Consider the following 65,075-nt stretch of genomic DNA (forward strand, 5'->3'; position numbering starts at 1 on the left):
TTCCCACAAGTGAACCCCTTGATGTTAGGGAGACCTTCTATTTAAAACATATTTTGTAAATTATATGACGTGATCCTTGATGACTTGATAATTACTTAAGTATTGATTAACGTGTTTATTTCCTATTGGTGACACATCACATGGTTTACAAATTTGGTCTAAAAAATTAGTCTACCTAATAGTTTCCTTATTAGAGCACTGAAGGAAGTTGAGGTTTTCAAAAATCAATTGTCATATGTGGGGAGTTGCCTTTAAGAGCAACTCCACCGTATTCAATAGCCCGGTGTACCGGCTCAATTTCTTACCCAATTGCCCTAGCTCTTTGCTCCAGCTGATGCAGACGATTGGGCTGAGGGGGGCTCGAGTGAAAGGGTGGGCTCAAATCACAGGCTTGAGTGCCTGAGGCTGGATGATGCAAGGTTGACGTCAGCCACGTTCTAAAAAAAATTTGTGTCAAGCGCGTGTCTCACACGTGCGCGTGGGGGCGAGTCACAGACAACTTTTCAGTTGGTGGGGTCCGCGGTCCAGAGCTCTGAAATTACTGTTTATAGGGGCATGTGGTACATTCTCGTTCGTTGGATTTCAACGGATAAATTTTTTGGACTGTTGGATTTCCAATGGTAAAAAAAAATTCAAACCTCCCCCCAACGACTAGATGACGTGACACAATATCATTCGTTGGATTTCAAATCAATGGTCAACGTTATTCGCCTTTAAAAATAAGAAAAAAAAAATAAGACAAAAAGGAAAAAGAATTAGATATATGACTATTGTGCCACGTGGCACAATCTGGAGGGTTGGATTTCAAATTTTTTTTAATCCAACGGCAGAAATTAATTAAGTTAATAAAAAATGTAAAAATTTAATAAAAAATTAGAAAAAAAAATTAAAAAAATGATTTTACTTTTCTATAAATACCTTATCATTATCTTTTACCTTACACCACAATTTCATATTTTCTCAAATACTTTCACCCACATTCCAATATTTCTCTCAAAATTTCAATCCAATTGGTTTCCAACAAAATGACTAATGATGCAGGTACAAATTGGATGCTTCTTGAAGATGTTACGTTGTGTTCTAGCTGGGTTGAAGTTACTCATGATCCAATTACGGGTAATGAGATGCAGTTGCGAGAAATGTGGAGTCTTATTCATACCCTTTTTCTTGAGAAAATTGGTGGGAAAATAACCAAAGAATCGATGTCCAGTCGTTGCAGAATACTCAGCCAATCGTTTAGTTATTGGAGAGACACCTTGGCATAAGCTAGTAGTAATATTCGAAGTGGGGAAAGTTTTGTGGATCAGGTAACAATATATTATTTATTTTTTTGTACTATACCCAAATTTACATTAGGTACTTTGATTATAATTATTTCTTCTCCCGCATTGTGTAAACACTTCAAGCGCAAGCTTGGTATAATGCCAAAACCAAAACCAAAAACAAAAACAAAGCATTCACCCGGTGGTAATGTTGGAATATTGTCAAATATTGTCCTAAATTCAGAGTTGTGCCTGTCGGTCTGCAAGTTGTTATGAACAACACCCCTTTACACTCTATGCCCGATCATGACTCGCATGTTCATGAAAATGACATAGAACAAGTGCCAGAAGCGACCCCTGAACAAGGGTCGGGGTCGATCAATTATCCAATTAGGCTTCAAGGTATGAAGGTTTCAAAGAGAAAAGGGAGTGCTTCCAAGAATGATTATGCAAAATATATGGAAGAACTTGCTCGCCAAGGTGAATTGACCTTGGCACGGGAAATGGCTAAATTTGAGGCTGATAAGGCTAGAGAGGAGGCAAAAGCTGCAACTGTTGAGAGATTATTTCAAGCTAATGAGAGAGAAAGAGAGCTACTTAGGCAAGAAAGGGAAGATCTTAATGAAGAAAGAAGGGCTTAACAAGATCGTGACATTATGAAGGAGCCTGTAGAGGCGATGTCTTCGAATTCTAAATATTTTTGGAATTCGGAGAAAGCGAACATTATGCGAATGAGGTGTGCAAGAGAAACAAGAGCAAGAGGAGATGGTCATAGCACCACAAATTGTTAGGTGATGATTTTCCATTCATGAGGGACTAGGGAATTTGTTTTAATCAGAGCCCATAGTTTTCCAATTACCCCATAATTTTCCAATTACTTTGGGTTGTAATTTCTTATTTATTGAATAGAGTACTTTATGTTGTTTCCAATTTATTGAATTTAGTACTTTATTTAAACTAAGAGTATATTTATTTAATTTGGTCATTATTTAAACTAAGAGAATCTTTATTCAAAGGACATAAACACACCAAATAAAATTACATAAACATACCAAATAAAATTACAAACACACCAAATAAAAAAAAATTCACTAAATGAACTTAAAAAACACACCAAATAAAATTAAATGAAAACACCAAATAAAAACAAGCGCACTAAATGAATTTCAATTGCCACTGATGCTTTATCAAGTCAATTTACCCGGCATTGTGAATATATGCGTCCGGAAGTGAAGTATATCGTTGAATGAGCCTTTCATTGTAACGTCCATCCCTTTGTAATGGCTCGTGTTGCACAGGTTCTTCGGTGGCATCATGAGCACAATATATTTGCATTCTGGAATTTTTCATCGTGTCTGGCTCATATTCATCAATGGCATCATAATCATACTCATCTTCCACAATTATGTTGTGAAGAATGATGCACGTCATCATGATGGATTAAAACAACTCTAAATCAAACATTCTAGTAGCACCCCTTACAATCGCCTAACAAGCTTGGAGGATACCAAAACAACACTCCACTTCCTTCTTACACCCCTATGGACAGCTTGCAAAGTGTTTTTCCTTTGCACTTTGTGGATGTGGCACTGTTTTGACAAATGATGACCACTTTGGGTAAACGTCGTTTGCTAGGTAGTATGGCCCGTGGTACTTATGTCCGTTGATCCAATATGTGACTTTTGATGCTTTTCCTTGTAGGATATCGTTGAACACTGGGGATTGGGCAAAGACATTGAGGTCATTTTGAGCTCCTGAAACACCGAAAAAAGCGTGCTAAATCCATGTATCAAATGATGACACCGCCTTTAAAATGATACTTTTTGCTATTTTTCTGTCCCCATAAGCTCCTTGCCATGCACTTGGACAGTTTTTCCAGGTCCAGTGCATACATTGGATGCTTCCAATCATCCTAGGAAAACCTCGCATCTCGCCCTTCTTTAGAAGCCTTTGCAAGTCCATCTTAGTAGGTCTCCGGAGGTACTCTATGGTGTAGGTAGATTCAATTGCGGAGCAAAACCTTATCGGGGACTCAAGAATGGTTGATTTCCCCATCCTCGCTATCTCATCCACTTAGTTTGCAGATGCTCCATATGCAAGCATCCGCAAGGCAACAATAATTTTTTACTTAGGAAGGAGACCTATAACACCAAAAGCATCGTTCTTTTGCACAAAGTAAGAATCATGGTTGCAACCAGCAATCATAATTTTGTTGAACAAATGTCGTTCCATTCTAAAACAACATCTAAAGTACGTATCAGGGAATGCATTGTTACGGACAAAATAATCGTCCAAGAGATCCGTACCTTGTCGTTGCCTACTTCTATCAATTTTTGTAGAACGGCTAGGCCTGGAGATCTGAGCCACAACTTGGATGACTTGACGGGAATGTGAGGCTCTTTGGCTTCTTGCTTCATCATCTCTCTTTCTACGCTTTTCATCCTCATCTTCTTCCATCTCATTTTCGCCCACTTGGAGATTGAACATTTCTTCCCCTTGCTTAAACAATTCTTTCACTTGCTCATCGATTTCCCACAACATCCTTGAAGAAGACATTGTAAGAAAGAAGCAGAAACTATGAATAATGATACAAATTTTGATTTTGGTGTATGATTTCTTAGGATGGATGGTGGGTTATAAGGAGGAAAAAGAAAGGATTAGGTTGTAGATAATGCCACGTGGCATGCCGTTATTCATTAAAAATTTGATCGAAATCTATCCTCAAAGATTGTAAACAGATTGTGACATGTGGCACAACGTAATTGGTTAAAAATCTTATTGAAAATGTATCCTCAACGATTCTAAAAAGGTAACTACACGTGTCACAATGGCATTGGATAAAAATCTTATCGAAATCTATCACCAAAAATTGTCTTTTTGGATAATGACATGTGGCGCAACGAGAACGATTAAAAATCTTATCCGAAATTACAAATAAAACTATTTTGTATTATTTTATAAATTAAAAATATAATATTTTATTGCCTATTGCCATGACTATTCAATTAGGGGTGGAGATGCAAAAGACAATTACTGTTCATTAAAGGTAGTTACTGTTTACTGGAGGAGATTGAATAGGAAGTTGCCCTAGGGGGCCTTTGATACGGTGGAGTTGCTCTAATATGAAGCACATCCAGTACCATAAAAAAGTTAAGGTTCAATCTCAAAACCAATTGGAAATGGGTTATAAACAAGATTCGTTAACTTCTCAATTTGTGGTAAGTTCAGATTCTTACACAAGTCACATAAATATATATGAGTGAATAAATGGTAACAAAGAACAAGAAGATTTTGGTTCATCGATTTCAAAATTTTATTTACATCCCTACACTTTAATTACAACTCTCAAATCATATGTAATGTAAGTAAGAAAAGAAAGGATAATGCCTACTGAATTTGTAGACTAAATTTTGAAAACTAAAGGATATGGAAGTTCACGATTGGTTTATTACTTAAGCGTTCATAAACGTGTTCATACTTAATGGTGGCACATCATTTAGTTTGCAAATTCAGTCTCTCTTTCTCTCTCTAAGTGATAACAAGGTAACTCTTATTAGGGTTCTAACTTTTCACCATTTTCGGGCCATAGTGTGGTCTGAAATTCTTCCTGAAATGGCAGCAGCAAGAGCAGATGTGAAATCGGGATCTTTGGTCAGGGAAGAAGCCATTTGTTGTACCAAAAACTGTTGGAACGCCGGAGCTTGAGTTTCTTGGGGGTACATGGCACTATTGGGACTTATTCGATTATCGTCACATAAAAATGTTGGAGCTGCAGATCTCTTTGCCACGGATGGTAAAACGGAAATTGGACTAGTAATAAGCTGCTGGTTCTGTTTTGGAGATACCGGGGCTATTAGTGTAACTTCAGCTCGCTTACCAGGATGCATGTGGTTGTGTTCTCCTTCATATGTAGCCACCAGTAGGCATGGATTTTCAGCACTTTTTTGCACCTGAGAATTTTAGTAAGAATATCAGTACATAATCTCACACCCCCAACACTATGTAGTAGTATTTCTTTTTATTTTGTAAGTGAAAAATCTGAAGTCCAACTTCCATGAGTTTGATACCTAATCATAGATCGGGTCACCAAACCCCACACCCCCAATACAATATAGTTGTATTAAAAAAACTCTCACTTCTCTTTTCTATTTTTCTGGAATTTCATGTTGGTAAGAAGGAGATTGGGTTCACGTAATTAATACCTTCTTTTTAACAGGGCAACTTGGGGCAAAGGAGCACTTGTAGTAAGCTCTAGGAGATGGGTTATCTCTTGTGACCTTCTGACCATATTTCCTCCACTGGTATCCATCATTCACAATCTGCATTAAATTAGAATCAAAGAAATTACTAATGGAAGTTCATAGTTTATGAAGAAAAAAATCCCTAGAAATCTCAACAGATGCAGTGGGCTAGGGTTAATTTGATGAATAGGACTTACGAGGCCTGTATCGGATGCATCGGTGTGAACATAAACCCTGGAAATCTTTAAGTTGGTGTTCTCCTTTAGCCTCTTGCATGAATACTCTTTATCATCACTGATGGAACTGGTGTCAGTATTAGTCCCGGGATTAATTAATCCAATCACGTTGTTGTAATCTTCACTGTCTGCCTTTCGCTTCCTATAAATATCAGATGTGTTGTTTTGCTGCTGCTGGGTGGTCATCAATTCCCTCACATGGGATTGCAAAGTGTTGTAATTCTCGCAGAGGGCAGTTAGCACCTCAGTCAGCTTCTTGTTCTCCACACTTACCCTATTCAACTCTTCGGCCAACACATCATGGTGACTAGCTGCCTGCTATACGTTAAAATCAAATTAAGAAGACCAATTTAATAAGTTTCATTAAAAAATTATAGGTGACAAACAGTTTCAGAAAAATAATTTATGCACAGTTTTTCACCTCTTGCACTCTCTTTTTCAATCATTGGATTAAACAAATTAAAGCAAAATTAATGGCCAAAATTAAGAAGGATGTACAGAAGGTGACAAATCAAAGCGAAATTAATGGCCAAAACTAAGAAGGATGTGCAGAAGGTGAAAAAACAACGTGCAAAAATATGTACCCATACTTTCATTACCATGTTGAACAAAATTAACTCACCTCTTCTTTCACCAATGCATTGCCTTGGAGTTGAGCACAACCCCCTTCAAACTCTTGTTGCATCTGATTTCAAAGTAGATTATTTAGGAGATTAAGTAGATGTTCCAATGTGTATAACTTAATTACCAAGAAAATAAGGTCAAACCCAGAAGAAACAAGGCATCAAAGAATGATATTAACAACAACAACAACAACAAAAAGCTTGAATTATAAAACTACTCACAGTGGCAGGAGCTCGATGATCATTGGCACGGCAAAACGGAACAAGATTAAGGCCGAGAGAAGTGTTCACCCGCGTTGAGTCCATTGTTGATCAAGAACAAAAGGCTTGCAATTTGCACAAGTTCATAAACTTTGTGAAGTTTCAGTATTGAAAGCAAAACTTCTCAGGACTCGGGAGCTGTCCAATGCATATATAGCTATAAGGAGAGCGAAGACAAATAATAAGGAATATGCTGGGAAGGAAAGTGCGAGGAAATAGCAGGGAGGGAGTGAGAAGACATTCAATGTATTTTCTTAAGATTGTCACGTCTCATGATTTATCTCCATCTATCTAGAAATTGTTATTTTATACATATAGCGAGAGATGTATGGGAATGGAGGAGTAAAAAGTCAAAAGCCATGTCGGTCTTGAAATTCCTGATGGTCAAGGTCAAGGCTCCGACTTTGCTGGATAAGATATTAATTATATATAAGTCGGCATGTTTGGCACTCCTTGTAGGTAGTTGCAGATGAGGAGAAATTTTATATCTATTTACAACACAAATTATGTAATGTATTATTTTATATGTTATATTAAAAAAAATAAGTAATATAATTAAATACAAACGAAAATTATATAACACAATTTCAGTTAAAAATAATGTCATTATATAACACAATTTCAGTTAAAAATAATGTCATGTAACCGAATTATGAGTAAAATGAGTTACTCTTAGAGTAGTTAGGTTTTTATAAAGGTGATTAATTAGCTTTGGTTTGGTCTTGTTTGTCAACATTGACCGAAGATCAAGATTCGAGAAAGGCACGGCTTACACACGCAGGACGGCGCAACACGGTTTTGAAATTACGTTGTCAACTTGTGTGCTTGCTTAGCTCCTTCCAACTTTCAACCAGCCTTGGACTTTCTATCTGTTCATATCTTCACGGACCACAGCTTTTGAATTAATTTCTACGTGCCCCCTTTAAGAAGATTAACCATTTGTATTGATGTTGGCATACAAAGTTTATTGCAGTTATGGAACAATGGTTTATTGCTAGATGATTATTTTGCATTACGGATGACAATCATGGCAAAGCTAAATAGCTAATTCACCGAGGGCACAACTAAGTAGTGGCAGATACAGGATTACCTCGTTCCATTAAATAATAGCGCATGTAGTGCCAAAAAAAATTTCAATGTTTTCGATGAAGTATTTTATCGAGCACTTGGTCAATCCATACCATTGTATACTTAGGGTGTGTCTGTTAGGCCTCATTGTTTGTTTCATATTGGAACTAAATTTAATGAAATTAAATGGCACTCGCTAGAAATTCTTAGCGAGAGCCCTAAAAAATGAGGGGATTGCTGAGAATGACTTCTTTCTTTGCCCACTTCCACGAGAAATTTTTTAACCGGAACACGGGGGTACACCACGTGTTTTTATATAAGTGGTGACAAAGTTTATTTTTTAAGTTATTAACTTTTTTAACACACATATCCCACCATTTGTATAGTGACACGTGGTGTACCACCTCGTGTGCCGGTCACACTAAAAAAATTTCTCCACTTCCACCTAGGGGTGGGCAAACAGGTATAGGAACTGCAGGTCGGGGCAAATAATCAAGGTTCGGGGCGGGTATGGGTTGATTCCAATTTTTAATAAGAGAAACGGGGCTAGGCGGGGCGGGGCAGGGGCAGGGCAATGAAATTTTAGAGACGGGCCGGTTCCAAATGTATAAAAAAACGAGGCCCCAGACCGGCCCATTTGTAATTGCAATGGACAAACGAGATTGAAGAGGACAATATCATCCAATCTTAACCATCAGTTTTTACTCTAGGTCTCAATCAAACTCGAGTCTCTTTGGTTTTAGACTCCACTCTTCTTTGCGTCCCCTCGCATCCACCCACAGTCTCCGTCAGTCACTTTCTACACCATCCAGAACATCATAGCCGTAGTGAGTCTGGTGACCACCACGATGACCCATATTCTTGATTGTCCTCCTCATAATCTCCCTTCCTCCTGAGTCCCACAATATTGACACTCATCTCATCTTTCCCATTTCTCTCTATCTCCCTCGACGATATCACCGAAAACCCAAAAGATTGATCCATCTTCAACCCATTGCCACCGCAGCGATGACCACCACCTCATTACCCTCATTGAGATCTCTGGTTTAGGCGTTATCGGAGTCGAGAGACAGAGAACTTGATTTGGGATTGGGATAGATGAGCAAGAAAGACATGGACCATTACATTTCCCACTTAACTCATCTTTTCCCACTTCTATCTCTCTTCGCCCACATCATTGAACGTAGACCACAACTGATTCACCATCATCGTCACCCATCACTGTCGTCGCAACCATCATCACCCTATCACCGTCACCGTCGTTGACTTATCTTTTCTCTACTCTCCCGGACGATGTCACCGAACTCAGACTATCATCAATTCACCTTCGTTACCCCAGACTTTCATCGAACTCCACATGCTTCTTTCAATTTCTGGTCGAGACTAGTGTGGCGTTCGTGGCTGGGAGATTGGGTATCACTTCATTTCATTTGTACGACGGTGCTTAGTGGGAGTTGTGGAGTCGATTTTGGAAATCCGTTTTGGTTGATCGGGAAGAATTGTTGCTGCTATGGGAGCAATATGGAACATACTGGAACTCTGTATCAAAACTGAAAAGGAAAAAAAAAAGAAAAAAAGTAATTGGACCTATTGACCCGTCCCAAATCGACCTGTTTGAAACAAGTTGGGTTAGGTCTGGTTTCCAAACTCAAAATCCCTTTACCTGGCCCAGTCTGCCCCGTTACATTTTAAAACATGTAGGGTTTGATTCCTCTAAATTTGGGATCGGCCCGTGCCCAGCCTTACTTCCACCTTGTTTAAGTCCTAGACCCCCTTCAGCCTCTTCCGTTTTACTTTGTTGCCCTATTCCGCCTCATCTAAGTCTCAGACCCCCTTTTGCCTCTTCCGTCTTCCTTCTCTACCCTCTTCCGCCTCTTCCACTTCCGACAAGACCCATATACCTCTACTGCATCCGACCATCGTGGGCACATATCGACCATTTTCTTGGAACTACTCCAGTTAAAGGCATTGTATGACGAACTTCATTTGGCTCCGTACAATGAAGCGTTTGAACCACTGCTTACCAACGAGAAATAGGGGACAAGACGATCGAGTGGCCGATCAAGGAGTATTCCCTTGGAAACGACTTGTCATTTGAGTTCCGATCGGGCGCCAAAGATGAGTGGATGAAATTGGTTCCCGAGAAAAGCAAAGCTAGACGGTGGTAGCATTTCGAGTTCACCGTCCGAGCGCACATCAACGACTCGGACGATTCAACTTATAAGTGTTAAGCCATAAGCGCTAGGTAACTGTACTATTTTCTGCAATAATCATGACGCTAACATTCCCATCAGATTCTCGGTTGGTGACTCGATTTTCTACATTTTGTCCTTGTAATCTCCGTTTACTCTTTTTTTATTATTTCTGTTTAGGTGCAAAATGCTGCTAGAATTGTGAAAATTGATTGGGTTCCACCAAAATACGATGATTCAGTGGCTTGTGTTTGCACAGATGAGACTTTGTCATTGTGGGAGGAAATTGTTGAAGGTGTTTTCATTGAATTTATAATCTTATCTAAGTGAAGTCGTTTAATTAGTTGAGAAATTGTGACAAAATTGTTAAAGGCATTTTCACTGAAATCATTTTTATTATCTTAGAACTATGATCTAGTGATATTCATTTTCACTTGTAAGTGAGAGGCATTAATTATTGCCAAAGGCGAAATTGAACCACATTAGCGCTAGCCCATTGTGAGCCTTATCCCAATCCCCTACCCCCTTAGTGTGGATAATATCGATTGTTATAAAAAAAAATCATTTTTATTATCCTATTTTTTAGTACAATACTTTACCAAACGCTTCACTAAGTCAGTCTAACTTAATCTATTCTAAGCCAGTCCAACTTAATCCTTAAAGTTATTCTAGTATGAGATAGTTCAGTGCAATAAATGTACCATTAATGTACATCATTCTTTTTAGTACTCTTCTAATTTTGTCTTTAGGTTAAGGGTGATGCTAGAAAGACCAAATTTTCAGACTATATTTTGTAAACTACATGATATGGTGATCGACGGTTGTACTTGTGACATCCCATCCCCTATTCATTACATATCTCGTCATTTAAATTCGTATTTCATGTTTACATTATCTTTATTAGTTAATTTTAATTCCGTTAATTTTAGGAATTAAATCGAATAGTTATCGGGTTTCAATTTTGGTAATTAATCTTTAAAATTTGTCGACCTTTCGAGGTCACAATTAATGTTTTCGAATAGATTGCGAAATCACGAATGGATAAGCGAAAGCCGTTTGTGAATTCGGGTTTTAACGGTACGGTTACAGACGTTCAAAATCGTTTTCTTTCTTTTATTTAATTTTATATTAGAAATGAATTAAAACTCCCATCTTATGGGAAAGAGGCCCAATCATGTACAAGTTTAAGGGACCAATAAAAAATTAGGGGGAGTGAGCCAGCCAATCAGGAAAAAGGAATTCCCTCATCTTCGTTCATGTCGACCCGTGTAACACCGTTTCTACCCGGCTTAACTCCGGCGATTCTGCCATTTTTTCCTTTGAAGCACCACCATCCAACACCTGAAAAACACTCAATGACTTCCCATCTACCATCTCCACCCAAATTTGAGGGATTTTAGGTCCAAAATCACGAGGAACTTCACTGGAGCACCGAATGTACTCGACGACGATTCCGTCGTTTCGACGAGTTCACCACCCACCACCACCCTTAATCAACTCCCCTTGGACCCAGGAACAAGACCCAACCAGTTGTAAGGGCGTCAAAACACCGAGGAAGGAGAATCGAAGCTCACCTATTCTAGGGTTTCCGACGGGTGCAAGCCAAATTGGGGCATTTCCCATCCAAATTGGACTTGGCCACAAGTATAAAACTTGCTCTACTCATTGAAATATTCATTTTGGTAAAATTTGGTAATTTTTTGAAAAAGTCAAATTTTTCGTTAAGGTCCGCCACTTGAATATTCTGACTAACGACGATCCGACCGTTGGATCGCCACCAAACTTTGAAGTATTACTGTACGTAATATTTAAGGACCTTAGAAACTTACGAATAAAAAATCTAGTGGTTGGATCTTACGGAGCAAGTGACGTAGGTTTATAGACCCTACCTTTGAGCGACGGTTTAACTTCTCTTAAAATGTTATTGTGAGGAACCTATTGAAGTTGTGGTTATATGAATTATCAAAAGAATTCTAAATGTAGACTTGTACCTTATTTTAGGCGATGTTAGTACGTGACACCTTGATTATCGTGCTAGGGAGCGTTAGTGCGGATTTCAGTAAACTTTGTGGATACCGCATGGATTTCTAAATTATGTTTTCTGCTAAATAATTTTTTTATAAAGTTTGCCATCGATCTACTTTATGAAATGTTATGTGATTTGTTGTTTGAATTGGTTATGAATTGTGTTAAATATATTTGAATTGTTCATTAAACGTAAGGGCTAGTAGGGGACCATGGTTCTGCTTGGTTAATCCAAGATAGGGGCCATATTTTTTTACGGATCGTGCTTGGTTAATCCACGATATGCGATCCTTAAATCTTAGGTATAACCATATGTACTTAGGGGTGATCATGCTTGGTTAATCCGCGATGAATGATCACTGCCTAACAGATTCGTAGAAGTGACTTTGCTTAGCTAATTTGCGATGGAGGGTCACTACCTACATGGTTTCCTAGGGATGGCTTTGCTTGGTTAATCCCCTATAGGGGGCCATTTCCTGTTTAGTTACTTATGTAGGCTTCGGCCAAACGACATCACTCTAGCCCTAGTTTTTAGCGTATTTATGAATGATAGTTTGAGAACTTTGTGTTTTGATTTAGAAAAGCCGTTGGATGTCTGGGTGACTCATTTGAGTTTTCAGTGACTTGATTAGGATTTCATAAAGTATGATTCTATACTTGATGTTTATAAATTGTGATCGATGGTTTGTTTTTATTGATTATCACATAAGTTGTATTATGGTCACTCACACGAGTTTCACAGCTTATTTGGGTTCTTATTTGCCCGTTGCACTATTCCGATGGTGTAGGCAATGATCATACAAGTGATAGAGCTGAGTAGATTCTGAGAAATCCATGGGTGGGGTAGCAGTGTAGTTATCAGAGACTTAGAATGTTTAGGTGTCATTGAGGATTTGACATAATTGATGCAGACTCATGTTCGTATGATTTCTAGTAGAGAGAAGTCTTTGTATGGGGAGTTTCGTACTCATAAGCCGTCTTGATTCAATGGTAGTACTGATTTATGGGCAGTTGAGTCCTAGATCAATCAAATCGCCAGAGTTTTCACTGTCTTACGATGCTCATCTGAGGAGCAGGTAGATCTTGCGGCGTATATGTTGACAGGCAAGGCCTACGAGTGGTGGTATATCACTCGTCCATTATTAGTAGTTGGGAGACCTCTGACTTGGGAGCGGAGTCCGCCCACTTTCTTGTTGTTGAGAAGACTTATTCTCTTGAGCGACTTGCGAGACTCTTTCTAGATGTGATTGTTAAGTTACATGGAGTTCCAGTGTTTATCATTTCCGATCGTGATCCTCGTTTCACTTCTCGTTTTTGGAATAGCCTTTGTAATGCTATAGGGACTAAGTTGAGTTACAATACAGCTTTTCATCCTCAAACCGATGGTCAATTAGAGCACACTATTCAGATTTTGTAAGATATGCTTCGAGTGTACGTACTTGATTTGAAAGGTAGCTAGGATAGACATCTATCATTGATTGAGTTTGCGTATAATAACAGTTATCAAGTGAGTATACAGATGGCACCATATGAGGCATTTTATGGGAAGAGGTGCATATGTCCTTTATACTAGGACGAGGTAAGAGAGCGTTGATTATTGGGACCAGAGTTAATACAAATTGCTGCATAAAAGATTTCCATGATCCGTGCACATCCATTAGTAGCTCAGAGTCAACAGCGGAGTTATGCTGATCCCTACAGACATGAGGTGACATTCGACGTTGGAGAATATGCCTTCCTATGAGTTTTCCCTACGAAAGGCGTTCTTAGGTTCAGACATAAAGGAAAACTTAGTCCAAGGTACATTGGGCCGTTTGAGGTATTGGAAAGAGTGGGCGAGGTTGCCTATCGCCTTGCACTACTATCAGAGTTGTTACACATTCACCAGTGTTCCACATATCTGCACTCCGGAGGTATCGTAGTGACCCGTCTCACGTCATTTCTTATAAGCCTATTCAGGTCAAGGAGAATCTCACTTATGAAAAGTACCTTGTTGAAATTATCGATTAGAGAGAGAAAGCTCTCCACACCAAGACTATTTCATTGGTGCGTGTGTTATAAAACAATCATGATGTGGAAAAATTGACTTGGGAGACAAGGGACAAGATGAGCCAACACTATCCACAGTTGTTTGACTCAGGTGCGTTGTGTTTAGAGGACTAAACTCTTTTTAAGGGGGGAAGGATGTGAAATCCCATCCATGGAATTTCATTATTCATTACGTATCTCGTTATTTAAATTCATATTTCATTTTTATGTTATCTTTATTAGTTAATTTTAATTCCGTTAATTTTAGGAATTAAATTGAATAGTTATCGGGTTTGAATTTTCGTAATTAATCTTTAAAATTCGTTGATTTTTCAAGCTCACAATTAATGTTTCCAATAGATCATGAAACCACGAACGGATAAGCGAAAGCCGTTTGCGAATCCGGGTTTTAACGGTATAATTATGGCGTTCAAAATCGTTTTCTTTCTTTTATTAAATTTTAGATTAGAAATTAATTAAAACTTTCATCTTGTGGGAAAGAGGCCCAATCAGGTACAAGTTTAAGGGGACCAATCAGAAATTAGAGGGAGTGAGCCAACCAATCAGGAAAAGGGAATTCCCCCCTCCATTCCCATTGACGCATGTAACCCGGTTTCCACCCAGCTTGATTATGGCAATTCTGCCTTTTTTTTTTTTTTTTTTGAATCACCACCATCCAATACCTGCAAAACACTCAGTGACTTCCCATCTACCATCTCCACCCAAATTTGAGGGTTTTAAGGTCCAAAATCTAGAGGAACTTCACCGGAGCACCGGAGGTATTCGACGGCGATTCTACTGTTCCGGCGAGTCTCACCACCCACCACTGTGTGTGGCGGCACGTGGGTTGAGACTCCACCTAACCACCCTAAACTAAATTTGATGCCCCGATTCCATATTTGACATCCGATTAACGAAATTCCGTTCGCCACTTGAATATTCTAACTAATGACGATCTGGCCGTTGGATTGCCACCAAACTTTGAAGTATTATTGTACATAATATTTAAGGACCTTAGGAACTTACTAATCAAAAATCTAGTTGGATCTTACGGAGCAAGTGACGTAGGATCATAGACCCTACCTTTGAGCAACAGTTCAACTTCTCTTAAAATGTTATTGTGAGGAACCTATTGAAGTTGTGGTTATATGAATTATTGAAAGAATTCTAAATGTAGACTTGTACCTTGTTTTAGGCGACGATAGTACGTGACATCTTGATTATCGTGCTAGGGAGCGTTAGCACAGACTCTAGGTGAGTGACTTTAATATATGTGATATTGTTATTACCTGGAAATCCTCCCATGCTAGTATACTTTGTGGATATCGCATGGATTTCTAAATTATATTTTATGCTAAATAATTGTTTTTATAAAGTTTGGCATCAATCTACTTTATGAAATGTTATGTGATTTGCCTATTTGAATTGGTTATGAATTGTGTTAAATATATTTGAATTGTTTATTAAACATGAGGGCTAGTAGAGGACCGTGGTCCTGCTTGGTTAATCCACAATAAGGGACCATATTTTTTTTATGGATCGTGCTTAGTTAATCCACAATAGGTGATCCTTATATCTTAGGTATGGCCATACGTACTTAGGGGTGATCATGCTTGGTTAATTTGCGATGAGTGATCATTGCCTAATAGATTCGTAGGAGTGACTCTGCTTGGTTAATCCGCGATAGGGGGTCACTACCTAGATGGTTTCTCAGGGGCGGCTCTGCTTAGTTAATCCCCTATAGGGGGCCACTTCCTGTTTGGTTACTTATGTAGGCTTCAGCCGAACGGCGTCACTCCAGCCCTAGTTTTTAGCGTATTTATGAATGATAGTTTGAGAACTTTATGTTTTGATTTAGAAAAGCCATTAGATGTTTGGGTGACTCATTCGAGTTTTTAGTGACTTGATTAGGATTTCATAAAGCAAGATTCTATACTTGATGTTTATAAATTGTGATCGATGGTCTGTTTTTATTGATTATCACATACATTGTATTATGGTCACTTACACGAGCTTCATAGCTTATCCGGGTTCTTGTTTACGCAGTGCACCATTCCAATGGTGTAGGCACTGATCATACAAGTGATAGGGCTAAGTAGATTTCGAGAAATCCATGGGTGGGGTAGCAGTGCATTTATCAGAGACTTGGAGTGTTTAGGTTACCCCCTTATCCTTTCTTGTACTTTATCTTTTGGGACTTTCTTTTAAGCATCTCAGACTTGTTCATAGTTTAGTGAGGATTGTGCTTTTTTTTTTTAGTGTACCTATTTGTAAATATCTTGTGGAGAACCTAGCCATCCTCATAATTATTTTGGTTTATCAATTAAAGTATTTCATTTCGTAACTTATGCCATATTCCACGAACATTACTTCCCCTTGTCACGTGTCGATTCTCGACGTATGTTGGGATCAAGGTGTGACAGTACTTCTTCTTTAAATCATTAAAAATGAGTCCAACCATCAACTAACACATCATGTAATTGATAAAAGAGGGTCTCCCTAGCATTCCTTAGGTCAATATTGTTATAGGTCAAACAAAGGGTAAAATTATATATACATATATATACACACACACACACAGGGTCGGAAGCTCAAATTTATAAAATGATTGGAATGAGAGGGTTAGCCTTTTTTTTTTTTTTTTTTTAGTATATCAATATAATTTTACACTAAGGGGAGTGAGAGTTTAGCTAACCCACACAATAGACAACCTAATTCGAGCCTAAGACCTATTGTTTTAAGAGAAAATGATGAACTTTAAAGTTTAAACTTTACCAAAAAAACTTGAGAGCTAGGTCACATGCCCCCTTACCCTTCATCATATTCACCTCTTATGGCAATGTGTTGAAGCAACAATGAGTATGCCATTACAATATATGCCCTCGTTAAGTATTTCCCCTTCATGTGACTTAGTATTACAGTCTAGTGATATTCCTCTTCACTAGTAAGTGAGAGGTCTTATGTTCGATTCTCGTCAAAGACGAATTTGAACCACATTATTGCTAGCTCATTATGAGACTAAACTCACCATCTTGCCTTAGTGTAGATAATATCGATTGTTCAAACCCGTAATTTTTAAATGAGGGGATCTCCATCCCCGTCCCCAGTGGAGAACCCCACCCAATTACGAAAAAAAAAAGTTAAAATTAAAATATTTTATTCAACTAAAATTTACATTTCAATATAATTATAATAATAAGTTCAAAAATATAACTATATCAATCTAAGATGCGGTCGCCATTTCACCATAACATGGTCCTAAATTTTTTAAGAAGAGATCAATATTATGGTGATAAATACCATCCTCCCCCCACCATAATCATATCATTCACCTGAGTTATGCTAATTTTACAGATCGTTTTGATTAAAAAGCCAATAAAATATAAGGAAGCAAGTGAGATTTTATGCAAGTATATGAGCATAGCTAAAAATAAATCATATATATATTTTATCGTGTTTTTATATTTGCAAATTAATTTTTGGACAAGGTTTGTGACTAATTGAAATTAACAACCCCCCCCCCCCCCCAAAAAAAACAAAAAAAAACCCCACAAAAACAACAAGAAGAAGTGTGAAATGCAGGAAAATCCATTTGACACTTGCAAGCGTGAAAATGTCTTCAACTTGGAAAGGTCAATTTTTATGTAGTTAATTACATATGGCTTTTGATAAATCCGTACAGTCAATAATTAATAAAGTTTGCCTTGATAATTTAGGATATATGTACATTGCCGAAAAAGATATATCAATATCTTGGAAAGGTCAATTTTTATGCAGTTAATTACATATGGCTTTTGATATATCCGTAAGGTCAATAATTAATAAAGTTTGCCTTGATATTTTGGATATATGTACATTTCTGAAAAAGATATATCAATATTTGACCCAACTCGACCATGACTTGAAATCGAGGTAAATATACATTACAGCATTTCAAGTGTGAACTGGTTGACAAAATTAGGTTGCCGGAAACTGAAAATGTTGGCAGCTCCTGTACTCGTGTGAGTTGGTAGTTGGACTCTTTTTAATGATTTAGTTCTTGAAGTTAGTTCATGCTAAGTTAATTCAGCTTAGTTCTTAAAATTAATCCAATCTGAGAAAGTCATGTGCAACAAACGCATCCAAAGTGTATAGAAGAGCTCTATACATGGTATGGAGATAAGGAAGAGTAAGTATGACAAAATAGGTATGAGATAAACAAGTGATGAAACTAGAGTTCCACCATAAAACTAATTAACAATATGAGGAGTACCCCAATATCATATAAGTGTTAAAATTCATCTCCCCCACATCGTCAGAAGGCTTGAGAACAAGCCCTTTAAATAGAATTATCTCACTCTAACTACCACCGAGGCCTTTTGTTATAAAACCCCACACCTGACGGATTGAGCAGGTGGCCAAGTGGAGATAGTATCGATGTTGTTGGAATGGGCCCATGACTCGTCTACTTGAAATTTAACAATAAACACATAGCAAAACTTGTCCCTTACCGATGTGAGACAACTCTCAACACACCTCCGCACGTGTGACATATTTTCAAACCTACACGTGGACAACAATTGGATGACGTGGAGCGCGTGTGGCCGTTTGGCTTTACACGAGGACAACCCGCTCTTATACAATGATGAAATTGGGGTTCCACCATAAACTAATTGGTAATATGGAGAGTAACTCAAGATCATATAAGCACATAACAAAATTTGTTTTTAACCGATGTGGGACAATTCTGAATAACAAGCCATACTTCAATTTTTTAGACACGTCATACCCAAAATCTTATAGGACTCCTACAATGTTTCTTGCTTTTAGTTGTTAAAAACAAATAAATAAGAATGATGCCCATGTCTTGTCACTCCATTCTCGGTAATCGAACATGCTTACAATGATCTCCACTGGACTTTTAGTTACTCCCCATCTTGTATTGAATATGACCAAGATGAGGGGTGTGATGTATCCACACCGAGGAAAAAAATTTCAATATGTTGAAAACAAGATCATGTATACCAAGTGTCATAATATAATTGATTGAAATTTTCTTTTTCAAATTTCTAATCAATTGTATTATATTGTACTTATTGTACCGGACCGTATTATAGATGTGAAAAATCACTTCGTTCCAAGGCCCAAATTCATGTTCTAACAAGTTGATGAGTCCACTTAGCCAAGATTTTTTTGGGTCAAAATCTAAGTCAATGTAGGTAATATACAAGTGGCTCACCTGCTATTGGTGACCTAACTCAAGAGTATTTATCCAGCAAAAGTTACATATAACCACATGATTTTTCTCAAAGTATACGAATATATAAAAGAAAAATTAACAAAAATGGTTTGAAAATTTTGAATTTTAACGATAAGGATAAAATAAAGAGTAAAGTAAATAGTACAATAATTAACTTTTTAATATAAAAATATGATTTTACGTTAAAATAAACAGTACTGAAAATTTTCTACAAACTACTTACCGGTGCTCTTTGATCAATGGACACGCCCATATAAGAAACCGACCACTTAAAAGCAAAGACGTGTACATTATCCCAAGTTGTGTGGTAGTGTGTTTGTCGGCCACCTAATGTTATTGCTTCTCGATTTTTTTTTTTCTTTCTGCTTCTGTGTGTTAGTCTTTGTAGTTATATATTTCAAGTTGATAATATAATATTATAGGTTATTAGATGAATTAATATCCTTGTGGCGATCCTCATCGTGATCTTATAGCTTTTGGTAGAGGGAGGAAGGGATGAAAAGTCGAATAGTGCTGATGCAATTATCCTATATATTACTCTCTTTGTATGACATCACAACGTGGAAGAAAACCATGGAAAAAAAATACAAGTCTTTCTTTTGCTTTAATTATCTTGAAGTCTTTAGACCATGATTATCGTATAAAAAATGACCATTCTAAACTAATAAGGCTTCTCGCTTAGCGAGAGTTTGAGATGAGGGAACGTCTACCATACACAACTTATCTTTATTTTGCAAAGAGAATGTTTTCACGACTCAAATTTGTGACTTTTCGATCACCAAAAAGTAACATTTCTGCTGCGTCATGGCTCGCTCTTACCATAAATATTGTATGATCCAATGATTAATTAGAACTCATAAGCACATTGAAAGCACTCTAGTCTTTGTATACAAAGATTGCAACCATTTGTATAGATTGGCTATGTAGGTTATATACGACAACTTTGAATCATACATATGACAAAGTTTTGAAATTTGAGGTACCATCCTATTTAAATAAGTTATCGAAGGTTGGTAGACATCATTTTTTTAAGGAAAACTAATGAAAATGGTTTGAAAACTTTGAGTTTTAATGATAAGGATAAAATAAAGGGTAAAATAAATAGTACCAGAATTGACTTTTTAGTGTAAAAATGTGATTTTTTTGTTAAAGTGAACAGTACCGTAACATTTTCGTTAAAACTCTTTTTTTTAAAGACCAAGATACATATTATATACTTACAAAATTTTGGTGAAACTTCAAAAAATTTAAAAGCGGAATTAGATATAATAAAAGGTAAATTTAATATAACTTAATAATCAATAAAAAGTCACAAAAAAGAGTAAATTACTAACATTTAAATAATTGAACAAAAACTATCATAATTTACGTAAGAGACAACTTGATAAAGCCAATCGACACAAGTGAAAAAGCGCTCGAAGGGGTTAGTACTTAAATAAAACGTCGTAATTTGTTTCTTGCTATTTTCTAAAATGAAAAGGCTCCAAGCAAGCAACCGTGTATTGATTGTGTTCATAAAATTGCAACCGCATGTAGAGGTAGAAAGTTGTCCTGATATCCATCTACTCTGTTTATCAAAGTCATTGCATCAAGGTAATAGCTAATAAGATTAATGGTTTATTTGAAAGTGTTTTTAAAATAACTAAAATCGTTTTTAATGAAAATGTTTTTGTAACTCATTCTTAGTAAAATAGTAAGTGATTGCTGAAAAAACATTTTATTGTTTCATACAAGAAGTACGTAACTGATGCTTCATGCATGAAACACTTTAAATACTTTTAAAATTCAAAAATATTTTCTCTAAAAACTCTTTCAATCATTTTAAAAATAGTTTGTAACAAATCCTAAGATTTTATTAGCAGCTAGCTATCTTGTCATGTGGAATTTGTACATAGGATCATATGCTAGTGACCTGCATAACGTAAGCTTGTGCACGTCATCGTTTTTTTTGGGTGTATTTGGATGTTATATATTATTATATTCTTTGTCACTCGCCAACTTTCATAGAAATTTCCAGGAAACTAACTGAACGAGCTCCTTTTCCACGAAGAAATGTTAAGGAATAGAAACTAAGTTCATCTATTGTTTGATTAATTAGGATTATCTTACAAGGTCTCTTCTTTATCATGCACTAACAGAAAGAGACAGAAAATGGTTTTCCATCTATGGCTGGTGTGTGTACTGTTTGGCCATTTGCCACGTGTATAAATCATATTTGTCAAATTGTACTCGCGTGCATATAAATTAATCATTAGTAGTTTTCTTACTGATATAACTCTTATTTATAAACCGTCCATGCGTGTTTCTGCCACTAATGTGTTTGTCGAAATTTATGTTTCTGTTAGCTAGAAGTCTTAAATTATCCGCTATTAAACCAATTTTAATTTGTCTTTGTTAACAAGCTAGTTATATTGTTGAGAGGGATCGCATCCGCACACATCATGTCATAATCCACACACACACATACATACATACATACATACATACATACACACATATATATATATATATATTAATCACCATGCATGCGCACTTAGGCAAAATACCCAAATTGTACACAACTTTTGTCCATTGTTTATGCAATCACTACATGTTAATTAGTCATTTCATCTATGATAATATAAATCAAGTACAATTAAATCATGTAAGAAGAAGAAGACTAGAAGTTGGCAAGTCAAGCATAATCTTGTTTTTTTTTTTATGTGAGTCACTGCATTACACCAGCATGTTTACGTCAGCTGATGTATGATTAAACCCTATTTCATTGTCCATGATCTTTTTGAGGTTGCTTTTCACTTGTTTTGTTGTCGATGATAATAATTTGATAATGTACGTTTTTTGCTTTTTCCTTGTACTTTTTTAGAGACAAAATTACACCACACGCTCCCTCCGGAGTTCCTTGATCGATTAATCGAGAGTGCCATTAGGTTTTTCATTTGGATGCTAACAAAAGGCTAGGACTAAGAGAAATTACATAGTCGTCAATAAGACTTGGTGATGTAAAACAAATAGCTGAATGGATTGAAGACAAAACGGGCCGAAGGAAGACAAAAAGACACAACATAAATTTTACAGATTTGACATCTAAGCTTCGTGTTGGGCCCACAATACCTTTCTGAAAAGAACACGGCATCCCAATTCTAACACATAACCTTTCTATGCAATGGCGAAACTAGAAATTACTAGGAGGAGGGGTGAAATATAAAAGAGTAAACATTTTTCATTTTAATTATGTATTGCATTTTAGCCAAAACAAAGAACAAGAATTAGTAGGATCCATACTACTTTCAGGTTCCTTATCCATTACATATGTCACAATGTATAATACGAAAACACAAAACAATTAAAGCTCCATGACAGTTCTCATTACACCAGATTGCAGAGAAGAAGACAAAGGGGTCTGGCATTCATTCAAATTTTTTTGAAGGAAAAATTAAGAAAACATAAAATACAAAATAAGCAATGTCTGCACCGCCCCCAATGGATTCTGATCTACTTGATCACAGCTAATTTGGGATGCAAAAAGAATGCCATAGAATAAGTAAACAATCCTAGAGAGAGAGAGAGAGAGAGAGAGGAAAGAAGGCAGGGAATGTCTGAGAAACAGAAAGATACGGAAACGCTTCCAAGTTTGCAACCCAAGAAGGAAGCGAAGTCTCAGGCTTTTATTCAGTAAAACGACATCATTTCAAATTAATTTTAAACCCAGATTGAAAACAGCATTGTATGACCTGGGTATTTAATAAAAAAAAAACCCTAGTAGCCCTGCACAGAGTAGTATAGCCACTGCAAAACCAGATTCTTTGACGAGCAAAGATGAACCAGAGCGCCCCTCCTTGCCCCTACGTGGCTTCGCCATTGTTTCTATGACATATAATGAATTTTAGCCATCTGATGTTGTTTATGCTTCCAAAACCGCATTTTAAATTCCATAATAAAAATTGGACCCTTCGATTTACATGCAATTAATGTTCTATTCCAAAAATTGGACCCAAAATAATTACTTTTCTTTTCTTTTCTTTTCTTTTTTTTTACAAAAAATGATATTATGTACACTAAAGGGAAGAGGGTGGGCTTAACCTCACAATGGACTAGCAATAATGTGATTCAAATTTGCCTTTTGTGAGAATTGAACCTAAGACCTCTCATTTACAAGTAAAGATGAATACCACTAGACCGTAGTACTTAGTGGCACAATCTAATTTTGGTATACATTGGATTACTCAGGCTTTAGAGCATCTCTAGTGGAGTTGCTAAATAGGGACAACTACTATATAAAATGAGTATAAAACAAATATAGGGACAAAATGAGTCTCCAATGGATCTGAAAGTGAGTCATTCACCAGATACTTGGTGTGTACCCACATATAGGGATTGTATAGGTACACAACCTTAATTGCTACTGTGCAGCTGAAATTCACTCGCCTTTACTCTCGACTATTGCTAGACTCGCCAGGCAGCTGCAGTCGCGGATCCCAGCGTCATCAATGTTTTTTTGGGTTATTATACAAAAATGGTCCCTGAGATTTGCATGATCAATATAAATGGTCTTTGAGATTCAAAATCAATAGAAATGGTCTCTGAGGTTGTCCACCATCCATGATTTTTGTCCTTTTGTTAAAAACGATTTTGGGCAATTTTCAAAGCTTTGTAACTCAATCGTTTCTTAACCAAATTCGACCCATAATATATCAAAATGAAGATAGGAAAGTGTAGAATAAGATTATACCTATTTAGAAGCCCAATGGTTGCTGGAGGTAGTAAAAAATTCGCGGGAAAAACTAGAAAACTCGCCGGAAACTGGGTAAACTTTAAACGTTCATAACTTCTTCAATACTCAACCAAATCGAGTGATTTAAAAACGAAAATAATACTTCTTGACAAGATGAAGAGAATGATACCTTTTCTGAAGGCTAACTCGCCATGGTTTGGTCGGACAACGGCTCGAAAGTGGCTAACCATTTTCGAGTTAGCCACTTTTGAGCAGTTTTCCGGCCAAACCACGGCAAGGTAGCAGTAAACAAGATACCATTCTCTTCATCTCGTCAAGAAGTATGATTTTGTTTTTGAATCACTCGATTTCGTTGAGTATTGAAGAAGTTATGAACGTTTAAAGTTTACCCAGTTTCCGGCAAGTTTTCCAGTTTTCCCACGGACCAGTCACCTTTCAAGCTATTTTCCGGCCATCTCCGGCAATCATTGGGCTTCCAAATAGGTATAATCTTGTTCTACACTTTCTTATCTTCATTTTGATATATTATGGGTCGAATTTGGTTAAGAATGGATTGAGTTACGAAGCTTTGAAAATTGCCCAAAGAGTTTTTAACAAAATGACCAAAATCATGGATGGTAGACAATCTCAGGGACCACTTTATTGATTTTGAATCTCAAAGACCATTTCTATTGATCATGCAAATCTTAAGGACCATTTTGTATAATAACCCGTGTTTTTTTTTTCTTTCAACAGATTCTAGATCAATGGTCCCTATTAATTGTTAGACCTAAAATTTGTTACCGTTGAGAAATCAACGGTTCTGATTAGCTTTTAATGTTTTTACCGTTGAACCATTAAAAGCACCAAATTGGAATTATTGTAATACATTAACGTTTGCTGCCATTGATTAAGTTCACTTGTCAATCAAACACCAAAAAAATCGAACTCAATCAATCCCACATGCAAAAGAAGCAAACGTAATTGGTTTAAAATCTACTGTCTTTTTTTCATTACGTGCTCAACTACCTACCAAATCAATTTGTCAGGACATAATCTAATAATGAAGCAATTCTAATTATGTTTTTGTGAAAAAAAAAAAAAAAAATTTGGTGTCAGAATTTGATTTTTTTTTTTTAGTTAAAATGTTCCAAAAAAAATATTTTACGACAACGTAGCGTTAAATTAATTAAAAAAGGTTAACATAAACAAAAAATATGCACGTAATCAAATTAACACATAAAATCGTAAAAATCTCAAATTTAGGGATTCTACTATAAGAACTCTCCCGTTGGAGGTAATATTTCTTTAGAGTCTTAAAGATTTCCTTTAAGTCCTTAAATGAGTACTTGAACGTAATGGTAAAAATCGTTAAATAAAGACTTCTATTGAAGATGCTCTTATGTGCCCCAGTCCAGCCTAACTCATTGGATCCGGTGGACACACCGATGCAGCTTCTTCGACTGATATGGATTGAAATCTTCAGGCCACTCAGTCATTGCGGACTGATTCCGTTGTAATACAACCCAAATGGACACCTTCAGGCAAAAGGCCAGTTTTTTAATGTTTGGGCCTTTCTGGCCCACTTTTATCCGATCCAGTGTTTGTTTCCTATGCCTAACCACCAGTCAAACCTCTACTTCTCTATCTATCTGAAAGAGAAGTGCCAATATCTCCCCAGCGTGAGTCAACGGTTATCATTTTGTGAGTCATTTCTCAAGAATGTTTAAGATATGTTGCATATGCTCGTGGTGGCATGCGCGACTGATCCTAATATTATGGACCTTTATGAAACATAGACTATTTTTAGATCATGACCACATCATAAATATAAATTGTTTGACGTAACAGATTCACCTATTACATCAATTAGTATAATCGCTTGCTAATTTACAAGAACATGTATTAATGTGTGCTAACAATATGACCATTGAGAAACTTAGAAGTATACAATAATTTGTGCTGTTTAATCTTGAGTGGCCTAACAATCCACCCCCTAGTGTGAAAACCGTATCTTATCTGAAATATGTGACGTGGTGTCTCCTCCTTGGATCTACCTGCATGCATCTACAACTAACTAGCTAGAACACAGAGAGTAGGGAACGTAAGTGACCCCTAAACCCTAGTTACCACTGAAAGACTGAAAGTGATACGGCAGATAAGATTTTGTTTTGTAATGGAGCTGGCCACGTATGTCATCTTTGTTTTGTCCATTCCTAAACGTGATTAAGCATCCACTAAACCTAATTGTGTTAAACTCCATGTGTTTAAGGATCTAATTATCTGTTGCTCTATACGGGACTTTGAAACTTTCTTGTAGTCAATGCCTATTGGTTTTGTCATGCATGCATGCATGCATGCTTGAACGCTCAGAAGATTTTTTCTGCACTTGTTGGAAACTCTATCGACATCAATTTTTGTGTTGTGTTTGATTCAACGAGGGATAAGGGCAAGACAAGAGTTGAACTCTAGCCTTATTGTAGTGTATGTCACTCTACCACTACAGCCGAAGTTCTGGAAATCTTGAGGTGTACATAAATAATGTTTTATAAGTTTTTGTCATACATACATGTCATTCTCTTGAGTCGTGTTACCGACAATTATTTACTTGCATTTGATTGAGTGTTAGTTTGGGGTTGTTGTATTTTTTTTTTTTTTTTTAAGATGTTTTTGCAGTGCTGTGAGAATAAACAGCTGTGAAAAAAACAGGTAAGTATTTGGTAAATTGTAGTGCTAAAAGTTCTTTTAGAAAATAACAATATGGAGAAATGATTTGTTGATAGGAAAGTTTCATTAACTGGTACTGTTCACATGCCTTCAATGAAAAAAAAAAAACTTCATTGAGAAACATGTGTAGAGCTACTTCTACTTTATGCTGTTTTGGACCTATGATTTCGGAAATGACAAAAAAAACATATTATGTCATCTATCAAACACAATTAAGGCTCCAACTTTCTAAAGAAATTTAAGCAATTGAAAACAAAAAACCAGCCTTGACTTCAGTTATTTAGGCAAATCCTATATCCCACTTACATCAACAACAATTCACAATTATTGAGGCGCATGTATATAAATCTACACGATATTTCTCTATCTTATTAGTACATCAATGACTGAGAGTCACAAGTCACTTGAGCAATACCATAAATTCATAATATTGGTTGATGCAATTACTTGCAAGGCAATCTCTCTTAAATATGGACGATATGTATGCATTATGGTGAAGATGAAAGGTACACATACCTTGCATTCTTCACCACCCTATTAAGAAATTAGGTCTTCGTGCAATATCATTCAATAATTTAATAAGGAATATGATTGAGGTCGTTCTCATATTAAGTGTGATCAACATAAAGCGAGCGAGACTAATATATAATAAATCTTATACTTTAAGAAGAGTGACTTACGTGTATAATGTGGTCAAGCATTCCTATTCATATTATTGTCTCAACGTATTATTAGGTCCAATTCTTGGTGCCAATGAATTACACGATGATGGTTAGAAAGAGGTTGAAATGCCTCTATGAGTATTTTTTATCCTTAAAAGACTAGACAATCGTGACGAAATCACCAATTAATCTCCCTTTTGAAAAACAAAAAAAAAAAAAAAAACATTTTGGAATGTTGCTACCCAATTTTCCAAAATTAGGGCTTACTAAAAGTGACTAGTGAGTGACATCCATCAATAACCAAACTTAGCTAAGTGCTTTTTCAAGAAGCAGCGTTCTCTCATCCTCTCAGCTCGTTGGACGCGCGTCAGAAACTGCACCAGAAAGATGGTGGATGAGAAAACACAAATGGGAAAGAAAGCGCAACCGTTTCCACCATAATATTAATATTCTTTATCATTTTCCAACGGCCAGTCTACCAGTCTACCAGTCCCAGAAGCTAATAGGCTAGTAGCTATTTTAATTAGGTGGAACTCTATTGTCGACGTGTATAATTTAAACATTTATTAATTCCAAATTAAGATGACGAATGTGGTTAATTTTCATATGGTGCCAAATTTTTACCTTATATTATTGGGATTTTTTTTTTTTTTTTTCGTTTCTTCTGAAAGCTTCCAGTCTTTGAGCATTGTTGACTTGGTCTTCCCCATTTATTATTTTATTACTAATGAACAATGTGACTTTGGCTTTGAGCATTATTGACTTAGAAAGCGGGAAAAGGATATTCGTCAGGATTTTAAAGATTCTTACGATCGTGATCGTTCATCATACATTGTGCGATTATAAATTATTTCTAAATTTAAAATTAAATATAAATAATAACTAACGAAAATTGACCGCACGATGTACGATAAACGATCACGACCACGGGATCTCTAGGATCCCTAAGAAAAGGAGGATCCTTTTCCTAGAAAGTAGCTTATGCATCCAAAGTGATTTTGGCTTATGCTATTGGGTTAGAAAGTGACATGGATGTTTATTTTTTTAATTTTAGGGGGTGTGATTTTATTTGTCTAGAGAAGAAAAATGGTTAAAGTTTACACTATTAGAATATGTATACGGTTCAATATTTATTGGGTTTTCCTCATGCGTTACAAGTTTGGAATTTTCCCTTCCCTAAATTATTGTGATAGTTTCGAACCCTTTTACTTTCCTTGTTAGGAGAAATTTTTCCATGCGACTAGAACACACACCTCAGCATTACAAGTGGTGTTCCCCACTAATAACATCTTAACACCTGTATTCTTACATAAATACAATTAATTAAAAAATAAAATTAAACCGACTCCTGTATTCCCAGTCTCCAAATCGCCCCCCACACCCTTCTCCTCCCATGCCTCCCCCATCGGCCCACTCCTTATCGGAGACCTGCATCGTCCACCCCACCCCACCCCACCCCCATTCATCCCTCCCTTCCCCACACGTTTCTCCCTTTCGTTTTCATCTCAATGTTTTGTCCTCTTTCTTGTGCTCTTTCTGAGATGGACACAAGGGATGTTGAAAGACAGATCTTAATTCAGAGGCCGGAGACGGCAAATCTGGGTCGACAGAGGTGGGTGGTTCTAATAGGGTGGGGGAGAACGAGAGAAAAGGAGGGCAAGAAAAAAAGGAAGAGAGAATATATAGAGTGTCACCGGTGGAATCACAAAGTGGCGATGGAGGCGGGTGGTCGGCGTGGAAGGGGGTAGTCGGAGAGTTTTCTGACTTCTTTCTCTTTGAACTATAGGGGTATATTAGGAATTTTGTTTATTAATGCTTATCATAAATATCAAAATGTGGCAATTTTTTTATTTCAATAATGAAATAGGCACGTGTTAAAGTTGTATTGGTTAGGAACTCCAAGTAAGCTAATGTGTTAGTCATTTGGAAAAATTTCTCCTTTGTTAGAATATGAGCAGCCAAACTTATTAATTATACATTGTGAGATTTCACTCAAAACACACTCTTTCGTCAAATAGTTTTCGAAACTTTTTTTTTTTTTTTTTTTTTGGTATCATTCTAAGTCAATACATGTCAAATGTGAGGATATAATAAAAAGAAACAATTGATTTTACTCAAATTGATACGGAAAAGAAAAAATAGCCACGCATGAAGAATAAGTGTGATTTCCATTATGAAATTAAAAGAAAAAAAAAGTGAGTTCATCTGTTTTGCGATTGGAGTTGAAAAAAGTTACAGAAAATCGATGCTTTACTAAACTCTTTACGTCTTTACAAAGTTTTTCAACATTCCACTGTGGCGCTTACAAAATACTAATTAGCATTCTAATCACAAAATATGTACAAATTAATCCTCCTTCTTGCTAAAAACCGAAAACAGCCCAAAAAGCAAAAAACCAACTACAAAATGTGATAGCCAAAAACCCCAAAATTAGGTTCAGTATTTCCAAGATTATTACTATTAATTTACTTTAACACATTAATCTTCGTTTAATCGGTCTTGAACTTGATCACAGTCGACTTTCCCGTTTCCGTTACCGCTACCGTCACCTTGCCATGTCCATACAATGTCTTTCAATGCTGGCCTAACATCTTCCTCACAAAACTTGGCATACTCCAAAGTATCCCCGGACGACTTCGTAAACTGCACCACCGCCACCTCCGGCGCCACCTCGAACACCTCCGCGGTCACCGAAAGCCGCCCTTTTCGCCCTTCATTCGGCCCATGCATCCTTACTTTGAAGTCCTTCACTTTCCCCACTTTAAAGCTCAGCCCCTTTGCCGCCGCCTCGATCTTTGCCATGATCGCCGCGGCCGAGCACTTGGACGTGAACACGGACCCGGCCTTCCGCTTCTTCTCGAACAAATTCGACAAGTCGAACCCGGACGACATCGAAGAAATGAACTCAAATGCATTGAAGAACTTCGGAGGGTCGCTCCCGTCGGACTTTTCATCAACACCTTCCGTGGGTTCCGTGAACTCCTCCTGTTTCTTCATCCCTTTGCGAAACCACGGCGTGCGCATGATCGCCGGAATGGTGATTCGCTTCTCCGGGTCGGAAACCAACATTTTCGAGATTAACCGCTTCGCCTCCGTCGAAAACCACGGCGGACATTCAAACTCCGCCTTGAAAACCTTCCTGTACATGTTCATCAGATTCTCGTCCTGGAACGGCAGAAACCCAGCCAGCAAAACGAACAGCACAACTCCGCACGACCAGATATCCGCCTTAGATCCGTCGTACCCCTTCTTCCTCAGCACCTCCGGCGCCACGTAAGCAGGAGTCCCACACTGGGTGTGCAGAAGCCCGTCGTTCCGGAGCTGCTCCGGCAGAGCGGAGAGTCCGAAGTCGGAGATTTTCAGATCCTCGTTTTCATCGAGCAACAGATTCTCCGGCTTCAAATCGCGGTGGGAGACGCCCCTGCTGTGGCAGAAATCGACGGCGGAGATCAGCTGCTGGAAGTACTTCCGGGCCTGATCCTCCTTCAGCCTCCCCTTCGCCACCTTAGCGAAGAGCTCGCCGCCCCTGACGTACTCCATAACGAAGAAGATCTTGGTCTTGGTCGCCATGACTTCTTTCAGCTCCACGACGTTCGGGTGGCGTACTAAACGCATCACTTCGATTTCCCGCTTGATCTGCTCCATCATCCCTTCCTTCTTCACCTGGTCCTTGCTGATCACCTTAATCGCCACGCTCTCGTTCGTCGCGATTTGTCTGCCATGGTAGACCTTCGCGAAGGTCCCCTTGCCCAGCAGCTTCCCCACCTCGTACTTCCCGAAAAGCGCCGTCCTTTCCTCCATTGACTCTGGGAAATTAGGTATTGGGAGTACGATGCTCTTTCGTCAAGGAGTTGTATTCTCGGAATTGTCGACGCACCAACCGCGATTAAACAAATGATTTGAGTTGTCTAGTTGAGATTTGGAAAATTAAACACCAAATGTATGAGAAATATTGAAACTAAAGAGCGGATTTGAGATGGGTTTTGGTTAATTTGGGGAGTTGGGCTCATGGTGTGATGGAATCCAAGAAAGAATGGCTGAGATACTGATCCGAGTGGATTCCATTCGAGGGGTTTAAAGACTAGAGGGAGGTTTGGATTTGGAGAGAGAAAGAGGAGGCGAGACAGAAGGATGGTTGGCATGACGCCATTGGAGCACCTGGTATTTTCTGTCAGAACGGGGACTACGCACACAGAATCATGTTTTTCATAAGGGCTTGTGGTGAGCAAGATTACAGAAACAAGCGGACGAGTTTTATTGGTCCAGAAATAACAAACCCTAATATTTCTTCGATTTTAATAATTGACAAGAGTAGTGCTACACTTACCATCTACTTATACTATCATTTATACCATATCTCTATAGAGATAAATCAACCAACACATATGAGTCTTATATATATCTATTAGAAAAATGTTACAAATTATAATACAACTAAATGATACAAAGACGAGATATGACCCAAATTCTCTAAAACAATAACCAATATATATATATATATATATATATATATATATTTTTTTTTTTTTTGACAAAATGATAGGATAATAATAATATAGACTAAACTATGGGGAGGGAGATATGACTACGAGATCTCTGGTGCATACGCAAATGCTCATAATCAACTGAGTTATAAGCCACTTGCCGATGACCAATAATTTCACTATGTAAATTTGAAGCATTTGTTCGTCTTTTAATTAGGGTAGTGCTATAAACACTCACACCACATTTACTTCTCACACCTCTTTTAATTTTCAACCGTTGAATTAAATAAATTGAAGAATATTAATGGTAAAAAATTAACAAGAGTGTGCGAAAACTAAAAGTGAGTACATGAATAACACTATCTTTTATTAGTTTTCTTTTTATTTATTTGAAAAGTAAGTTGAAATGAGAATTTTCTCGATTGATAAATAATCAAAATTAAATAAAGAAGATATATTAATCAAATATTGACAATATTATTGCTCGAATATCAAAATCATGAAAAATAACCCTTAACCAAAAATCATAGCCACAAAAAAAAATAAATAAATAAATAAAGGCAACAAAAATAAATATATAATTTAGGTAAAAAAAACAAAGGGAAAAATTAAGTAAATAAAAACCAAATCCAATAAATCTACTGCAACCGCGTCAAATACCAAAAATTGCTAGACCAACTTAACCTTGAAATCGATATCACTTGACTTTCTGTATTAAGAAAACAGAAAGATTGCTGACCAAATTAGCATACATTCTAGTTTTTTTTTTTTTTTCCTAAACAAACGATATTATCTATACTAAAGGGAATGAGAGGGTGAGCTTAGCCTCACAATGGGCTACCAAACCTAAAACCTCTCACTTACAGGTGAAGAGGAATAATATTAAATCATAGTACTAAGTGGCATTCTAATTTCTATAATTATATTAACAAAACAATTTTGGGTTCTCTCCTCTCTCATTTTCACTTTCTTCTAGTCCCCTTTCATTTAAACGCTCATGATTAAGCCACGCTAACACAAGATATTGACTTATTGTATTGATTTCTTTATATAGAGAGACAAAGAGAAAAGTGAGAGAGAAGGGAATGAGGGGAGGGGATTTAGAGGAAAGAGACTCCTACTCAAAAACAAAACAGCTCTCTTTTTGTTGTAAATAGTGGGTATGTTTGCCCACATTTATATAGTAAAGATTCATATGCTAAATAGTGAAGTATTTGTAAGTTTTCAAAGTAGTTGCTGTATAAATAGAGCATTGAGTGTTCAACAATGAGAACAACAATATATTAGCAAAGATAAAGAAAAGTTAGAATATTTCCAATATCCTCCTATTTCTCTTTAAGCTGTAATCTTTTTGTGTAATATTTTGCAACAGTCTCTCTCTTATCCCTAGCAAAGGTTATTTCTTTAACTTTTGCCTATTTATAACACGTTATCAGCACTAGTCTCTAACCATTTCTCATTTCTCTTCGCCGAAAGAAAAGAAAAAAAAAATGCTTCCTCTAAGAATTTTACTATTCTTCTTCTTCCTCTGCCTCAACTGTTGGATATACCCTCGCAAAGATTGTTTGATCCATGCTTGCTTTTAGTTCTTAACATAACAGTTACTTATATCTTTAATTTCTTGTTTGGTGTAGCTATTGACTACTAACCCAGTATTTATTTATGCAATCAAAGATGGTGCGGTATCATCGCCTATCTTGGACTGCAAATTTAATTTTACTGCAAATTTTAGGTGGAGCGGTATAATCATCCACCCTATTCTGCATATTTAATTTTATTGCAATTTTAGGTGGTGTGGAATAATCACCCACCTTGCTCTGCATATTTAAATTTTATCGCAATTTTAGGTGGTGCGGTATAATCGTCCACCCTGCTCTGCATATTTTAATTTTCCTGCTGTTTAAAGTGGTGCAGAATAATCGCCCATCCTCTATTTGTTTAGATGAGAATGGTGTGGTACAATCACCCTTCTCATTAATCATGTAAATCTCGAGCCTGAAGTTTCGAGTACTTATCATTTTGGCCTGAAGATCAAAATTTGTAAGAACCAGAAGTTCTAACAATATATTCCTCCATAATACATATTATTGCAAGTTCTTACACACACCTCAATTTTCTTTCAGAAAAGAAAATGATGAACTTGGCAAAGCTGGATTTTGTTGCCCAGGATATTACTGGAAATAACTACCTTACCTGGGTAATGGATGCCAAGATCCATCTGGAGGCAGGAAATCTTGGGGATACCATCAAGGAGGATACCAGTACATCATCTCAATATTGGATGAAGACCATGATCTTTATCCGTCACCACCTTGATGAGAGACTGAAAAGCGAGCACCTCACAGTTGAAGATCCATTAACCCTCTGGAAAGCACTGAAAAATAGATATAATCACTAGAAAATGGTGATTCTTCCAAAGGCTCATTATGAGCGGGCTCACCTAAGGATCTAGGATTTCAAGACGGTGGCTGAATATAATTCTACAATGTTCATAATTAGTTCCCAGTTGAAGCTCTGTGGAGAAACAATAACTGAGGAAGATATGCTGGAAAAGACTTTTAGCACATTCCATGCCTCCAACGTGCTCCTGCAGCAGCAGTATAGAGAAATAGGCTTTACTGAGTACAACCAACTGATATATGTACTCCTTGTAGCCAAGCAAAACAATGAGCTCCTGATGAAGAATTATCAGTCCTAGCCTACTGGATATGCATCATTCCCAAAAATGAATGTTGTTTCCCTTGAAGGGAATACCACATCCTCTCGTGGCAATAATTACAAACGAGGACATGACCACAAGCGAGGCCGGTGGAATAGGAAAGGCAAAAACCATGGTGTCCAGTTTCACAACCAGGTTCCAGGGCATAATACAGGCTCGAGTTTTAAGAATGCAAATCACTAGAAAGGTAAGGCTCATATGAACACTCCTAGAAATCCTAAAGGACTTTGCCATAGGTGTGGTGACAATAGGCATTGGGCACGTACCTGTTGTACGCCAAGACATCTGGTGGATCTGTATCAAGCTTCCCTCAAGGAGAAAGGTGTCGAGACCAATTTCCTCGACCAGGCTCAACCAATGGAAATTCTTAATCCAGTGTCCAATTTATCAGGACAGTTGAACACAACCCACCTGGATGTTTCAGACTTTATTACTGAAAGAGGAGATGAAGTTTATGAGTCTGATTGAATCATTTATGTTTAATGTACTCTTGTTATTTGTACTTGTGGTTTAGTGCTCGTATTTTCAATTTAATAAAAGTAGTATTCCAGTATGAATAAACTGCTTTTTAACTGTAATTTTTTTACTTCAAGATCGAAAGTATTTCTCGAACTTGGTACTTGCAAAAGTAAAGGTAACAACAATATCAGGGCAATCAGATGTAATTGAAGGCTCAGGAAAAGCCCAGATTATGATACCAAATGGAACAATATTATTCATACAGAATGCGTTATACGCTACTTAATCCACTCGAAATTTGTTGAGTTTTAAAGACATACGTCTAAATGGATACCACATTGAAACGAAAAGTGCAGAAAATGTGGAATTTTTATGCATTACCTTTAATGATACCCAGAAGCGTATATTGGAGAAGTTGCATGGTTTATCGAGTGGATTGTATTATACATACATAAAAACAATTGAGGTACATACTGTTATGAACTAGAAGTTCATAGATTCAAAAGTTTACATGCATTGGCATGACCGTCTAAGTCATCCAGGATCTATCATGATGCGTAGGATCATTACCAACTCTAATGGACATCCATTATTGAGCAGACACATTACTACCTCAAATGATATCCCTTGTAAGGCTTGTTCTCAAGGGAAGTTAGTAACTAGACCATCACAACTAAAGGTTGATCTTGAATCTCCATCATTTTTGCAAAGAATTCAAGGGGATATCTGTGGGCCTATTCAACCACCTTGTGGACCATTTAGATATTTTATAGTTTTGGTTGATGCATCTACCCGATGGTCACATGTTTGCCTGTTGTCTACTCGAAATGTAGCTTTTGCAAAACTTCTTGCTCAGATAATTAAGTTGCGAGCACAGTTCCCAGATCATCCCATTAAGTCAATCTGACTTGATAATGCTGATGAATTTACGTCTCAAACTTTTGATGATTACTGTATAGCACTGGGCATTGATGTTGAACATCTTGTTCCTCATGTCTATACTCAAAATGGTTTAGCAGAGGCATTTATCAAGCAGCTTCAATTAATAGCCCGCAATCTGCTCATGAAAACAAAATTGCCAGTATCTATATGGGGACATACCATATTACATGTTGCATCATTGGTTAGATTAAGACCCATAGCCAACCACCAATATTCATCAATACAACTCGTGCTTGGGCATCAGCCGAACATTTCACATTTACGAGTTTTTAGTTGTGTTGTTTATGTGCCTGTTGCACCGCCACAACGCACTAAAATAGGACATCAGCGCAGACTAGGAATTTATGTGAGTTTTGATTCACCATCTATCATTAGATATTTGGAACCCTTGACAGGTGATATGTTTACAGCTCATTTTGTTGATTGTCACTTTGATGAGACAATATTCCCGTCGTTAGGGGGAGAAAAGACTATTCCAGAAGAACGGCAAGAGCTGACATGGGTTGTTCCCACCTTGTCTCATTTTGATCCACGAAGCATTCAATGTGAAAATGAAGTGAAAAGGATTGTTCATCTTCAAAGTATTGCTAATCAAATGCTAGATGCATTTAATGCTGCTTCGAAAGTGACAAAGTCATATATAGCAGCTGCAAATGCACCTGCAAGAATTGATGTCCCTGTTGGACAAAATAAAGTGGCAGCGAATGATTCATCTAGTGCACGCTTGAAGCGTGGTAGACCCCTAGGTTCAAAAAATTCAGCCCCTCGAAAGAGAAAGATAAGGGCACAATTGAATCCAAATGAAATCATTCAGGAAAAGAAAATGAATGATGAATCCACGATTCATAATTCTGTAATTTCAGAAAAAGAAAATGTCCTTAATGAGGCATCTGTCCCTGAAGAGACAAAAGTACATGAAAGCAAAGAAATATCCATAAATTATGCATGTACTAATGAATTATGGGATTGAAATGAAATAATCATCGACGACATGTTTGCATTTGCAATAGCCACTGAAATTATATTAAGCGATGACATTGAGCCCCAATCTGTTGAAGAATGCAAACAGAGACAAGATTGGCCTAAGTGGAAAGATGCAGTCCATGCAGAATTAAATTCCTTGGAAAGGCAAAGTGTTTCTGGACCGGTAGTCCAAAACCTACCTGGTATAAACCCCATGGGTTACAAATGGGTATTCACAAGGAAACGCAACAAGAAAAACGAGATTGCAAGATATAAGGCACGACTCGTTGCACAAGGTTTTTCACAAAAACCTGGAATTGATTATGAAGATACATATTCTCCTGTAATAGACGCAATTACGTTCCGTTACTTAATAAGTTTGGTGCTTTCAGAAAAACTTGACATGCTACTTATGGATGTCATCACCGCGTATCTATATGGAGAATTAGATACTGACATATATATGAAAGTCCCAGAAAGACTTAAGTTGCTTAAAGCAACTAATAAACCACGATATATGTTTTCAATCAAATTGAAGCGATCATTATATGGGCTAAAACAATCTGGACGAATGTGGTATAATCGTCTCAGTGAGTATTTGATTAAAGAATGATATACCAACGATGTCATCTGCCCTTGTGTGTTCATTAAGAAATCAAATACTAGATTTGATATAGTGGCAGTATATGTCAATGATATGAACCTTGTTGGAACCCCTGAAGAGCTCAATAAAACTGCTGAATATCTGAAAAGCAAATTTGGAATGAAAGATCTTGGGAAAATAAAATATTGTCTCGGCCTGCAGTTCGAGCATTGTGTTAATGGAATTTTGGTCCATCAATCAGCTTACATTGAAAAAATACTGAAGCAATTTGGCATGGACAAGGCTTATCCACTTAGCACCCCAATGGTCATTCATTCTTTGGACATTAAGAAAGATCCATTCCGTCCAAAAGAAGATGATGAACTAGTCCTTTGTCCAGAAGTACCATATTTGAGTGCAATATGTGCTTTATTGTATTTAGCACAATGTACTAGACCAGATATAACTTTTTCAGTCAACTTGTTAGTAAGGTATAGCTCTGCTCCAACAATTTGTCATTGGAAGGGAATCAAAGATGTATTGCGATACCTTCGTGGAACAATAGACATAGGTCTCTTCTACTCAAAGAAATCCACAAATGACCAGATTCTTGTTGGATATGCAGATGTTGGTTTCCTCTCTGATCCGCATAAAGCCCGCTCACAAAATGGATATGTGTTCTCTAATGGAAATACTGCAATTTCATGGCGATCAACAAAGCAAACATTAGTTGCTACATCTTCCAATCACTCGGAAATAATTGCTTTACATGAAGCAAGTCGTGAATGTTCTTGGTTAAGATCAATGATCCATCACATTTGGAATTCATGTGGTCTACCTTCAAAGACAGATAATCCAACTGTCATCCATGAAGATAATGTAGCCTGTGTTGACCAAATGAAGGAAGGATTCATCAAGGGCGATAAAACTAAACATATATCTCCAAGATTTTTCAATGCACATGACCTTCAGAAGGCCAAAGTGATTGAGGTTAGACAAATCCGTTCCAATGAAAATTTGGCAGACTTGTTCACCAAATCTCTACCAAAGTGCATATTTCAGAAGTTAGTGCAGGGAATCAAATTACGTCAGCTTACAAATTTGAAGAATGCGAAATCAGGGGGAGATACAATTCAGGGGGAGCATCCATGATAAATGCATGTTGTACTCTTTTTCCTTCGATTAGGATTTTTCCCACTGGATTTTCCCTATCAAGGTTTTAACGAGGCAACATAAGCATGCTCAACATCATATCAACAAACCTGGTAAAGTTGTACTCTTTTTCCTTCGCTATGGTTTTTTTTTCTCACTGGGTTTTTCCAAGGAAGGTTTTAACGAGGCAACAGATGTTGATATGTAGGCATCTAAGGGGGAGTGTTGTAAATAGTGGGTATGTTTGCCCACATGTATATAGTAAAGATTCATATACTAAATAGTGAAGTTTTTGTAAGTTTTCAAAGTAGTTGCTCTATAAATAGAGCATTGAGTGTTCAACAATGAGAACAACAATATATTAGCAAAGATAAAGAAAAGTTAGAATATTTCCAGTATCCTCCAATTTCTCTCTAAGCAGCAATCTTTTTGTGTAATATTTTGCAACAGTCTCGCTCCTAGCCCTAGTAAAGGTTATTTCTTTAACTTTTGCCTATTTATAACACTTTTGAATTTATATGTATTTCTATATTATTTATAGCCTTTATAACGTCTTTCTATGTGAGAAACAAATATGAAATAGAGGAAATTAATAAAAAAGTAACGGTACTTTTCAAGCACTCTGTCATGAAATAGTTGAGGCCTTGAAAAGAAGAAAAGAAGGCTCTCTCTCTCCGTGACGGCGCAACCCTAGGTGGGTTGACCTAAGGTCACGCTCGCGCTCCGGAGCGGCCTCCCCGACGTTCCTCGAGTTCTCGTTCCTGGAGCGGCCTCCCAGACTTTCTTTCGTTTCTCGTTCCTCAGCATCCGCGGCCTTCTCAGCTATCTCCGATCGATCGCCGAGCCCGATTCCACCATCAACCTTTTCTCGCTGACGCAACCGCTCCTCGAGCTTCAAGTCTGTTCAGTGATCTACTCCACCGCGGCTTCCGAGTCTGATCCCACCTGCAATCTCTTCTCTCAGACGCAACCGCTCCTCGAGCTTCAAGCTTTTGCAGTGATCTGCTCCACCGCGGCTTCCGCTAATTCCGCCATCTGAGATCTGATTCGTACTGATACTGCCGATTGAACAGTGAACACAGTTATTGTTGTAGACTCGTGAGTGCCTTCTGCGGTGGCGAATCTTGGTCCTAATTTTATTTTCTCTGCTCCTGGTCTACCGGGTAGCAGAGAAAAACCTGAATCGATTGGTATGAAACGAGTTCGTACCGACAACCAGCTTGAGCGAGAGGTGTCCACGATGGATCCTGCGACCACCTCTCCTCTGGAACCACTCCCAAAAATGGACTTCAAGGCCAAATTGATGGGTCTTGTAGATGCTAACCCACGGATGGAAGGGTTTCCAGGTGAGGAGACTGACCAATTTAAAATTGGAGATGGGGATTTTGAAACCTATGAGGAAACACTTGGACCTTGCATAAAGTTCACTGATTCTGTCAAGTCTCGACTACTTCGTCCATGGTGAAATGCCATTATTATCAAGATCATGGGTAAGTCTCATACTCACAATTTCGTCCTTGGCCGTTTACAACAACGGTGGAGCACGATACAAGGGCGTTTCTCGCTAATTGATTTGGAAAATAATTTCTTTATTGTGAAATTTGTTCTAGAAAGTGATATGAAGAATATTTTGTGCGGATGACCTTGGATTATTGCAGGACAATATTTGGTTATGCAAAAATGGAGAGCTGGGTTTGACCCTCATAGTGAGTCGATCAACCGTATGGCTGTCTGGGTGAGAATTGTTGGGCTACACGTTGAGTGGTTCAATCCGGAAGCCATGAAAAGAATTGGGGACCTCATTGGCACAACTCTTCGTGTAGATGCGCACACTGCCTCACAAGTTAGAGGTAAATATGCTAGAGTTTGTGTTGAATTGGACTTAACAAAGTCCCTAATTGCTAATGTCAAAGTTGAAAACTGTTGGTATGTTGTGGAGTATGAGGGTCTTCACCTTGTTTGTTTCAACTGTGGTTGCTATGGTCATCGTCGTGAACAGTGTCCTTCTTTGATTAGGAAACAAGCTACAATTCCTGTTCCAGATGCAGAGACCATCCAACCTATGGATGAGGGGTCAGTTCAAGACCAAGTTAGGAGCTCAAATGGTGGTAAATCAGAGAAGAGTTGCCTTACTGAGGCTGGGAAGGATATGAAGATTCATGATTCTGCCTTGATTGGGCCCTGGAGTATTGTGACATATAATCGTCGGACCAAGCCAACCAATAATTATGAGTTGGGCCAAAATACCAGGAAGTTGAGTAATTCTGGCTCAAGATTCTGTCCCCTACATTTAGAGGATGTTGATCCGAATACTATTGATAAAGCTAAGTCTGTACATGGCAAGGAACATATATTGGAGAATACCATGGGATTTGAAAAGAAGAAACAAACAAGAGGCAGACCTAGGAAGGCTCTAGGGGACAGCTCTAACAAGGAGAAAGGAGGCTCTAGTGGTTTTAGTATGGGGGCGGCTAGTGCCAAATTAAATCTTGGAAACACCTCGTCCCCGAAGCCAAAATCCTCTCTGAGGAAAACCAATGCCAAGTCTAAGATTGCCACAAATTCTTCCAACGGCGTACAAGTTGATGGCATGGACATTCAAGAAAGTGAGTTGGGGGGCTTTAACTTTAATGTTGCTGATCCTCAAGCTGCCAATGACGCAGCAGACAAAAGTACTCAAATTTATGGGCATGAACCGCCGGATATTGATAAAAATGTTACGGATATGTCGGTTGGGAACTTGCTGGAGAATGGAAGACATGTTAATGATGGCTTTGTGTCTGTAGAGAGAGATAGGCTTCAAGAAGCCATGATTGATGTTCAAGCTGGTGTGGTGGGTGCCACCTCTACTCTGGTAGAGGCGCCAATATCCTCATCTTGATTGGGTCCATAACTCAGGTATTCCCTATCCTTATTGATTTTATGATGATTATGGTCTGGAATGTAAGAGGTGCTGGAGGGAAACCTTTCTCTGTTACTGCTAAAGATCTCGTCAGATTGAACAAAGTGAATATTTTTGCTATCTTGGAACTCAGGATCAGTGGGGAGAGGGCAATTGAAGTCATAAAAGGTTTGGGTTTTTCAAATTATTATGTTGTTGATGCCAATGGTTTCTCTGGTGGTGTTTGGCTTTTATGGAATAATGAGGTTGTGAAACTGACTGTTGTGGCTTGCTCCTCCCAAACAATCACAGCTGTTGTAATGGATGGACAGATTCAGTGGATGCTAACGGTGGTGTATGCCTCTCCTTGTCCCCGGGTGAGGAGTCACTTATGGCCTTATCTTGATGGTGTTTCTGCAGCTTCTAACTTGCCTTGGCTTATTGCAGGGGATTTTAATGAATTGATTCATAGTTCAGAGAAAAAGGGGGGTAGGCCTGTTAATAAAAATAGTGGCCTTGGTAATTGGAGCTCTAGGAATAGCTTGGTGGACCTTGGGTTCATTGGTGCTAAATTTACTTGGAGCAAGAAAAATGAGCATGGTGAAATCGTCTGGGAAAGACTTGATAGAGGCCTTTGCAACATAGCTTGGAGACACCTCTTCTCTGAGGCATATGTTAGACATCTTGCCAAAGTGAAATCTGATCATTGCCCCTTGCTTATTGGCCTTCATTCCAAGCATATTCCTAACCCTGATTTGAAAGCTTTCAGATTCCAAGCTATGTGGATGCTTCACCCGGATTTTGAATCCTTTGTTAATGATACTTGGAGTAGTGTTCAAGGTGATGCTAGTTGCAAAACTACCATTCTTTCTTCTGAGCTTCAAAGTTGGAACCACAATGTCTTTGGATGTATTTTTCAAAAGAAAAGAAGGCTCTTAGCTCGTATATGCGGAATCCAAAAGGCTCTTTGCATTTGCCATGTGCCGTATCTGTTTGATTTAGAAAAACAGCTCACCAATGAGTATAGTACTATCCTTGAGCAAGAAGAACTCTTTTGGCTTCAAAAATCAAGAAATACTTGGCTTAGGGAGGGAGATAAAAATACCAAGTTCTTCCATCTCTCTGCGGTGGTGCGAAGAAGGAAAAATAAACTTGAAGGCCTCAATAATTCTGAAGGAGTGTGGACAGATGATAAAGAGAATTTAAAGTTGATTGTTGTCAACTATTTCAAAGATCTCTTCTCCTTTCGCATAACGACGTCAACTATGGAGAATCTGCCTCACATGTTCCCGTGTCTTATTGGTGAAGATTTACTTGTTCTAAATGGGGATGTCACCGATGATGAGATTAAAGCTTGTATGTTTGCTATTGGTGGGCTCAAAGCACCTGGACCTGATGGTATCCCTGCTAGATTCTATCAAAAATTTTGGCATCTCTGTGGCAAGGATGTTTGTGATATGGTTAAGGTTTGTTTCAATACAGCTCAACTCCCTGACAACATTAATAACACATTCATCTCGTTGATCCCTAAGGTTGATAACCCTACAAGCATGACACAGTTGAGGCCTATCAGTCTGTGTTCTACGCTCTACAAGGTCATCTCCAAAATTTTGGTGGGTAAATTGAGGTCGTTTCTCCATAAACTTGTTAGCCCAACTCAAGTGAGCTTCGTCCCGGGTAGGCAAATTATTGATAATGTCATTGTTGCTCAAGAAATCCTCCATAAGTACAGAAACACCAAAGGTAAAAAAGGGTTCATTGCTTGGAAAATTGATCTTTCCAAAGCTTATGATCGTCTTCAGTGGAGTTTTATTAGAGAAGTTCTATGGGAGATTGGGCTAAGAGGGAAAATTTTGGAACTCATCATGCAATGCGTTACCACAGTCAATTACCAAGCCATTGTTAATGGTGAGCTCACTGATTCTTTCTCCCCTCAATGTGGAATCAGACAGGGAGATCCTCTTTCTCCCTATTTATTTGTGCTTTGCATGGAAAAACTATCTCATATCATTAATGGTTGCATCACTACTAAGAAATGGAAGCCAGTTAAGATATCTAGCAATGGGCCTCCTGTCTCTCATCTCTTTTTTGCAGATGATCTTATTTTGTTTGCGGAAGCCTCCTCAACTCAAGCCAGATTACTGAAGGATTGTCTTGATATTTTTTGTGCCGTGTCTGGTCAACAGGTGAATTTTGATAAATCTTGTATTTACTGCTCTCCTAATATCTCTCGAAGTAAGGCTATTGAAATTGCCAACATCTGTGGTTCTCCTCTCACTTCTGATCTAGGACACTACTTGGGTGTTCCGTTACTGCATTCTAGAGTCAATAAAGAGACGTATGGAAACATTGTGGAAAAAGTTCAACGACGACTTTCTGCGTGGAAGAGCAATACTCTCTCTATGGCAGGTAGGCTTGTCTACATACAATCAGTTGCCTCAGCTATTCCAATCTACTCAATGCAATCTACTCGCCTCCCAGTTTCCATATGTGATAAACTTGATAAGTTGAACAGGAATTTCTTATGGGGTCACACTGAGGATAATTCCAAGGTTCACCTTGTTAAGTGGGAGACAGTATCCACGCCTAAATTTATGGGTGGTTTAGGCTTGAAAGATACTCATTTTATGAACCAAGCCATCCTTGCTAAAACTGGTTGGAAACTTTTGCAAAGAGACCCGGGCCTTTGGGCTCAAGTTTTGAAAGGAAAATATCTCAAACACTACGACATGGTGGGTGCTTGCTCTGCTAAGTTCACTAATTGTTCTCATACTTGGCGTGGAATCCTCTTTGGTGCCCAAATCCTCCCTAATGGTATGAGATGGAGAGTCGGAACTGGAAACCAAATTCATTTTTGGACAGACAACTGGCTTGAGAGTGGCGTTCTTGAAAATTTTGCTACCATCCCTCTTTCAGCTGACATGCTTGAATGGACTGTTGAAGACTTTCTTATTGATGATGGTTGGAATGTAGACTTGTTATATTCCTGCCTTCCTCCTGATATTGTGGAACATATTTTCAGTTTACATGTTGGAACTGCGAATCATAGGGATGATAAGGTAATTTGGAGCCTCACTAAATCTGGAACCTTCTCCGTGAAAACTGCTTATCTCTCTCTCTTTGGCGATGATGATATCATTCCTTGGAATTGGAATTTCATTTGGAAACTCAAGATCCCACCCAAATTAGTGACTTTTCTTTGGACTATCGGCCATGGGAAAATTCTCACCAATGTGCAGAGAGCTAGAAGAGGATTTACTAATAACCCGTGTTGCCCAATCTGCCCTAATATTGAGGAATCAATGGATCATATTTTCAGGTCTTGTAGGCATTCCCCTTCCTTTTGGAACGGTGTTGGAATCCCTTCTGAAGTTGCCCATTCCTTTGCTCTTGATTTCCAGAGTTGGATGGCCATAAACCTTAGGTCTCATTGTTCTACCATTCATGGGTTACCCTGGAATCTAATCTTTGCTTCAACTCTCTGGTATTGCTGGAAAGGGAGGAACAATCTTGTCTTCAATGAGGATCAACAACCGCCTGTCTCACCCCAGAAGTTCATTTTTCAATTTGCAAGGGATTGGTATAATGCCAACAAGTGCTCTTCTAGTAAGCCTCCTAGACAAATCATCTCAATCCATTGGATCCACCCGCCAATTGGTAAATATAAAATCAATACAGATGGGAGTTGTAAGGACCCATTTAGGCACATAAGTGCTGGAGGTTTGATTCGCAATTCTGAAGGGGATTGGATTAAGGGATTTGCTGCTAATTTGGGCAGAGGAACCATCATGGAAGCTGAGCTTTGGGGTGTTTTCATGGGCCTTTCTATAGCTTGGGATGAGGGATGCAGGGATGTAATCCTTGAATGTGATTCCTGGGATGCTGTTATTTTGATCCAAAAACCTATTTTGGATTCGCACCCGCTCTACAACCTCATTATTGACTGCAAAGAAGCCATCGGAAAAAATTGGAGATGTGAAGTCACTCATATCTATAGAGAAATGAATGCCTCAGCTGATCACATGGCTGACTTGGGTCATGGGCTATCTCTTGGCCTTCATGTTTTTGTTTCTCCTCCTACCACTGCTAGCAATTGTCTAGTTTCTGACTCTATTGGCAGGGCCCTCCCTAGGGCTGTTCTTGTCTGATTTTTTTTTCAGTTTTGTTTGCCGGGCTTTGCCCTCCCTTGTACCAAAAAAAAAAATAAAAAAGTAACGGTAATGTTAAGAAGGTTAATTTTTTTAGAATAATAGTTAGGTATTACCGTACCAGTGAGACGATAGAAAATTGGTCGCTCTGGTTTGAGGTTTGAGGGATGGATGAGCAGAAGGATAGCAGACAGAAAATTGGAAGAGGAGGCTGCAAAGAGATAATGGATGATATTTGGCTATGGCCGACTCTGGTACATGGAACGAATAAGGGCAGGATGCACAACGGGCTGGTGGTAAAGGACGATGGCTGGAGATAGAAGGAGATAGATGGCTGGGTAATTTTTCATTAAGGGAGAAGAAGCATGTTTGGTTAGCAGAATAATACATATTTGGCTAGATGAATAAAGCATGTTTGGCTATGTTTTTTTGGAAATTAAAGATGACAATCTCGTTGCTAAATCAAATTCGCAAACTAAATAATGCGTAACCAATAAGAAATAAAAAAATATCAATCAACACTTAAGTAATAATCTGATAATCAATATTTAAATAATAATTTGTTAATCAACAATTATGTCATATGATTTAACAAATTTAGTTTAACAATTTAGTCTCTTAGCATTACTCAAATTCGCCATTCACTAGATTCGATATATATATATATATATATATATATGTATTTTTTTTTTTTAGTACATCGATATTTTCACACTATATATAGAGAGGGGAAGTTCGGCTAACCCACTTAATAGGCAGTCTAATTTGGTATCAAATTTTGTCATCCATGAAATTTGAATTTAAGACTTCTCACTTAAATGAAAAAGAATATCATCAGACCTTAGTACTAAGTGGCTATTTCAACTTTTGTATATGGGAAATATCTTTGCCAAGATTTTTCTTTCTAATAATTATAAAATTAAAATTTTCAAACAAGTTGGTGCCGACCTAGAAAAACTCTCTTGCAAGTTATGAAGGTAGTTTCGAACTTTGTAACCAACAATAAGTTGCTCCCTGAACACTATTTGATTAGTATTGATACTAATTAGTGATATAGACTCATTTGCTTGGTCAAAGTTTTATCATAATACGACGCGAGTGGAAGAGTTGACTTTTGCATAAGAAATTCAAAATCGAATAGGGTTTCCCAAATTCGAATTGTCGTATTTATTTTTGTTCTCCAGATGAAAAGTCTAGTCTCCCACAAGTGGTGGACAAGTTGCACAGATTTTCTGCCTAATCAAAAGTTAAACCACCTCTTGCCTTGGGAATCAAGTAAGTGAAAAATTAGGGTTTGATTATCTCTAACGTAAATATAAGAAATCGTGCATAAGAAAACACTCCCTAATATAAGCAACAAAAAACAATTTACAACGGGAGCTTGATTTACAAATGTGAGAGAGTTGACGAGAGATTTTTCAGTGAGTTCGGACTACAAGATGGTATATCACATATCATTATACAAATGGTGAAAAACTTGAAAAATAAAACTTTCACCTAATTTTTTAATTTAACAAACGATATTATCTACACCAAGGAGAGGGGGCGAGCTTAGCCTCACAATTGTATAATGCCATATATGTGGTGTACCCTGTTTTCCAAACATAATGAAAAATCTCTTGGAGTTGAGGATGGGTTAGGTATTTTGCATAAATGGTTCAGATGTCGAAACCTTCACTGATACTTCATTGTGTATAGTTAAAGTACAATACCATATAAGCAATAAAATCCTGAAGACTTCAACCTGATGACTAAGAAAAAAGAGTATTACGTATCAATTGCAACAACTTTAGTTTAATAAAAAACACAATAATCCTTCGTGAATAAATCGGAAATCATATTCGCTGGCTCCACAAACGACGTGAGATTAGTAATTCGTGTTTGATTGTCAATAAAAATAGGTCACGTACATTTTTCTTGTTTTTGCTTAATTAAAAAAAATAAATAGAGACGAGCATATTGGAGAATAAGATGGGTGTTGCTATATATACACTTATTTTTACCTCTCATGTACTCTTTGTTAATTTATGTTCTTTGATTTTCTTTAATTCATTCGATTCGACAATTGAAAATTAAGAAGAATGTGTAAGAAGAAAAAAAGAGTGTATGGATAACAACACTACAAAAAATTGTATAGACAAGCTTGAGTGGAAATATAAGATATTATAATTGCATCATCTAGGACCCTGCCGTGGGTTTGGTCTTTTCTTGGTCTTCTTTCTCTAGCTGCGTCATCTTCCATTTATAAATCATAATTAAATTACAAGTACATTATGCATCTTAATTTATCCAACGGCTAGAAAACTCTACAAAGAAAGTAAGAGCTTCTAGAGACCACACGATCATCTTGAATTATTAACTTATGGCCCCATAAAACAATATAATGACCTTCTGGTCCCATAAACCAGACAATTTCCATGCTTAATCACATGTCGTTTGAAAGAAAGAATATCGCAACAAACACATCTTAAGCGATGCATGAACTTGATTAATTAAAGCAGCTTTAGCAAAAACTAATTGATCATCTCTTTATTTCGTACAAAAAAAAAACATTATAATATAAATACTAAGTGACGATAGAGCCTTATCTGGAAGTTGCATCTTCCTCCTATAGTGCTCTCTTTTCTTTGGCTTTTTTTACTAGACGAACTATTGATTGAACAACAAGCTAGACGGCCGGGGTTGAGTATGGATTTTTCATGCGGTACTTGTGATGGTGCTTTTGAATCAATTATTTATGTCTTTAGAGATTGTTCATTTGCTACTAAGATTTAGAAAAGTTATCCCGTTCCTAATCAGTTTTATACTGATGCATGTACTAATAATTGATTCAAATATAATCTCTCTTTCATAATGTAGTCTTGGACAATTTGGAATTGAGACTTAGTTTTTGTATGCCTTGTTGATTCCTGTGGCATTGGCGAAACAAAAGTATTTTTTAACAGGATTTTGCTCTCCCAAATGATCCCAAATCAATTATTATTGAAAGACTGGCTTCATGCAAGTATGGTTTCCTCCATGAAGTCTCTTTTGAACACATGCTTTTTTTTTTTATTAGGAACCTACTCCTGAGGATTAGGTAAAGCTTAATGTTGATAGATGTCGCAAGGGTGACCTCATTGGTGCTGGTAGTGTCCTAAGAAACTCGTCGGGGGCATGGGACTCTAGTTTTTGTGCTAATCTTGGTCGATGTGAGATTTTATGTACTGAAGCTGGGGGGTTTTTATTGGGCTGCAACTCGCGTGGAATAATGGAATCAAGAAGATTATGGTGGAATCAAATACTGCATTTGCAATACAATTGATTTTAAATGCAAAAGTGGATAATCACTATGTGGGAAGTTTTAGCATGCCATGTTCTTTTGCACCAAAATTGATCTTGTGAAATCGGCACATTTACCGTGAAAGAATTTTGTTGTTGATGATTTGGCTCATTGGAGTTTTTTATGCAATTTGGGTTCAGTTACAAATATAGTTACAAATATATTTTTTTGAGCAAGCTCCTTCTTCGTAAAATTCTTATGTCGTCTTTCCTTTTCTTTTGAGCTTATGCACCGCCAATAAAAGTATTGTGCCTATTAAAGATTCATAATAATATATCTTTTCATTTTTTGAGCTAATAAATAAGTATATCTATATATTATAAAAATATATCTTTTTATTTTTTTGAGCTAACAAATAAGGTTGTCTGTATATTATTTTGCTTATGTACTTTTGTAAAAGAAATAAGGTTATCTATATATTATTTTCTTATGTACTTTTGTAAAAGAACTTATCATGCGTTAGTGTACGGACTAACAATACAACCCGGCTCCATGCAGGAGCCAAAATATCGTTCGGGTTGGTCAGTGGACACTGCATGTATGGTTGAAACATGCTCATTCTTTACAAATATCTTCATCGTATAAACTGCATAATCAAAATTGTTTATATTCCTAATTTTTATTTTAAGATCAACCTTACAAAAAAATTATTCTAATCTAAGTTCATTTAGTCGTCTAAATGTATTATATAAGTGGGGACCGTTCATCATGTATATGTTAGTTGATACTTATATCGTCAATTTGTTATATACATTTGGATAACTAAATAATCATCGATTCAAATGATTTTTTATGGGTATAATCTTCATATAAAGATTGAGAAATTGAACGGTTGTAATTATTGAGTTAATAAAGTTAATATACACGATTCGAAAGAAGAGAGCTATGCGCATTCACCCTGAAGAGAACGCAAGTATTCCATATATGTAATTATTCTTGCAAAAGGTTGAAGAGAGTTTGAACTCAGGACGTAGTGAGTTGAGAGAATGATCTTCATTCTCATTCGTCAACTGGTCACATTCCTCATTTAGAAAAATAAGGCCCAGCCCAGGTCAGTATCAAACCAATTGCAAGTTGATTTGGCCCGACTAACGGAAAATTACAAGAGTTGTGAGCCCGAAACCCACAACGACTTCGGATCGTTGATTCGAGAAATTGTGGGCCCTGAGGCCCAAAATTTACAAAAACCGGGAATTTGAAGGGCAGGAGGAGACGAGAGGGACTGAATCGCTGAAGGGGTTTTCCGTTCACAGTTTCGAACACAGAGAAACTGCGATTGCAAAAAGTGGTGGCGGAGATGTCTGAGGCGGTGGACGACGAGAGCGTGCGGAAGTTCGTGACGGCTTATTTGAAGAAGAAGGGCTTCAAGCAGGCGGAGAACGCTTTTCAAGAAGAACTAAACAAGAATACCAACAGCTCTTCGTCCCCGATCTCTTTCAATTCCCAATTGGACCCCGACGTCGCCAAGCACGTCCTCTCCTTCTCCCAGTAATCTCTCTCTCCTCCTTCTCTCTCTCTCTCTCTCTCTCTCTTGTTTTTCTTGCACTTCCATTTCGTATTTTGTTGTTAATTTTCGGGTTCTAAGGGTTATTTGTGATGCTTGCGGGATCTAGCTGCAATTTTGATTTTATGGTCCTGATGTATGGAAAATTGAACTTAGGAGCTGAGTTCTGAGTATTTCTCATTGGAATTTCGATTGGTTTTAGTGGGTCGAGTTTCGGACTTTGGCACTACTAGAATTGGGAATTTCAGAGAGCTAAGAACTAGTTTCCTTTAGGTTAATCGCATTGTCGAGATCTGTTCAGTATGAAGGTCTCCGGATATTATGAAATTAGGGTGTCGTAGTTGAGTATATTCTGTCTCGAACAATGGAATTTCGATTCGTGTTTTAGTGGAGGGAGCTTGGAACTTTAGCATGAATAGAATTGAGAACGTTGGAGAGCTGAGAACTAGTTCCCGGAAGGATAAAAGCATGGGCAATATCGGCTCAGTACTAATAAAGGTGTCTTGAGGTCAATGTTCTACAGTATCTGTATGGAAACTGTACGAAAAAGAAGATTATAGTATGGAAGTCGAATCATTATTTGATTGATTATGCACTTCAATGTCAGTGTTTCTAAGACGATAGGCAAATCTGAAATAGGAGCATTCGTTTTACGTGGACACGTATATGCTTATGTTTCTCTTTGTTCATTCTAGTGTTTTTGATTCAAGGTTGCTTTTAATTCCTTAGTTGGCATTCTTTGTTTTACAGGTATGAGGAAGGTCCAGCACAGTATCAAGATGGATATGCCAAGTTGAGATCATGGACTTACACTTCACTAGATTTGTACAGGGTAACTTACTTTTTTGAGTTAATTTTTCTATGGATTTTATTTCTTATACTTTAAGGTTTTATATTTTCTGCATATTAAAAATGGCCTTATTTATATATGCAGCATGAGTTGCTTCGCGTTCTCTATCCTGTATTTATTCATTGTTTCATGGATCTGGTTGCTAAAGGTCATATACAAGACGGTATATCTCTTACTTCTTGCCATGTATCGTATAGTTTTATGTGATTATCGTTGATATCTTACTCTCTAGAGGCTTAAACTTCTGAAGTAACTACTTGCCAATGAGTGAACACCTGTTCTTTGTTCATGTTACCAGCTCGGACATTTTTCAATAGCTTCCGTGAAGACCATGAAATGATGCACCTACGAGATCTACAGAAGTTGGAAGGCGTTCTTTCACCCTCTCATTTGGAGGTGTTTACTCCCACAACACTCTCATTAATGCATTTTTTATTAATGGTTACATCAACACCTTTAAAAAATTTCTCTTATTTCTGTTGTTACTCAGGAGATGGAATTTGCTCATTCTCTTAGGCAGAGCAAAGTCAACATAAAGATATGCCAGGTAATATTCTGGTTCTTCTTTTAGTTATTTATGTAGGCTTTGTATATATATAGCTGAGCAACATATTTTTGGGTCAATTATCTTTCCAGTACTCGTATGAGCTTCTGCTGCAGTTTCTACACAAGTCACAATCCACCACAGTGCTTGGGATTATCAATGAGCATATTAACTTCCAAGGTATATTGATTTGACTTGTGGTTGAAAGGGGGATATGCTGCATAACAAAATATCTAATGTTTAAATTGGTTTTGTAGTTTCTCCTGGACAACCCAGCTCAATTTCCGAAGATGCTGAGGCTGTAACACTTACCGGAAGTAGCCTGGATTCAGCTAATCAGATAAACCAGAAGGAAATACATTGGGGGGTGAGTCAAGAATGCTGATGAGTTACTATATAGTGTGTATGTCAAACTGGTTCTAGTGCTTTAATTGAATTTCTCTGCTGAAAATGAATAAACTTATGTTTGGAAGCTGCATGAAGATTTTTCAAGAATTTCTCATATTACTCATTTGGTGCATATTGGAAGTATCTTCTTGCTTTTAGAAAGATAAAGTTTCTTTTGCTTTTGCATTACATGTTACCCTAAGCTACGGGTTTATATTTTAATAATCACTTAAAAATATGTTTATTGAAATAAGGCAAGTTTTGTGTAAAACATGCACAAAACATGCCGACACATGTGTACTTCCCTGACTTTATATATCACTCATATATTTTTTTGTAGTTGCTCGAAGATTCCTTTGAAGAACGCTTGGAAAAGGCTGGGGCCTTAGACTCTGAAAAAGCAGAAGGAGAAAGCAAAGAAGGGGATGGGGATGAGAATAAGGTGCAAATATGTTTTGAAATGCTGTAACAACTTCATAGCTTCAAAGTACAATTACTGAAGTAATGTGTTTGTAACTATTGACTGGTATATCATTGACTTGAAAATCTGTTTTTTTTTTTTTTTTTTTTTTTTGTTCAGAAAAAATCAAGTGAAGGAGCTAAACAAGGGTCTTCAAACAAAAAGTTGAAAAAGGACAAGGCTTCTGGTGCAACGGCGAAAACTGCACGCCCTGAGGCAACCCCTGTAACTGCAGTACCAAGAGTCAAACCAGAGCTTACTCTGCCAGTAATGTAGTTTCTGGGATCCCTTCCCCCACCTTTCTTTTGACTTTGGATGTAGCTAATAGTAGAAACTGTATGTTGAGATAAAAAATAGTATTGGTTCCTAATTGTTTAAATGAGACTTATTAAATTTAAACTAGAAGTCAGTAAAGTTGGGATCAATTGGAGTAGATACTTAGCTTGAGTTTTATGAAGAATTTTCAGTTCCATGCAAAGCTATTACATGGATCAAAAGGGAGTTGATTTTGTCAGCTACCAGTACGTAAAGTTGATTGATTTTATTAACTGACAGGTAGTAATTTTGAACATGGATTCATTAGATACTTTTGTTAAATGAAGCCTTTCGCTGCATGTCTGTTCAGGGTCTGGGAATAGGAAATTGTTAGTCCATGCTTGAGATCCAATGCAGGTTATTTACTAATCTTTTGTTGATTGCTTCAGTCCCACAGAGGTTGAACAGTCAATCTTTGAAGACTTGAGAAACCGTGTACAATTGAGTAGTGCTGCACTGCCATCTGTCAGCTTTTATACATTCATCAACACACACAATGGGTAATTCCCTTAACTGTCTCTGACCAACACTGGGTTCCATTTTATAGTCCATTACTTAGCTTTTTGTTCAACAATTTGCCAGTTTAAACTGTTCGTCTATATCCCATGATGGATCCATGGTTGCTGGTGGATTTTCAGACTCGTCGCTGAAGGTTTCATCTTATCTTATTAGTTCCTTGTTGTGCATATTGCTCTCCAAGTGTGTGTTAATATTGAAGCATTCTTCAACAGGTATGGGATATGGCAAAGATTGGGCAACAAGGCCTTGATTGTAAGTCTCATAGTAGTTTTTGTGTGACGATTTTTTTTTCTTGTTTGTGAAATATGCAAATATGCAATTATATTGAACTATGCTTGTGCAGCAGCTTTGCAGGGTGAGAATGGTACCACCACTTCAAGTGAACAAGTTTTGTCAAATGGTGGAAAAAAACCATATACCTTGTTTCAGGGTCATTCGGGGCCAGTTTATTCAGCTACATTCAATCCCCTTGGGGATTTTATACTTTCCTCTTCGGCGGACTCAACTGGTATGCTGTCTAAGCTGTTATATATCTCTCTCCCCCTCCCCCTCTCCCTGTCCCATCCCCTCTCTCATACCAATAGACTAGTTGATAACAGTAAGAAACTCCATTGCTATGCTGCAGTTCGGTTGTGGAGCACAAAATTAAATGCAAATCTTGTTTGCTACAAGGGTCATAATTACCCAGTATGGGATGTTCAGGTATTTCTGGTTGAACTTGACATAACCGCAGTAAACTCACGTTTTCTAGCAACAGATTTTAAATCTTGACTTTTGGTCGCATGGGATGCATTTTTGTACTTCTTTATCCACTTCAATCTACCTCTTTTAATTCTACTCTAATGGGAGAGGTTGTCTTATGCAGTTTAGCCCTGTCGGTCATTATTTTGCCAGTGCTTCACACGATCGAACAGCAAGGATTTGGTCTATGGACAGAATACAGCCTTTGAGAATAATGGCTGGGCACTTATCTGATGTTGATGTCAGTAACTCTCTCTCTCTCTCTCTCTCTCTCTCTCTCTCTTTATGTCTGCATCTGTATTGTTGTATATTTGAAGATGTTCAGTATTTTATTGAATTACTGCCTCTGTAATCCATGCTACCAAATTCTAATGTGTGGATTTTTTTTGTTTTGTTTTAGTGTGTGCAATGGCATGCCAACTGCAACTACGTTGCCACTGGCTCTAGTGATAAAACAGTTAGATTGTGGGACGTACAAACTGGAGAGTGTGTCCGAATATTTATTGGTCACAGGAGTATGGTTTTGTCTCTGGCAATGTCACCTGACGGTCGCTACATGGCATCTGGTGATGAAGACGGCACAATCATGATGTGGGACCTTTCAACTGGGCGCTGTGTTACACCTTTGACGGGTCACACCTCATGCGTATGGACACTTGATTTCAGGTAGATCATCTTTTCTTTCTCTTACCATAGTTTTCCGTTTAGAAAACTGTCTAAAGTATGATTTTGATATGTCAGTGGTGAGGGTTCGCTTCTTGCTTCTGGGTCTGCCGATTGTACTGTAAAACTATGGGACGTAACTGCAAGTACAAAGTTGCCAAGAACTGAAGAAAAGTGAGTTCCTCAACTCTTATTTCGTTCTTATGAGATTCTTTAAACACAGTGATTTCACTAACATTATGGTTTCGATCAGCAAAAGTGGAAATACCAGCAGACTCCGATCATTGAGGACTTTGCCGACCAAGTCTACTCCCGTCTACTCGTTACGGGTAAATGCACAAATTGTCAATAACAGCAACTTATCCATCTTTGCTCAATAATTATAAACAGGTGAGAATTACATTTAATGTTTGTGATTTTGTTCTGGTTGCAGTTTTCTCGAAGAAACCTTCTATTTGCTTCTGGGGTTCTTTCAAAAACTGTATAAAGTTCACTCCGTCTAGGCTTGATCTAACACGAGGAGAGGTCTCGTAACGTGCTGTACAAGTCTCGTGACCGGCCCTTCTCATGCTGCTGTGTGCCAACAGTCGGTAAGGCACCTCGTGTGTCACGACACATTGAGAGATTTTGTGACAGTTAAATGGTGTATGTTTTTATTGTCCCCGGATACATTTTGCATAAATTGTAGTTTCGTACTCGATCCCTTTGCGACAATGGCTCCGAGTAAATGAACAGAACCCTCGATTTTGCGCTCTTATAGTGCAAAATTGATCTTTTCCGCTTGTATGGTTTTCATGCCCCTAAAGTAGGGTTTTAACTTTTAATGGCTCCTACGGTTCCTTGTAAAGAATGATTGTACGAGAAACCATTTGTATTTGTGTTTTTAACCCAACAGTCAGAATATTCATGGTAAATTGGTAATTCACAATCTCCTGATCTCAGACTAAACAAGTAATTTTGAAATTTGAATGAGATTGCGAGAATTTTGGTTTTTTTTTTTTTTTTTTTTTTTTAAATGGAACTAGCTGGTCGTTTCGCCACGGTCGTCCATCTTTCCAGAGGCTAAAAGATTTATAGAGGCATTTTTAATCTCCCTAGCCACCATGTGAATCGACCTCAGGACGTACTATCTGAAATACAAGATTGAAATTCGTTCTCAACCACTACATGAGTCGAAACAAGAGTCGGATATATATAAGTATCATTCACATTTCACATTCTTAACATATCTTGCATTTACTAATGCACAACGAACGAAAAAGTGAGTCAATTTTTTGGATTATTTTTCATTCATATATCTTACGTTTACTAATACACAACACAACGAAAGAAAATGTGAGTCCAATATTTGGTATCATTTTCCATTCATGATTTCTTCCATCGTTATGTCGTTAAAAAAATGAAAAAGGAAATGTCAGAAGTGGGATTTGAACCCACGCCCTCGTTAGAGGACCAGAACTTGAGTCTGGCGCCTTAGACCACTCGGCCATCCTGACTGGATGATGTTGGTGGCTAAGGTACACAATTTTACATATATATCGTTTAACTAAAATTCCAAGATCACAAAAGCAGAAGGGAAAAACCAGTGCAAGAATTCATGCATCTCAGTTTAAGCTATAAGTTCCTTTTCTTGCAATTGAATATTAGTTTGTCAATTTTTTTTACATGTTGGCCCTTAACAACATTGCACTTTACAGAAGGAAAAAAAAACATGAATAAAAGGGGTTTTTATAAAATCTTAAAAGTTGTGGAGTGATTTTGGTAAACATGTCGTGAGAAGTGGATGAATAATTGATTGAAATACCTTTCTGAAACGTAGTGGAGAATGCATTTTAAAGGTAGAGCGAAGAACTGTAACTGTCATAACTACTTAAGTAGGTCTATGACCACTAAAAAAATATACTAATTAGAGAACGAAATGCACGAACTACCTTCATTCCCCTAGAGTTGTTTGTTTTTCCGATTAACTTGGCGCTTGTCTATTTAGCCCTAATTGATTTGGTTTCTGAGAGCACTGACAGGGCTGAACTCGTAACAAGACCAAATTCTTTTTAGATAATCAAGGGTAAAACTTGACCCAACAGGATCCTCTTCGGATCCTTTTGATGAGGATCTTGAGGATCTGTAAATCATGTCTGTTCATTGTATATCGTACGGTCAAATTTTGTCAAGTACTGTTTGTATTTAATTTTAAATAAAAATATTTAAAATGATTTTTTACCAGACGATGTACAATAAACGGATCACAGGGATCCTCATAAAGAGGATCCGGATTCAAAACTTGACATCGCATCCTAAAATCTTAATAAATAACAGTAAAAGGACAGTACTTGGCCATAGTAAAATATGCACCCAAGGAACTTTTGGCACCATGAAATGCACCAGTTTCTCTGACCAAACAGAAAACACTTGCCGCGAACAGCAGCGATAAAACGACCAGTACATGCAATCGGCCATGATACATACATGACTAAGCTCATAATTTTGGACAAAGCAGGTATTTTCTCACTCCAATGCAATCAATAACGTCCATTTAACAGCATAGTTGGTGAGATACAAGCTTAACGGAGTTTCTGAATTGATCTAAAACCAGAAACCCTACACAAGGTGATATTCGGATGAAGTAAAAAACGAAGAGACAACCATTATCAAAGGGGAGAAAAGAAGAAGTCGCCATATATATATACTCAGCAAGGGAAAATTTCTGCATACCATATTTCCATATACTTGTATGAAAAAACCATTCCCAGAATTAATTTTCTTCAAAAGTAAAAAAGAACATACATACAATGATTTTTCCATTAAAGCCTTGTACAAAAAGGCATCTACCACTAAATAATAATTGAAATTTGTAAGAGGATTAACCGTATGAAGAGGGCAATTCGTGTCGGTCTTTACGAAGGCTTCCAAAAATATGGGAAAGCACTTACTGGTTGAACTCCACGCTCTCCAAACCTACACAAGGTGTAGCGAATCCAGATCCTCCGCTGAAATAAACAAAAGGGGGGCTCCATTATCGCAGACATATCTCCCCATGGCCATCCGCAGTGAAAGAGAATAGCTGAGCTCCAACACTAACGCCATATGGGGATGATGAACTCAAAAGCAACGTCCAACAGGCAGATGTGATATATTATATACTATGACGATGAATCAATAGTATCCTGCAAATTTTCACAAGAATTTGGATTATTTAAATATACGTGTGTATATCAGCTCCTGATCAAAACCTTAGCAAAAACCTAAATACACTATAACAACCAATCATCAAAGAAAAGGTCTCATCTACAAGGGGGAATCACACATGAATATAGAGCAGAAGCAGGCTTAAACTTTATATGTTTGACGGAAGATATACTTGAATGAAACTCTGAAAGATAATAAATAATGTTTTAACAATTTATAACTCCTGCAGACACAACCTCGTAAGTGATTCCAAAGTTTCGTTTCCATATACGCGATACATAAGTATATATTTCACGCCATCTCCCCTCACGAATATGGTTGACCTAAAAATACCAAACTTACCGGTTGATGTTTATGATCTTTCAACGAATTCATGATCTGGACTGAGATTCACCAATTGATTTAGAAATAAGCAAAGAAATTCTAGGGCTTATAACAAAGCTCTTTCTCATTAAAACTAAATCAGTATTTACATCTGAAGTAAGGTAGACTTTATATATTTATGTACTTTCCTAAATGACATAATTAAGAATTACACAACATTCTAAACTAACACAGCTGTAGTTGAACAGACACCACATCAGTATGAATTATGCTGATGTGGCATCAGGCTATCTGCCCTCAATCTCATACTATAGGACTCTCTCTATCAAGAGTTTGTTTCTAAGATATATAAGAAAAGTGGAGAATGCAGTACTTGTCACTATGTATTCAAGTTGTTCAGAGGAAAAACGTGATGAACTCTTAGATCTTGACACTGAACTCTTTCGCAAATGAAATGCACATCAATCGTGTTTAGTATGACTATGGAACACTGGATTACGAGCCAGCGAGATGGAAGCTAGATAGCTAGGTTTCAAATCTTGAGTATTGTCAGTTAAAAAAAAAATCTGGACAATATTTAATATTAATTGTAACCATTATACTAATCTACCAATAATTCATAACTCATGAATAAAGTTCAACGAAGATTTTACTTTAACCATACAAAAAGGACTATGTTTGAAATTTTATCAAGCTATTAAACTCCTAACTAGAATTTGTAAGCAACTAAACATGATATGCACTTCTGGACTTCAGTATAAAATGTATATGATAACGACCAACTTAAACTTATTTTGAGGACACAGGTACATACGTTCTTTCGTTCTTCACCAAAATGAAACAATGACCAGCACAAGAAAATCAATCAAAATATCATGAAATGATGAGTATAGTTCAATTAGAAATGTCCTTACCATATGCTATTGATTCCAAATCCACTAATTTTCACTAGGTGAATTGCTTGAGGACCCTATGAAGAGTAAAGCACGAATATTTTTTATGTTCTAACAATAATGGATTTTTTGTTGGAATCCCACATCGATGGGGAAAGCATGTGGGATTCCAACAAAGGTGGCTTTAAATATGATTACTCTACTCTAATTAATACCAAGGTTTTTTGTGGTAAAACCTCTCACCTGACGGATTGGGCAGGTGGTAAAGTTGAGGACAGTATCGGTGTCGTTAGAGTGGGATCCCCGGACCCGTTGATCTAAAAATAAAATTCCCACGGTTATAGGTTTGTGCAAGCCAAAGGCTTGTCACCAGGAAGTATGGACTTGGAAACAAGCTTGGACTCTTAACATAGAGCCGAGCCAGCCTCTGAGTTCTTAAGAGACGCTTCCTAAAAAAATTGAAAACAAGTCTGGACTCTATTGGAGCCAACCTCTGAGTTTCAATTGTCAATGCCACTAAATGGGGTTACACGTGAGGGGGAATGTTGGAATCCTACATCGGTGGGGGAAGTCAATAAGGGTGGCTTTAAATATGATTACCTTAGTCTAACTAATAACGAGGCCTTTTATGGTAAAACCACAGATTGGGCAGGTGGTAAAATTAGGAACATTATTGATGTCATTAGAGTGAAACCTCTCAGGCCCCTCGATCTAAAAACAATTTTGAACAATTTTGAAAGATATAGATAATCATCAACATCGATCACATTAACCACACAACAAACAAGCAAATAGAACAAAAGATCAGATGGAGATACAGTCTCTTAATCTTTCCAAGGTATGTGGAGCTTTCCATTTTTGTTTACTTGGTGGGATTGCTGAAAAACGTCCCCAAAATTTCACTTCTGCTTCTCACATCTCACATCAGTAAGTACTGATGGAACACCGCAGCAACATTATGGTCCGATCACAGACAATAAAGTGGTCACCACGGACAATGTATGTGGTGGTTGTTAATCCCAGCGCATGCATGCATGCAGTACTACAAAGTTCCAACCCCCAAGCTTGGACCTTGATGCCAGTATCATGTGATTGAGATGGTAAGCCATTTAGTACACGAGGAACACAACAAACTCAATCTGAAGCGATGCCAAAGCAACTTTTTCTCTTCTATTTGTACTTTCGAAAGATAAGGCTGAAGCCATCTTTAATTGGCTTACCAATCACATGAATTAAAAGGGTATTGTTCCTCCTAGCTAGACTTGTCAAAAAAAAAGCTCATGTTGCTCAGTTTAGTGAATCTGGACCACAAAATTTAACAAAAAAACAGCATGAGCAAGATCTGTATGTACCTTCTCCTAACATAAGAATCTTATGAACACCATCAAAAGCCTAACAGTACCTCACATTCACATGCAAGTTAGTTATATCCCGTACCGATTTGACATATAACTTCCATGCGTATTTGCTGGAATAATTTGTTGACTTATGCCTTCATAACATCGAAGAAACGTACTGAGAATGGGATGTGGCTAGTGTTTGATATGTAGAACCTATATAGAATAATATTTTGTACGTGTGGCCACACACAAGTGTACATGCTAGATAAATGAAAAACCAAATACAATGAGTTAGATGTTAAAAATCAATTGCATTGCATGCATATCAACTTACAGGAATGTCGATGGAAAAAGGAAGAAGGACCACAAAAAGTCTAGATTCTATAGATACATGAAAAAGTAATAGCAAAAAAAATTGCTAAACAAATGTAATGAGAAATTACAACACACAGTCACACAAATTAACTAACTAAATGGTTACTAATTTATAATCGTAACCAGTAACCATACAAGAAATAGTACAATTTTGGGCATGAATCAATGTTAAGCCACAAAAAATGGCTTCAATTGTATAGCAACTTCAGACTCAAAGTGAAATTAATGCTATAAGGAATACATGACATGCAATTCTAAAATTAATATAAGATCAATCCATGCTTCAAAACTTACTAGTCTATCACAGTCATGATTGTTTGCTAACAGCGCATTCCATTTTGAATAAAAAAAAACCAGTTTGTGGACATATATGAAATAAATTTCACTGCAAGATAAAAGCAAATATTGAAATTATTCATGTTACTGCAGTATGCATTAAGATCCAGTATTTAATTGGGTTAGAAATACTTACCAGCAGCGTCTAATTAGAGACACAAGTCTAAAAATAAAATCCAAATAAATATATGTATGCCATAGATCAAATAGATGAAAATATATACATAAATTTCGGTGCAAGAAATGAACCACCAGATGATTTTGATCATTCCGAAAGCAAATTCATACCTGTTAAGTTTTCATCTGATGAAACTTGAAAGATATAGCTCCATACACAAGCCCAAAAAAAGGAAGAAAATACCTTCAACTTGACAATGGGTGGACCGTTGTATCAATCCATAAACCTTACCTGCAAAATCAACCAAACAAACAAGAGACGGATAACAAAACCATAGTCGTTTTATCTTCGATCATCATATTAAATCACAATAGAATTATAAGAACTATATGCATTCACTGATGATATTTTCAAAGATAATGGGTGTGAAATTAACTAACTAGCTGGTTTAAAATAAAATTTTGTAATCAATAGTAAAGCAAGCAAATCAACCCTACTCAGGCTGCTAAATAGGGTTCTACAGCAATCCATTAATTAAACCAAATACCAAAAAAGGTCCAAACAAAGAACCAGTTTCCAAGTAAGAATCGCATGCGTATGAATTTAAAAAGGGATCAAAATTACCAATTTTTGGACTACATCAGGATTTCAAGATGACGAGTGAGGAAGGAAGGGAGAGAAAGGGAGGACCATACTAATACCAGAGAGCGTGAATGATGGTCCCGTACTAATGCTATGCTTGATAACCTGGTTTTTGCCGCTAATTTCGCACAGTAAACAGATATATCCACATTCTTATATATAAAACAATATCAAAAGTCACGCTCTCATTTCACCAGTTTCTGATAAGATAACATAAAATAATTGATATAATATACATATAATCACTTACCGATTTCAAGAGAGTAACAGGAGCATGCTTTCTTAGCTACGCTAGGCTTAGGGATTCAGTTTACTTTGAAGTCTGAATTCCCTTTTGAGCAGTTAATTAAGCACCATAAATAAAAGATTTTGAGAGAGAGAGAGAGAGAGAAGAGAGGGGAACTGGTGAAATAAATTAAAGAGAAAGACCAGAAGAAGGATGGGGATGAGAAGGAAAAAATGAAGAACTTGATATTAATCCGGCAGTGGAAATGGGGAAGCTGACAGACAGAGACATGAGCACGCAAAAGCAATGGCATACGCTTTATGGCAAGTGCCTCTGTGTGCTCACTCTCTTCTGTCAATTTCTACCCTAAGTCCCAACCAAATTAACACTCACCACAATAATATAACTACCCAATTGCCAATTTCTTTTGATTAATAAGAAGAAAAACTTTGTGAAGAAAGAAAAACTTGAAAGCAAAAAAGTAATGAAAAGACTGATTGAAACGGGTCAGATCTGAGAACCCAGGAAGAAAGAAAAATAAAACCCATATAAGGAAAGATACCAAAATGTCAGAAAAATCTACGAGTAATACTATTTTGGTGTAAAATAAATTTAGGGTTTCGCTCAATGGCAAAAAATAAAAGACAAAACGAAGAAAAAATGGGAGCAACCTCCACAAACCCCAATACCAAAAGAAGCTGTACTGCTGCTTTGTACTACCCTCTCTCTCTCTCTCTCTCTCTCTCTCTCTCTCTCTCTCTCTCTCTCTCTCTCTCTCTCTGTTACTGTCTGTCTCTCTCTCTCTTCATTGACTGTTCTTATTTATGACCTTATCTCCTCCCTGCCTTTCTCTTTTTCTCTCTCTATCATGCAGAACGGGACGTCCAGGTGTCCGTAACACGTAGCCAGAGAAGTGACCTGAGTGAATCCACAGTGCGGGAACGGCGAAACCCAGAACGGTCAAATTAAAAGGGAAATCCTCAAGAATTTGATGTTTTTTAAAGGTTTGTGGTGGGAAGGTGGGAGGAGAGGATGACAGAGGGATATGAGTTGATTGGTTTTTTGGGAAGACAATTCTATTTAGACAAATAAAGCTTTTTTGAGAAAAAAGGAAAACAAAGTCTGAGATTAACCTAAAGATTAACCGAGAGACGGAGACGATTCTTGATTAGTATTTTGTGTGTGTTGAGATGAATAATTGGTTGGCTGAGATTGTTTCAGAGTACGTGTAACACGTGTCCTTTACAACACATGGATGGGGTGAGAGTTTTCTGACTGCGTCTGTTACACCATTACATAATATGTTATAATACTGTCATGTAATATTATTATCAAGTATTATAGTATAATTGATATAGTTGATATTTTATTTTAAAAACTTAATTGGAATTTATGGAGTGTTGCCGATTCATATGCATAAATAAATATGAATTGGAAACACTTATGACAATTATCAACTATGTTTAAAAGAGTAATGCAATTGATAGAGATTAATGTCACTGCATGTATGTCTCCCGCTGTTTCACACCTTGAGAAACGACAGTAGTAAGGGTAATGAAATACAGCAGACACCAAAACGCAAAAGCCGAAAATAAAATACAGCAAGAAGACATGAATAAAACCAAATCTCGCTAGCGAAAACAATACAAGAAAAGCCGAAATGACTATGTGAGAAACCCCAATCAGTCTCTATTGCAAAAATTCGACATAAAATTAGGAGCTGGATCCCAACAAGAAAACCTTGATCATATAGCACCATGGTTTGACAATGCATCCGCTGCAATTAAGCAATGTAATGTGTTTAAACTTTAGCACCTATCACTATTTGATATTGGTGTTAAAAAGCCACCATGGCGTTCCACATATTGATACAAGTTCTTAATAAAAAGCTTTGATAGGGCAGGATAATTACGTGACTGCTTAAAACATAGGATTTCTGTAGATTGGTTTAACCTCAGGGCTATCCACTATCCTAGTGAGGCAATTTTACTGAAGTTAGTTTCAACACATTTAGGGTTTGTTTGGAACTGTTTTTTTTTAATATTTTTAAAATAAATCTTTAATAAAAATATAAATAGATTTTACTTTTTAAAAACATTTTCTTTAAAATTATTTTTAATCATTTTAAAGCATTTTTAAAGAAGCCCGAAATGCTTTGTAGCCATTGATTGATATGACTTGGAGTTTGAGTATGAAACCAGCCGTATTCCCTGCCGTCAGATTGCAATGATGGTAGGGTGAGGTACTCTGGACCGGTGTCTTCTTGGAAGTTGGGGTGAGTGGCTGATAAGACTGCGCCATCGAGGGAGACAAACTCCCTACCTTTGGTGCTTTTCCCTTCTTTGCCATGCCAACCGCCCAGGTCCACCATTCACTGTAGCCCTTCCCGAGGGCAATATTGTCAAACAATTGCATAAAACCCTACCCTTCCTACTCCTTTGCTTTCCGGCTTCTGCTGTTTGCCGACACATGCCTGTATGATTCTTAATCGAATGCAATGCGTGATTCGCATCTATCAAGAATACAACTAATCAAATATAATATATCAAAAATTTATTTGATGATCATTGTAACAAATTGAATATAAATGTTAAATTCTCTTCTTTTTTAATAGATATGTCAAATATTTATTTTATTATTTTATTAGGCCTAGAGTTATACTAACTATTAAAAATAATCAAAATTAATTCTAATTTTTATTTTATTGGTTGTTAATGGAATTTA

General features: G+C 37.3%; 4 protein-coding genes and 1 non-coding gene across 7 annotated transcripts; 2 read left to right on the forward strand and 3 right to left on the reverse strand.

The window, feature by feature from the left end:
- Positions 1–4,541: 4,541 nt before the first annotated feature.
- On the reverse strand, positions 4,542–6,821 carry LOC137717889 (probable WRKY transcription factor 40). 2 transcript variants are annotated; one of them, XM_068457392.1, is made up of 5 exons: positions 6,585–6,821; positions 6,362–6,424; positions 5,701–6,054; positions 5,465–5,581; positions 4,542–5,212 (listed from the first exon to the last, which is right to left on the reverse strand). In XM_068457392.1, the coding sequence occupies exons 1-5, from the start codon at positions 6,666–6,668 to the stop codon at positions 4,832–4,834; spliced, it is 999 nt and encodes a 332-aa protein (XP_068313493.1). In that variant the 5' UTR covers positions 6,669–6,821; the 3' UTR covers positions 4,542–4,831. The 2 variants fall into 2 exon arrangements, with proteins under 2 accessions (XP_068313493.1, XP_068313491.1); XM_068457390.1 differs by having other exon boundaries at positions 5,701–6,057.
- Positions 6,822–29,507: 22,686 nt separating this feature from the next.
- On the reverse strand, positions 29,508–31,520 carry LOC137717550 (CBL-interacting serine/threonine-protein kinase 25-like). Its single transcript, XM_068456948.1, has one exon. It carries the CDS (start codon positions 31,074–31,076, stop codon positions 29,754–29,756), a length of 1,323 nt encoding a protein of 440 aa, XP_068313049.1. The 5' UTR covers positions 31,077–31,520; the 3' UTR covers positions 29,508–29,753.
- A 9,988-nt stretch (positions 31,521–41,508) lies between these two features.
- Positions 41,509–45,606, forward strand: LOC137718115 (uncharacterized). The gene has a single exon (XM_068457619.1). The coding sequence runs from the start codon at positions 41,509–41,511 to the stop codon at positions 45,604–45,606; it is 4,098 nt and encodes a 1,365-aa protein (XP_068313720.1).
- A 4,549-nt stretch (positions 45,607–50,155) lies between these two features.
- On the forward strand, positions 50,156–55,834 carry LOC137717629 (transcription initiation factor TFIID subunit 5-like). 2 transcript variants are annotated; one of them, XM_068457049.1, is made up of 19 exons: positions 50,156–50,416; positions 51,183–51,264; positions 51,367–51,445; positions 51,581–51,678; positions 51,773–51,829; positions 51,919–52,006; positions 52,084–52,193; positions 52,554–52,655; positions 52,794–52,945; positions 53,378–53,488; positions 53,571–53,640; positions 53,720–53,759; positions 53,854–54,015; positions 54,133–54,209; positions 54,373–54,489; positions 54,649–54,914; positions 54,990–55,085; positions 55,165–55,240; positions 55,345–55,834. In XM_068457049.1, the coding sequence occupies exons 1-19, from the start codon at positions 50,226–50,228 to the stop codon at positions 55,396–55,398; spliced, it is 2,028 nt and encodes a 675-aa protein (XP_068313150.1). In that variant the 5' UTR covers positions 50,156–50,225; the 3' UTR covers positions 55,399–55,834. The 2 variants fall into 2 exon arrangements, with proteins under 2 accessions (XP_068313150.1, XP_068313149.1); XM_068457048.1 differs by having other exon boundaries at positions 53,851–54,015; positions 55,345–55,833.
- Positions 55,835–56,323: 489 nt separating this feature from the next.
- On the reverse strand, positions 56,324–56,407 carry TRNAL-CAA (transfer RNA leucine (anticodon CAA)). Its single transcript has one exon. It is a non-coding gene; the product is annotated as a tRNA-Leu (tRNA).
- Between the last annotated feature and the right edge of the window lie 8,668 nt (positions 56,408–65,075).

The sequence above is a fragment of the Pyrus communis genome, chromosome 15 (assembly GCF_963583255.1).
Source record: "Pyrus communis chromosome 15, drPyrComm1.1, whole genome shotgun sequence".
Lineage (NCBI taxonomy): Eukaryota > Viridiplantae > Streptophyta > Magnoliopsida > Rosales > Rosaceae > Pyrus > Pyrus communis.

What these genes read in the sequence shown, in the direction of transcription:
- LOC137717629 (XM_068457048.1), top strand. Translation starts at nt 50,226, where the DNA reads ATGTCTGAGGCGGTGGACGACGAGAGCGTGCGGAAGTTCGTGACGGCT. An exon ending in CTTCACTAGATTTGTACAGG is followed by an intron (nt 51,265 to 51,366) that starts GTAACTTACTTT and finishes TTATATATGCAG; the next exon opens with CATGAGTTGCTTCGCGTTCT. An exon ending in CTCCCGTCTACTCGTTACGG is followed by an intron (nt 55,241 to 55,344) that starts GTAAATGCACAA and finishes TTCTGGTTGCAG; the next exon opens with TTTTCTCGAAGAAACCTTCT.
- LOC137718115 (XM_068457619.1), top strand. Translation starts at nt 41,509, where the DNA reads ATGGTCTGGAATGTAAGAGGTGCTGGAGGGAAACCTTTCTCTGTTACT.
- LOC137717889 (XM_068457390.1), bottom strand. Translation starts at nt 6,668, where the DNA reads ATGGACTCAACGCGGGTGAACACTTCTCTCGGCCTTAATCTTGTTCCG. An exon ending in ATCATCGAGCTCCTGCCACT is followed by an intron (nt 6,425 to 6,584) that starts GTGAGTAGTTTT and finishes CTTTGAAATCAG; the next exon opens with ATGCAACAAGAGTTTGAAGG. An exon ending in ATGCATCCGATACAGGCCTC is followed by an intron (nt 5,582 to 5,700) that starts GTAAGTCCTATT and finishes AATTTAATGCAG; the next exon opens with ATTGTGAATGATGGATACCA.
- LOC137717550 (XM_068456948.1), bottom strand. Translation starts at nt 31,076, where the DNA reads ATGGAGGAAAGGACGGCGCTTTTCGGGAAGTACGAGGTGGGGAAGCTG.